This window comes from Schistocerca nitens, chromosome 2 (genome assembly GCF_023898315.1).
Source record: "Schistocerca nitens isolate TAMUIC-IGC-003100 chromosome 2, iqSchNite1.1, whole genome shotgun sequence".
NCBI classification, from domain to species: domain Eukaryota; kingdom Metazoa; phylum Arthropoda; class Insecta; order Orthoptera; family Acrididae; genus Schistocerca; species Schistocerca nitens.
Genome location: NC_064615.1, coordinates 935,384,857 through 935,456,945, shown reverse-complemented (window position 1 = coordinate 935,456,945; position 72,089 = coordinate 935,384,857).

Below are 72,089 nucleotides of genomic sequence, written 5' to 3'. Positions count from 1 at the left end.
CGACGATGTTGGAAACATCTATCGAAAGATCAAGTTTTTTTATTCAAAATGACGTGGCTTGTAAACTGAGAAGATTTTGTTTTAATTTTTGTAATGCGAACGTTGTCCGACATGGGTAATTTAAAAATGAAATGAGCTAGCGTACATTGCTTACTTTCGCTTCCATTATGTTATATCGGATCATATTTTGTAGTAACTCAACAAACCAATGTTTTGCAGATCCAAAGGCAAGTAACACAATTTATTTGCGGCGCTGATTCGAGAATGTCTTACGTAAGTCCAGTTAAAGAACTGGGTATACTAACTACTGGCTTATAGCATATTTATTGCCCATTTATTGTAAGTAACACATCCCTCCTCGAAATAAAGCACTCAGTTCACAGAAACAATTCTAGGAATAAAAATATTATCCCTGTTTTGTTAAATAATGAGTGGTCGCTATAACTGTATGTCACTCCATTTTTAATTTAAAAAAGTCATACAGCTATTGTGCCAAATAACGATTTTTCAGAGCTATTGTAATGCCGTAACCACACTCAAGTCGAAGTCCGAAAGCAGGGTCGCCAATTAAATACAATACTTATCCCCGAGAGCACCTTTATTACAAACACTAACAAACAGCCATAACGGAACCGAAGTCCTGGACAGAGTGTGCAGCTGTTTATACATGCATAGTATATCCCAGAATATTGGTATTTGCACAAACTGTTCAAGAATATACTAACATTACAAACGTAAGACATTTCAAGAACCGTTCAGAAATGATAAATATGAAATAAGAAATAACTGCAGACAATTGTGTCTGAAGTGGCAGACTGCAACACGCCAGCCAGCGACGCTAACCATTATGCCACACTGAATGTACCACAACTCACGGAAATTTTTAGAAGCTGCAAATCGCCACCACCTTAAAATAATCTTTGTTAAGATTTAAAGTCACTGACTCAGGAAGACAATTTCTGTAACTTCCAAGCAGCCATAAAATGTTTACTTACCAACAAAGTTTAAGAGGAGCCCAATGTATTTATTTGTGGCCAACTCCTCCACTCCATAAATCAGTTTCTTAGGAGGATTAATAAATTTATGTACAGGGTGTCCAAAAGGTCGAATTGGCTCTAAGCACTATGGGACTTAACATCTGAGGTCATCAGTCCCCTAGAACTTAGAACTACTTAAAGCTAACTAACCTAAGGACATCACACACATCCATGCCCGAGGCAGGATTCGAACCTATGTACAGGGTGCAACAGGACAAGTGCAAGTACTTTTATTGGTGACTTTGGGTGGTGTACTGAACAACACTGCATCAGTATTTACTTCATTTGTTGACTAATAATTATAGCTATTACAAGTCATATGTTTTTAGGTTGGTTAATACCTCCAAGTATGTGTGGCAAGAATAAGCCATTACTTCTTATTTTCCCCAGGGCAGCACGTCAGCCGTTTAAGTATGGACACATGGGCGCAAACCTGACAGACACACTCCACTTAGCAGTGCAGTTACGATCATGCAGAAAACATCAGGTCCTAAAGTTTGTGGTGTTTGTGGAAAGCCTCTTTGACGCAGTGAAAAAGCAACCACAACATTGATGTATGTACAGATTAAGGTACCACATATCAAAATATCGGCACTTATACCCGCTACACCCCATATTATAAACTGTGACACATAACGTGATTGCTATGTAATGCCTTACTTTGGCGCATCTTGAAGGTATTAATGCCATCTGTGCAAGTAACCTCTGTAAACTATTGTCATTGTGTAGATGTTTCTCTACATATGCACTTTGGCATATATACAGCTAAACGTTTATGGTAACAAATTTTTTGAGACTCTCGTTCCCACTTATTGACGTACTGCGTGTTGACTTAAGTCTCAGCATCTTCAGTTGACGTTTATTCGATGATTTATCTGTTTCAAACTCCTCTGTCAGCTTTGATAATGCTGCCACTCGTGGTAGCGAAACGTCAAAAAATCATTAACCCTAGAACACTGAAGGCGGGTGTGGGGTGGAATGTTAGGTTGTTACTAAACCATCAAAACTTTGCTACTCCACGTTGTAGTCAAATGAAGTCATATCTTATAGTTTATTACAGTTACAAGGTCTCCAATAGTACGTCACATACAAAATAAGTACAAAATATCCTGTTTTACAACTTGTACCGACAGTACAGCTTCAGGCAGTGTTGGCTTCGGTCACACAGCTTGAGGCTGTTGCCAATGGGCATCACTGTGGGGGTCCGGATGGGGCGATTGTCGGGGACGGCCAGCTCGTCCCACGCATCCCCCGATCGGACTACAACTGTGGCTGCCCGGGGTACTGCCCACATTGAGGCTGATCCCTCACCTGTGGTAGAGTGGGAGGTCGTCTCGAGGTGTGGCAGGGGGCGAAAGACATTCCGGAGGGCTGAAAGGAAGGCCTCTCCAGTTTGTCTGACGAACCGGTTTCAAGCTCTGTCTCAGGCTGATACTGATCTTCGGCCGGACATGGCTGCTTGTCCTGTTCCAGAGGTTGCCCCTCAGTCTGCAAGATCCAGGCGGTCGCAGAGGGTGGGCTTACTGGTAGTTGGGAGCTCCACCGCCAGGCGCGTAATGGAGCCTCTTAGGGATATGGCAGCAAGAGAGGGGAAGAAAACCAATGTGCACTCCGTGTGCATACCGGGGGGAGTCATTCCAGATGTAGTGCACCCATCTGCAGGTGTTCGCTCATGTCGGCACCAATGATGTGTGTCGCTATGGATCGGAGGAAATCCTCTCTGGCTTCCGGCGGCTATCTGATTTGGTGAGGACTGCCAATCTCGCTAGCGGGATGAAAGCAGAGCCCACCATCTGCAGCATCGTCGACAGGACTGACTGCGGACCTTTGGTACAGAGCCGAGTGGAGGGTCTGAATCAGAGGCTGAGACGGTTCTGCGACCGTGTGGGGTGAAGATTCCTCGACTTGCGCCATAGGGTGGTGGGGTTTCGGGTTCCGCTGGATAGGTCAGGAGTCCACTACACGCAGCAAGCGGCTACACGGGTAGCAGGGGTTGTGTGGCGTGAACTGGGCGGTTTTTTAGGTTAGATGGCCTCAGGCAAGTACAGAAAGGGCAGCAGCCTCAAAGGGTGCGGGGAAAAGTCAGGACATGCGAGGACCAAGCAACAATCGGTATTGTAATTGTAAACTGTCGAAGCTGCATTGGTAAAGTACCGGAACTTCAAGCGCTGATAGAAAGCACCGAAGCTGAAATCGTTATAGATACAGAAAGCTGGCTGAAGCCAGACGAAAATTTTTGTTCCGACACTGACAATGTTGAGTGTTTATGGAAAAAGTTCAAGGCAATCGTAAAATGCGTTTTAGACAGGTACGTACCGAGTAAAACTGTGAGGGACGGGAAAAACCCACCGTGGTTCAACAACAAAGTTAGGAAACTACTGCGAAAGCAAAGAGAGCTTCACTTCAAGTGTAAACGCAGCCAAAACCTCTCAGACAAACAGAAGCTAAACGACGTCAAAGTTAGCGTAAGGAGGGCTATGCATGAAGCGTTCAGTGAATTCGAAAGTAAAATTCTATTTACCGACTTGACAGAAAATCCTAGGTCTTACGTTAAATCAGTAAGTGGCTCGAAACAGCATATCCAGACACTGCGGGATGATGATATCATTGAAACAGAGGATGACCCGCGTAAAGCTGAAATACTAAACACCTTTTTCCAAAGCTGTTTCACAGAGGAAGACCGCACTGCAGTTTCTTCTCTAAATCCTCGCACAAACGAAAAAATTGCTGACATCGAAATAAGTGTCCAAGGAATAGAAAAGCAACTGGAATCACTCAACAGAGGAAAGTCCACTGGACCTGGCGGGATACCAATTCGATGCTACACAGAGCATGCGAAAGAACTTGCCCCCCTTCTAACAGCCGTGTACCGCAAGTCTCTAGAGGAACGGAAGGTTCCAAATGATTGGAAAAGAGCACATGTAGTCCCAGTCTTCAAGAAGGGTCGTCGAGCAGATGCGCAAAACTATAGACCTATATCTCTGACGTCGATCTGTTGTAGAATTTTAGAACATGGTTTTTGCTCGCGTATCGTGTCGTTTTTAGAAACACAGAATCTACTCTGTAGGAATCAACATGGATTCCGGAAACAGCGATCGTGTGAGACCCAACTCGCTTTATTTGTTCATGAGACCCAGAAAATATTAGATACAGGCTCCCAGGTAGATGCTATTTTCCTTGACTTCCGGAAGGCGTTCGATACAGTTCCGCACTGTCGCCTGATAAACAAAGTAAGAGCCTACGGAATATCAGACCAGTTGTGTGGCTGGATTGAAGAGTTTTTAGCAAACAGAACACAGCATGTCGTTATCAATGGAGAGACGTCTACAGACGTTAAAGTAACCTCTGGCGTGCCACAGGGAAGTGTTATGGGACCATTGCTTTTCACAATATATATAAATGACCTAGTAGATAGTGTCGGGAGTTCCATGCAGCTTTCCGCGGATGATGCTGTAGTATACAGAGAAGTTGCAGCATTAGAAAATTGTAGCGAAATGCAGGAAGATCTGCAGCGGATAGGCACTTGGTGCAGGGAGTGGCAACTGACCCTTAACATAGACAAATGTAATGTATTACGAATACATAGAAAGAAGGATCCTTTATTGTATGATTATATGATAGCGGAACAAACACTGGTAGCAGTTACTTCTGTAAAATATCTGGGAGTATGCGTGCGGAACGATTTGAAGTGGAATGATCATATAAAATTAATTGTTGGTAAGGCGGGTACCAGGTTGAGATTCATTGGGAGAGTCCTTAGAAAATGTAGTCCATTAACAAAGGAGGTGGCTTACAAAACACTCGTTCGACCTATACTTGAGTATTGCTCATCAGTGTGGGATCCGTACCAGATCGGGTTGACGGAGGAGAGAGAGAAGATCCAAAGAAGAGCGGCGCGTTTCGTCACAGGGTTATTTAGTAACCGTGATAGTGTTACGGAGATGTTTAGCAAACTCAAGTGTCAGACTCTGCAAGAGAGGCGCTCTGCATCGCGGTGTAGCTTGCTCGCCAGGTTTCGAGAGGGTGCGTTTCTGGATGAGGTATCGAATATATTACTTCCCCCTACTTATAACTCCCGAGGAGATCACGAATGTAAAATTAGAGAGATTCGAGCGCGCACGGAGGCTTTCAGACAGTCGTTCTTCCCGCGAACCATACGCGACTGGAACAGAAAAGGGAGGTAATGACAGTGGCACGTAAAGTGCCCTCCGCCACACGCCGTTGGGTGGCTTGCGGAGTATAAATGTAGATGTAGATGTATCAGATTGGTGGGAATCCCGAATTGATACCAACTGCAAACGTAAATTTTACGAGTGTTTAGTAATCTAGAGTTAAGAAAACGTCAATGATTCCGAGATAAAAAATAAAGAGCTTGTGGCAAGCTTTTTAAACAATGTGTAAATGGAAAAATGTATAAACTGAGTTTTTCCACATTTCTGAAGACCATTTCACATAGGACATGCGGAACGAAAATTAGTCCAAGGTGGGCCAAAATTCACAAATGTGTTCTAAGTGTGAATAACTTATTTTTTAATTATCATTAGTTTTCACTCATATTTCATCACACTAAAAAATGCATCACCTGGGCAATCTCACGTCTTTCCTATGTCAGAATCTGAAACAAAAGAAAGGAGAAAAGAATAGACAAAAAATTTATGCACAAGCCCTTCGTGACTTTTGACCCACCCTGTATATCAGTTCTTTTGGAAGCACGTATTACATATTCTTTCTCTGACATGTTTCACATTCTCGAGTAAGTCCTCACTCACGGGTGAGCGAACAGTGCATCTAATCTTATCCATGTGCACGTGAATCTTCACACTTTAACTGTTTAACGTGTTTCTGAGAGGTAAATGGGAATTCAGTGCGGCATTCGCGTAAATGATGGTGGGAAAACACCTAAACTCGGCTCCAAGGTACGGACGATGTAGTGGACGGAGAAACGCTTTCCCAGCATTCTAGTTTGACCTACTGCCCTATCACATAACTAGGCGCATTATGCGTTAGGTAATACAGTAGTAACAAGACCACGCCTTATGAACACGTTGATAACTGACTACGTCCTCACAGCTAGTTGACCTGTACATCACGTCACGTTGTAATCAACTGAGCGTGTAGGAGGTGTCATTGCTTGTCGTAATGCCCATAGTTGATTTACATTCCTAATACCTCTCGATATAAAGACTACGACACATTACTAATCACAAAAAGATGATGACCTACAAGACAATAATAGGCCTTACGACATCGTAAAATATTACAAAGCTATTATTTTGTATTAAGTAGGCTTGTATTTATGTTTATGCACGATATTATTCAGTTCCTTGCCCTTGTTGACAAGGAAACCGACCTGCCACGTGGACGTGGGCATCTGCTACCCATAACACTGAACACTGGCTTCCACTTGTTCTGGTCTACTAACTATCGTAACAGAAACTTACCACCAGTCACAAACAATCTTCGGTGTAGTTTCCACGGACTTTGCTCTGTGACTCATCAATTAGAAAGGCAAACGAAGATTAGTGTTCAATGACCTGTCAGTATTAACTTAATTCGGTACAAGGCACTAAATCATCTGACAAAAGTGTCTGAGACCTGTCCACCGCCGACGTTCATAAAAGCGTCACAAATTTTTCTGAAGCAGTTCTGTTTCAAAGAAGTTTGTTTGCGTGGCCATCATCAGCAGCAAGCACAGAAATATTCCTTTTGTAAATAAAAATCTGCTTTTTCTTGCTGCAACGTATTTTATTAGTTCCAAACGCGTTTCACCTTTTACTTTAAGGCATCTGGAATAGCTATTCGAGTTTTGGGTGGCATCTGCGTTTCCTCTCATCTGGTCACAAGCTGGAGGTCGCACTATAATGAAACGTAAGTACATTTTCATGTTACGAACTGTTTGATTAAAATCACAGTTCTTCGGTAAAATATCTACAGCTAGCGACAGAAGACTAATAGGGTTCCACAAAAATTAGCACAAGGAACATGAAAATTGGGGAGAAAAAGTTCGTAACATGAAAATGTGCTTATGTTTCATAAGCGAAGCTATAGTGCTCGACTAACGATTCCATTGAACATGCCTTCAAGTAAAAGGCGATACGCGTCTGGCAGAAATAAAATACATTGTAGCAAGAAAAAGGTGGTTTTTATTTACAAAAAGAATAGTTCTCTTTATTTTTGTGAACAACAGAAATACTAATCTGGATCTGAAGATGACGATGTTGGAGTACATTCGTTCATCAGACGACGCCTTAGCTGCTGAGCATCGCCTTGTGGGACGAAATCATCATCTGTTTCACTGACATACGAATGTTCACAGCCATCAAGAATGTTATCTCTAGAGGCCGTGCAGTTACAGATGCAGGGGAGAAAGACATGGATGTCTGCAGGATACCAACCCACACACTGTCACTGCTTCTCCCGAAAATCGTCCTCTGACGTGTGATAATAATCGTCCGGGAAGTGAAAAGTCCTCCAGTGTCCAACAGTCAAAAGTACATTAACTATCCAAGGAGAACTACAAACGTTCTCCTCTGAGGCAAATTATGACCGATTTACACATAACTTGTCTCCTAGTATACGTAACACGTTCACGAAGAGTACTGCGCAATATCATATACTGGTGAGTGAAGTAGTTCCAGTTCATAGTTGGGATCGTGTCGCTCCACTATTAGTGTAACAACACCCACGCTATACTATTGTACATATAATAATTTTTTCTTCTGATTATCGATAAATTAATGTAAGCGATGTTCTGATGTCATGTCTTTTTTCTTTTCATGTCATTATGTTAAAGAAACTGCAAACCATTTTCGATATGAATATTAATGTTTATATCAAATTGCAAGCTACATTATAACTAAATTGAAATGTAAGAAATGTTGAAACTGTTGTAAGATGTTAAAGTTGTACTTGTGCGCCTGGTCCATACGTAGGCAATGTATTAGGATATGTGGAATGGAAAACCTTTGGTGAATACCCTGTCTGTAGGGGAGCGGTAAAAGGTGGATGGTAGGCGAGCGCGGGAAAATGCACACAGGCGCGGCACGGCATAACGGGCTCAGCAGTAGTAGTCGGAGTTGGGCATCGGTCTGAGTAACAAGTTCTGGATCGAGGAGGCTCTCCTGGAAGGCGTAGTTTCATTGAGCCTCGGACGTGCCGTTTCCGACGACTATACAGCATGGCAATATTCCATAGGCACTAAATGGAAAAATATTGCGACGCTATGAAGAAGTAAAGTGCCGCGCCGCCCGCCTACCGCCGCATCGATACGAACAGGTTGAAACTTTTAGTACTGTATTCGTGTGGACCAGTGTTACTTTTGTTTCTGACTGTTCAATAACAACTTAACTTTTACCAGAACTGTCCTATCATTTAATTATCCTCATCACTAACCTAGACAGGGTCCTTTCCACATGTTGTGCCATTCGAGTGTCCCGAAATGAAGATTTAAGGTTTATGTTAATAATAATTACCTGCAGACCTATCTATGTTAGAATGATGTTTAAAGAACTTTGTTGTTAATGAGTATATAGGTAATTAATATAGGTCTGACAAAGTTGAAAGATAATTTTGAAATTGGTTTAGTAATGAAGCTTAATTAATTTGAGACAAAAATAATGGTAGTTAAATGAGCAGGAAATAAGCTAAAAAGAGAAATAACTCATATCTTGGAAATCTTGAGTGCTTAACGATTTCGATAATCAAAAATTTCAGTACAGTGATCATAACAGTTTCAGGGTCCCCCCCCCCCCTTTTCTATTCATTTAAATTCTGAAGTGTACTGAACTGATTTGACCACCAAAGTTAAAGTCAATATAAAACCAAAATTTATTAGTGTTTTACCTTTTTCAAAATTGACGTTGTATGTTTGTTTCGAAAGTGCTATTTCTAGGGTAACCTATGCCCGATTTTAATCAGATCAATAGACAGTACGAAGTTTGTAGTAAACATTATAGTGTATTGTTGTGTATTTATGGCTTGTTAATATTAATACAGAAAGGGAAATTATTAGTTCAGTAGATTTTCTGGTTATAAAATTTACCATATTATGCAGTGTCATTACGTGTTGTTTTGTATGAACGTACATCAACTTGTACTGGGAAGAAAGTTAATGCCTAAGTAGGCTGGCGACCGTATTATTAACAATTTGGTAGCATCTGCTGTGTTGTTTCTTGTCCGTCCTAACGTGTAGTTGCACTTCAGACTTGCTTGACGTATCAATGTTGTTACTGAGTGGGTGAAAGTCTGATTTTGCCTCCATTCAGGTACACGCGGTCAACATATATACCAAAATCCTTTCTTATAAGGTGAAGCTCGTCAACTTACCATAGTACAGGCTTTAATAAGTATCGTACGCAGTACCGTAGTGTTACATTAGTGTTGGTGCACCACTGCAGATAGCGGTCATTAGCGCAGATCATAAACATAGGCTGTGTCAGCGTTATGAAGGATGGCTAACTGTGGTTAGGAACCGTTACTGCCGTTACGAACAACAGAACGACTTTTAACAACATGTTAAGTCTCAGTCTGAGTACGTCCTCTCTCTAACACTCTAATGGCCTCTCACCGCAGTTCGCATGGTAAACGTAAAGAGTTGAGTATTTCAGTTTTCTTCTGTTGCTGTCACACTACTCACTGGCTTCCTTGTCTCAACGGTTCAGTATAGTTCGTGTCGTACTGACAAGGAACCCCTTGAGTGCGAGCTCGCAAGTTCAGTCATTAGTAAGGCTCATTTGAAAGTGTTGTGTTAACAATTACGTCAGTAAACATTAGCTGCTAATAAATCACCAAGTGCACTAGGAGGGCGATAGAAAAGGATTGTCGGGATGTGCAGCGAGTAACCTTCTGTGAGATGTATACATTACACTTTACGAAATGGACATCGACATTCAAGAACTGTTCAGAACAAACCATTAACTTGCACCATGAACACCGAACGACAGATGGGGTGCCACAATCACAGTAGTCACAAAGATTCGTACCATCAACATCGAAGGCGAACTCCTTGGGAGCCACGAACCGTGCAGGACATTAATCTAGGTATCCTTTCTTAAAGAATCATACTGGTGTAACGGAGTGATGAGAACAGATGGAATGTGACGGCATTCTACTAAATGCGAAACAATGTGCTGTGGAGCTTGTCGTGAAACTCGCTATCCTTTAAGGCGTAGTGCGACGATATGTTTTACAGGCACGGGCAAAACAATCATTCAGATGCCGTATTTGTCCAGTGGTACCATGAGGTATGAACTGTAATGTCACACACTTTTCAGGAGGGATAGTTTGCTCTAAAGGAGTAAGATTTTTATACGCTGACAAGGAATCAAGCAAAATCAAGTTATTTTGACCAGTTATTGGCCAAAAGCAGTGATCGTACCATAGCTGTAGGTCTCTTACACCCATTTTCCCACACTTGCTTGCTGTGACGTAAATATTCCCTACTGCCTTTGCAAGATCACGTACACGAGAAAGAATCTTAGGGGGGCAGAGCAACTCCAACTTCTTGCAGAACAATAAATAACTTTCCAGTCAATTTATCATTCAGATTAACAGTCGGCGTAATTGTACGCGAATGCGTTAAGGCTTTCATGATCGTTGATCCTGATAAAACTCTGTTGGTACCTCTAATTTACAGGATTTCTTTTGTATGCGTTTCCTCCTCACATCCCGATTGGTCCGAGTTGAAAATAAATGCTTTACTGAACGATGGAATAAGTCTGTTTATATCATCTACAATTTTTCTGGCTGATTCCGCAGTTTCATGTGCATCGTCAAGTTGGCGTTTTGTTCAAAATTTCGTTATCTTACGTCTTCCAATTCCATAGCACTGAAGTTATGCAACCATCCAATACATCGATTGAAATTATTGTAATCTGTGTCGCTTGCAGTCCGATGTGCACAACCTAGTAGGTGACTATCACGCAAATACTGTTTGTATCGAGCATCCTTTAAACGCGCGAACACCAGTTTCTGTAGCAAGTTTAGTTTTTCTTATGCACTACACGGTCGTATTGCTACGGAATTATTCGAAATCTGTTCTCAATTGCTTTTTTACTGTGCTGTAGATGATTTTCCACGTACGCAGTTATTTTTAGTACCCGCTCCTTGGACAACGATTGTACTTTACTACGTTTCACTGGACAGGATTTGTGACTCACTGTCTGACAAGGATGATGAACTACATGGCTTGACACCGTTTCGATATCGCTTTCACTTGTGTGACGTCCCCTCTCCCCTTTCGTTGTCGCTGTTGACGTTGAGCCGCTACTGCCACAGCTCGCTCGGTGGAATGGAGACGCGACGCGCAGTGATGGTTGTCCCCGTCGGATAACGTGGAACAGCACCCGAAAATCTTTAAAGAAAATTGTTCCTCGCGTAATGTATGGAAGTCCGTTTGCGAGTCCGCACAGTCTTCTCAGCGATGCCAACTGCTGATTTTAATTGTCTGTTATGGTTTTATGATAATTTGCTGTGCCCGGTTAGTTAGTTATTGCAGTATTGACTGAATCATTCATCACCGGCGTCGTTTCACACCACTGAAGCGAGGAACAATTCATTTGCGATTCAGTATCAGTAGTAGTTGTTACGTTGCTAGGCAGAATTGTTCACTACGGCACGACCCAAATCCAGAAATAATCTATAATGCTATCTCGCTTTCGTGCGTCGTAATATTTCGGTAAAACACTCCTTTCAATGCTGAATGTTCGTGAAGTCACACTTTCAATTAAAATGTTCACAGTTAAATTCGATCATCAACTATCACAGAGTTCAATTAATAATGGAGCCAACACGTGAGATTTCCATTACTGACGAACAATTTTTGCTGTTCCTTTTTAGCAGTTAGTTTATAATCGTCACACCACACGCACACCGATGGATCAGATCAATTACAATACTTTTCAGTTCGGTGATCGTGACAATTACGACAACTTTTACAATCTGCGTATTTGTATTAGCTTCGTGTGGTCGTATTAATGTTTCCTACTCAAGACTAATCAGGTATTGCAGTCTTCGATACTATGTCCATTCTTCGTTGTATCTGTTAACTTTGATGAAGGTTGAGTCCAACAAATATATCTCCAATAATTAAAGTTGATTAACTCGTCGTACACTATCAGAATATCACTTCAGTTCAAGTTCTCAAGTCAGAATAACTGAGAATAAAGTCCGTGCATCTCTATCACGAAATAGTATTTTTTTGAATAGAAACAATCTCGTAGCGTTCCGTTTGTAATACTATAACAAACGGTGCTCTCTCACGACTTTATAGCAAGCAAGCTAGCAGGCGACTAACGTTTCCATGATCGAGCATTGTAGACGTATTGAATTTCCTTTTCGCCGCGTTTACAACTCTCTTTCACAATAAATGTTATCTTTGACCGACATATTACTTTGGACTTAACTTTCGTCGTACTGATTTGCAGTTATTACTGAGATGTTTGATAGCCAATTAAAATTAACCATTCTTTCTGTCTACCTTTATATCATGGCATACTCAGTAATTATTGAAATTGATGTTCATCAAAACTTTAAGGTGTTATATTATTGTCAAAGTTGTCGTACCTGTCACGATAACACTGTTCCCTACTTTAAATTATCATAACATTCTTATTTGGGTTTTCGGGTTTCTTGGGGTGTTACACGTGTTAAGCACGTATTGTCATCACTGTACACCACAAATTCAACTGACTTATCTTGCAGAAACGCTAATATTTCATCGTCCGCTTCTTTCTCACTCTGCAATATTCCTTGAGTTATTTTCTGAAGAAATGTCAACTTAGGCAACTGTAATTGCACATATAATGCAATGTTGGCTTTGATTATTGTTTCTATTGCTCTGCTTTCTAACAACACCACTAACACTTTAGCTCTGTTGTGAGCTACTCATCGACTACGCAGTTCAAATACGCTCTGTAGCCTCATGCTGTGCTCAGCGCTGGACACATGCAGTTCCGCCCCTGTTGCCATTAGCAGCCAATACTGTGGTTTCTTGGCAGACAACATTTGGGGATTGGGATGAGGTAAACATCATTGGCCTTTTGGGACCTCGTGCTCGAGGGGTTCTTTGTGAAAGAGAAAATTGACGGTTGCATCGCTGGTTTACACTTAGAAGTTAGTTTGTTAATGTTACATACATCATTTAGACGTTTTCCATCTAAATGGCGTGGAAAGAGACAGGTAGGAAGTCATGTATACAGTCATGCTCTGCTTGTATAGAGGGTAATTTTGCTTAATGGGAACAAACTGCAGCAATCGATTCCTGAGAGGATAAGGAGCAAAAATGTCATACGGTCATAAAGTCGGAAAATAAATTCCAAGAAAGATCATCTACTTGAAGGAGGTGGTGGTCTCTGACAATATAGGTTTCAATGACCGAAAGCATACATAAGATCACTCCAGGCAAGCGGGAATATTCTGACTGTACTGGTGTTCCAGCTCCCCTCTCAAGAGGGCAAAGAGCTGGAGCACCATAGTGTAGATTCGACCTCTCTTAGCACACATCTTCCAGCAGGGGAGGCAGGATCACTCGCAGGAAGTGTGTGAGACGTTGTGGAAAGATTGTGGTTCCCGAGGTGGTCGTCAGTTATCTTAGCCCACACATTCAGGCTCAACCGGTGCTGACAGTTCGCTGCCATCATACCATATGGATTCTCCGTAGCCCACAGACGGGTGTTGTGAATTTTGACGCTACAGTCCCTCGCAAAGGTAGCCTCATCTATGTATAGGATGGATGTCAGAAGTCCCTACACTATAGTGACCTGTAAGACGAACCAGCGACAAAATAGTCGACGTAAAGGCAAGTCTGTAGGTAGTAAGGCTTGCACACATTGTAAGTCGTATGGATAGGAGCGGCTGTGAAGAATGTTCTACTCGGTCGTCTGGCTTTCTCCATTCTCGTAGACCACAACCTGGCGTTGGTACCGGAGACACTTTTAAATATCTTTTGTCTCCACATTCAAGTCGGTGTACCTCAATTGGAACGCATTTCGGGTCATATCTTCACATGGCCTTTTTTGTTCCTTGTCCTCCCAGGGGTGCTTTCCTGGAGTTTCTCGACAGTTAGAAAAATCAACCTGTCTGTTGGTGCACTGTTATTTACAGAATTGTCAGTTGTACAGTCGCTTAAATTTAACTACGTGAACGTTCAAGGGGCGTTCAATGAGTAATACAACACATCCTTTTTTATAGACCAGTTTCGACTGAAAAACTGCAGAATTTGTTGTGGGGCATATTCTCCCTTTTGTAAGAAAATGAAACGCCTACAGCCGTCCTTATGATTTTATTTATTTTGTAGCTACCAGTTTCGGTGCTTTGACGTGCCATCTTCCAACGGTAGTTGATGCGGCGGGGGTTGACACGATCCCTGTATATTCAATTACAGTGAATAATTCAGTGGTTCTGCGACAATAGACTTCCCATGTATTTTGGCAAAACACACTTATCGCATCAGTGGCCAACATAACTGGTTACGCAGACTATCTGTAAAGTATGGTGTCAGCACTCCAGCCATTCGCCATGGTTGAAGTAAGGACACCAAAGTTTACAGATAGTCTGCCTAATCAGTAATATTGGCCACTGATGCGGTATATATAGGGATCGTGTCAACCCCTTCAGCATCAACTACGGCCTGAATATGGCGCATTGAAGCGCCGAAACCGGTAGCTACAAAATAAATAAAATCATAAGGACGGCTGTAGGCTTTGTTAGAATACTAAACGGCCTTGGTCCCCAAGATCTCCAGTCAAAAGTATGAACATACAGATACTATTTTTCTTAACACCTGTAGTTTCATGAAGTACCGAAAAGTAGCGGCACTTTACCTAGCCTTCAAAATGGCGATTGTAACGGAAATGCGTTCCAAGCAGAACTGTCAATGATTTCTTTTTGCGGAAATTCGGAGCATTGCAGATATTCATAGGTGCTTGCGGTACATCTACGGAGACCTGGCAGTGAACAAAAGCAGAATGAGCCGTTGGACGAGGCTTTTGTCATCTCCCGCGTGACGGCCGTCCGCACACAGCTGTGAGTCTGCAGTGTTGAAACGTACGGACCGTCTCATTCGAGATGTTAGACGGACCACAAACAAACACCTCGCTGCTCAACTGAACGTCTCTGTTGGTAGCGCTGACACACTCGTCCAGAGTTGGGGTTCTCAAAGGTGTTTGTCCGCTGGATTCCTCGCCAACTAACAGAAGACTATAAAGATTAACGTAGGACTATCTGAGAGAAATTGCTGGCGCGTTACGAGGCTGTGCTTGACATTTATTTGTCGAACTTCGTTTCAGGCAGTGAAACATGGGATCATCACTTCGAACAGAAAACAAGTCGGCAATCCATGGAGTGGTGCCACACCACCTTCTGGAGAAAAAGTTCAAAGGGCCACCTTCAGCTGGTAACGTAATAGGGGCGGTCTTCTGGGTCTCTGAAAAGGTTATTCTGTTTGATGTGCTCTCTCATGGTGTAACGAACAACTCGGAAGTGTATCGTGCTACCCCCCAAGAAAGCCCACCCGGTTAGCCGTGCGTTCTAACGCACTGCTTTCCGGGCGGGAAGGCATGCGGGTCCCCTGCACGAATCCGCCCGGCGGATTAGTATCGAGGTCCGGTGTGCCGGCCAGTCTGTGGATGGTTTTTAAGGCGGTTTTCCATCTACCTCGGCGCATACGGGCTGGTTCCCCTTATTCCACCTCAGTTACACTATGTCAGCAATTACTGCGCAAGCACTTTCTCCACGTATGCGCACATTATAATTACTCCACCACGCAAACATTGGGATTACACTCGTCTGATGTGAGACGTTCCCGGGGGTGTCCACTGGGGGCCGAACCGAAGAATAACCCTGGTTTCAGTAGGGAGCGGTGGTGGGGTGGGTGGACTGCTGTAGCCTGTTGTTGGGTTGCGTACGACTGAGAGCTACGGCGTGGATGAAGCCCCTCTGGCGTTTCTAGGTACCCAGTACCATACAATACAATACAATACCCTCAAGAAAATGAAGAAACGACTTCAGCGTTTTGGTCGCCACAAAAATCCAAACTAATCAAACTAATTCTCCTCCTCCATGACAATTCAAGGCCTCACACAAGTCTGTGCATGCGAGAGGAGCTCAAAAAATTCCATTGAACTGTTCTTCCCCATCCACTCTACAGTCCGGATCTAGCACCTTCCAACTTCCATCTGTTTGGCCCAATGAAGGATGCAAGTCTAGGGGCAGTAGTATGTGTATGACGTGACGAGGGGGGGGGGGGGGTGGGGGGTGGGGGGGGGGGTGGTATGGTTATTGCTGCAGCAAAACGCTGGTTCCGACGCCGAGCAGTAGAGACACCATGCGGGTATACGCGCAATCTCAGTAAGGTGGCATAAGACCGTTGCATTGAACGGAGATTATGTTGGAAAATAAGATTTTGTAGCGAAAAAACAAAAAAAGTGGCGAAAACTACGGCATGATGGAAAAACCAACTTGCTTTCAGAAAACAAGCGAGTTGCAATTCTTATTAACCGCCTATCGTATTTTTTCAGTGCTACTATGATAGCAACAGACTCAACTTTCTTGTCTGTTACTCTATGTTTCACCGAGGTATTACTTTTTTCGTAACTTTATGAAACTTATGGAGTCTTGTATACTTGAAATGTAGGCGGTAGTTCTTTTGGTTCTCTCAAACCTGTTCGCAGGCAAGTGTATCAGTGGCGCGGTATTTCGACACTATAGACGTGACGATTCCGCCTTGCGATTTCGTCAACTATTGTGCCAGCGTGTGACGCCTGCTTGACTGTATTTCTAGAAAAACTGAAAAAGAAAATACCCCACCACTCGCCAGAAAATATGATTTCGAAGCCATTTAGGATTCATAGATGTCCATATAAAGAAACTGTGCGCGGTTGTATAATTTCGAAACACGAGTCGGGAAGAACGCGGGTAGCGAAATTGCTGACTACGATAGCTTGCCGGAGTTTCCAAGTTCGCCGGGAATGTTCTGAGGTATGGAGAACGCCGAGTTGTTTTCAGCTACGAATTTACGTCTTAGGAAACACGTCAAAATGCAAGTCATCACGAAAAATAATCAACTCAGAATTCACGCATTATATACCGTATATTCCTTCAGATATGCGCTTGTGAATCTAGCCTCAAAATAAATTGACGTTATGGAGCGAACGGCGGTCCCGCTAAGGTGGTGATCGCTGCCTTTTTAGGCAACTGAACGAATGGGCGACGCAAAGAATGGGCGACGCAAAGAAAGAGAGGTACGTTGGAATGAAACCCCACAGGTGGCACCAAGCAACACGAATAATATGTGAGAACAGCGGAAAGACAAAAATCATTGACACAGAATGAATCTTCATGCATCACCACGCTACGGAATGTGTGCTGTTTCTAAACTTACCACGCAGGTTAAAACTATGATCGGACCAAAACTCAAACCTCGATTGTTTTCGCGGTATTTTCCCCACGAAAGGAAAGTTTCTTGTCTCAAATTCTGGTTCAGCTAATTGTCGTAACCTGTTAGACGGTTTTATAGCAGTTGCACAGTATCATTGTAGTATAGCAGATTAGGGAACACCTTTAAATTCACCATTATTCAGTTAGATCTCTAACGCTCCTCGAAGAGAAGGACGTCTCTCGCTATTTTGCAAATTCAGGTCGTGCGTTGAGAGTGGAGACTCTTCCTTCGCGTTTCGTCGACTGTAAGTCCTCCACGGAATGAAAACGCCTTGGAGAAGAAAGTAGCTTGTATAAGAAACAAGTGACTATCGACTGTACAGCCGTACTACCGACAGTCAGCAGTAAGATATCTGCATACATATTAGTTTTTCTTCAGAAGGAAGATGCAGGTATGAACGGTAAACATTTGTTCTGGCGTGTGATACAACACATTGGCATGAAGTATATCTGTACCGTATTTTGCCTTATTCACTCTTATCACTATCACTACTGGTATTCAATTCCTCACTCCCTCTCCCATCATTTTCTTCATTCTCTTCCCACAGTACTTCATCCTCTCTGACACCCAGCACATTCCGTATGCAGCATTTCTGGAATACCTTGGTGACGTTCTCTGATTATATGGAGGACGAGGAAGCAAGAATCCATTCTCACAGAAGATTGACTGATGGCTTCTTAATCTCAACAGAAGGTGTGTGGGCATGGTCTTCTCCAAGGATAAAATCTGAATACATTTTTTGGAGGCTGTCCTTGACCGGTTTATGGACATATCTGGCACCTGTAGTTTCTAAGTCATTCCTCCGGGTATTACGACAAGGCCTCTTTTGAGCAGCAAGTTTATGTTTAACTTCAGCAGTTAAATTTCCCTCAAAAGCCTCCAAAACTAGCATGGCTCTCTTAGCAGGCAGTGCCCCAGGTCTGTGATTCCAAACAGCACACGACCAGACAACCATCAGTTCTTTTCTTGCAAGCGAAACACTGAGTCCTTACGAAAGTTATTTTTGGGCATAGTGTTCCTGATAAAGGAGTAACGTATCCTCGTCGGCTGTAACAGCCATCACGAAAGTTATTCTTTTTCCCATTCCCCATTCCTCTTAAGGAGATACTTTTTGCCCCTTTCTCGCGTACTGTCGTATTGCCCATCACGTCAAAATATACTGGTATTTTGTCGGCATTCCCAGTATCATGAAAACGTTATGACACTTTCGCAACTAGATCACGTGTTGCTGGAAGGTAGGCAGTTTCTCCCAGATTTCTGCTGACATTCTCTGCGTTAGTGTACTACATTGTCGGAGAGCAACGCCGTTTATTCGCATAAACCGACGACACTAACTCGTACGGGATTCTCCTTGTGGCACGTTTGAGACCCTTGCGATTTCCGCCGGCCGCGGTGGTCTCGCGGTTCTAGGCGCGCAGTCCGGAACCGTACGACTGCTACGGTCGCAGGTTCGAATCCTGCCTCGGGCATGGATGTATGTGATGTTCTTAGGTTAGTTAGGTTTAAGTAGTTCTAAGTTCTAGGGGACTGATGACCACAGCAGTTGAGTCCCATAGTGCTCAGAGCCATTTGAACCATTTTTGCGATTTCCAGGGCCTTTAGTTGTAATATTACTTGTGAGACCAGCATTCTATCTTTCCTCTTGTCTTTCACACAGGAAAGAAACTTAACTTTGAAGTTCCGAGTACTTGCCACGTTTCGGTCGCCTTAATGATTTTTGGCTGAAATTGTGTTCTTCCACTATTATTCTGATGCAACCCAACGTTGCACGCTAGATTCGTCTTGTCCATACTTTTTTCCGGCCTCTCAGTTCGTTATGATTCTGGCATAACTCACAACTGTAAGTTTGAAGCTTCCCTCGTAACTGCGCCGAACTTCTTGGTTTGATGATGCTTTCGCTCGGAATGGTCGTTAATATCGGCACAAATCAGGCTTTCTAAATATTATGCAAATGAAACTGAATTGTAAGTAACGAAACAACTTTATTAGAACTACACAATGTTAACGTCAATAAAATACCGGTAAAAGTTTGCCATGTTACGTCATAAAAGGCCTTGCCGCGAGTTTCGATTACAGACGCTAGTTGTACTGTATCAAATGCTTAAAAAAATAAAAAAAAATAAAGAAGCAGCAAGGGTATGTAAAAAGGAGATGAGAATATTAGTGTTTAACGTCCCGTCGACAACGAGGTCATTAGAGACACAAGCTCGGATTAGGAGAGGATGGTGGAAGTAAATGGGCCGTGGCCTTTCAAAAGAACCTTCCCGGCATTTTGCTGAAGCGATTTAGGAAAATCACAGAAAACCTAAGTCAGGATAGCCGGATGCGGGTTTGAACCGTCGTCCTCCAGAATGCGAGTCCAGTGCTCTAACCATTGCGCCACCTCGCTCGGTTATGTAAAATGAAAAACAAGGTGCCGGAATATAAGCAGCACCTAGTTTTTCGAGGGTGAAATCTGGATAAAAATTGCGGCTTATTTTCGGGTCAATGCGGTAATTTTTTGCAATGAATTTATAGTTTTCTAAGTGAGGCTGTGAAGCAAAACAACGCAACATTTCACTGCGAAACACCGAACTCACAAAGCATGTATCTTCATGAGCAATAAGGTAAGCAGAATTCACAAAGAATCACAGAAATATAACAACAAACGCAGTAAGTGGATAAAACTAGATATTCTTTTAACTCTGACTACAACAGCTTACTGAAAGCGCAAGCAGCGAGACATCGAGGACGATGATTTTCGTGTTTAGGAAGAATTGTGACAAGCACTGGCGTATTCGGGGATGCACAGGCCGGTGTGAGAATTCCGCTGGCGTGTGAGTTACGCGTCACGGGCCGACAGGACGGACGTCCTCCGGAAGCCACAGACCGGTCGCCACGCGTCGAAAGGCGATCTGTTTGTCTTGGGGTCGCCGGCATCCGCGTTCTTTGTCCACTGGCTGACGATGCTCCCGCTACAACTGGAACAAAATGAGTCATACGAAAGTCCACGTAGTTACCCTCACAACTTACAAGGGAACTACCCCAGTTCGATCTGCTAAAGTCTAACAAAAAAGTTCAAAATTCTTAGATGTGTCTTTCCTAGCACCCGTGAAGATTATTTATCTGTAAAACTGTGCACTTGTATACAACAGATATCTGAAGATTAATGAATGTAAAGATAACAAGCACAGCCTGGCAAATAAACACTACATGTTCAGCAAGTTCTCCAGTCAAGTCAGGTATTATTTTTCAGCAAGTAAATCATTTGTTTGAAACAATGTATAGTTATGTTACTCCCAGTACTTGGAGTCATATTTCACAAAATAGGAGTTGCCTGTTTTGTTGTTCTTTAAATCTGAATTTTTCATGAAGTGTTTAAAGCACAATAAAATGGAACAGCATACACACTTAAGAAGGGCAACATTTGGAGAAGATACATCACATCTACATCTGTACTCTGCACACCACCGTGAGGTGCATGGCAGAGGGTACGCCTCATTGTACCAGTTACTAGTGTTACTTCCTGTTCAATTTCACGTATGGGGCGCAGCAAGAATGATTCTTTGATGCCTCCGTGCGTGCAGTAATTATTCTAATGTTATCCTCACAGTCGCTATGTGAGCGATACGTAGGGGGCTGTTGTATATTCCCAGAGTCATCATTTAAAGCCTTTTCTTGAAATTTTGTTAATAGACTTTCTCAGGACAGTTTACGTCCATCTTCAAGAGTCTTCCATTTCAGTTCTCTCAGCATCTCTATGACACACTCCCACAGATTAAACAGAACCTGTGACAATTCGTGCTGCCTTTCTCTACGTACTTCCAGTGTCCACTTTTAGTCCTATCTGGTACGGGTCCCACACACTTTAGCAATATTCTTGAACTGGTCGAACGAGTGATTTTTAAGCAACCTCCTTTGTAAAATGTTTGTACTTCCCCAGTATTATACCAATAAACCGAAGTGTACAACCCGCTTTACCCACGACTGAACCTATGTGATCATTCGATTTCATATCCCTTCAAAGTGTTACAATCAGGTATTAATAGGAGTGGCCCATTCGAATAGGACCAATTGATATTTTAGTTTTGTGAAGGGCAAAATTATACATTTCTGAAAATTTAGAACAAGTTACGAACATCTGCGCCACTTTGAAATCTTATGAAGATCTGAGTGAATATTTGTGCAATTTTTTTCAGATAGTACTTCATTACAAATGACTACATCTGCAAAACTCCGATCTTATTATTAATGTTGTCTGGAAGGTCATTCATATGCAACATGAACAGAAAGGGCCTCAACATACTTCTCTGGTGCACATCTGAAGTTACTTCTACATCTTACGATGACTCTCCATACAAGATAACATGCTGCGCCCTCCCTACCAAAAAGTCCTCAATACAGTCATAAATTTCACTTGATACCCCATATGATCATACCTTTGACAATAAGCCTAGTTGTGAAGCTGAATCAAATGCTTTTCGGAAATCAAGACATACTGCATCTAGCCGGCCGCTGGTGGCCGAGCGGTTCAAGGCGCTTCAGTCTGGAACCGCGCGAACGCTACGGTCGCAGGTTCGAATCCTGCCTCGGGCATGGATGTGTGTGATATCCTTAGGTTGGTTAGGTTTAAGTAGTTCTTAGGGGACTGATGACCTGAGACGTTAAGTCCCATAGTCCTCAGAGCCATTTGAACCATTTAGTGCATCTACCTCATTGTCTTGATCCAAAGCTTGCAAAATGTCATGTGAGAAAAGTGTGAGTTGGGTTTCACATGATCGATGTTTTCGAAATCCATGCTGGTTGTCATTGAGGTGGTCATTCATTTCAACGTTGATTGTTTTTAAGTTCAGAGTATGTTCTAAGATTCTACAACAAACCTACTCTACTGGCCATTAAAATTGCTACACCACGAAGATGACGTGCTACAGACGCGAAATTTAACCTACAGGAAGAAGATGCTGTGATATGCAAATGATTAGCTTTTCAGAGCATTCACACAAGGTTGGTGCCGGTGGCGACACCTACAACGTGCTGACATGAGGAAAGTTTCCAACCGATTTCTCATACACAAACAGCACTTGACCGGCGTTGCGTGGTGAAACGTTGTTGTGATGCCTCGTGTAAGGAGGAGAAATGCGTACCATCACGTTTCCGACTTTGATAAAGGTCTGACTGTAGTCTATCGCGATTGCGGTTTATCGTATCGCGACATTGCTGCTGGCATTGGTCGAGATCCAATGACTGTTAGCAGAATATGGAATCGGTGGCTTCAGGAGGGTAATACGGAACGCCGTGCTGGATCCCAACGGCCTCGTATCACTAGCAGTCGAGATGACAGGCATCTTATCCGCATGACTGTAACGGATCGTGCAGCCACGTCTCGATCCCTGAGTCAACATATGGGGACGTTTCCAAGACAACAACCATCTGCACGAACAGTTCGACGACGTTTGCAGCAGCAAAGACCATGGCTGCGGTTACCCTTGACGCTGCATCACAGACAGGAGCGCCTGCGATGGTGTACTCAATGACGAACCTGGGTGCACGAATGGCAAAACGTCATTTTTTCGGATGAATCCAGGTTCTGTTTACAGCATCATGATGGTCGCATCCGTGTTTGGCGACATCGCGGTGAACGCACATGGGAAGCGTGTATTCGTCGTCGCCATATTGGCGTATCACATGGCGTGATGGTATGGGGTGCCATTGGTTACACGTCTCCGTCACCTCTTGTTCGCATTGACGGCACATTGAACAGTGGACGTTACATTTCAGAAGTGTTCCGACCCGTGGCTCTACCCTTCATTCGATTCCTGCGAAACCCTACATTTCAGCAGGATAACGCACGACCGCATGTTGCAGATCCTGTACGGGCCTTTCTGGATATAGAAAATGTTCAGCGGCTGCCCTGGCCAGCACATTCTCCAGATCTCTCACCAATTGAAAACGTCTGGTCAATGTTGGCCGAGCAACTGGCTCGTCACAATAAGCCATTAACTACTCTTGATGAACTGTGGTATCGTGTTGAAGCTGCATGGGCATCTGTACCAGTACACGCCATCCAAGCTCTGTTTGACTCAATCCCCAGGCGTATCAAGGCCGTTATTACGGCCAGAGGTGGTTGTTCTGGGTACTGATTTGTCAGGATCTATGCACCCAAATTGCGTGAAAATATGATCACATGCCAGTTCTAGTATAATGTATTTTCCCAATAAATACCCATTTATCATCTGCATTTCTTCTTGATGTAGCAATTTTAATGGCCAGTAGTGTATTTCAAGGATATTGGACGGTAGTTCTCTGGATACCTTCTAGTACCCTTCTTGTAGACAGGTGTGACGTGTGCCTTTTTCCAAGAACTCGGCACGGTTCATTGTTCGAGGTGTCTACGATAGATTATAGTTGAAAGAGGGGCTAACTCAGCCGCAAATTCAGTATCGAATCTGACAGGGATTCCAACGGAGCCAGGAGCTTTGTTTAATTTTAACGCTTTCACCTGTTTCTCAACACCACTGACACAAATACTTACACCGTTCATTTTTTTCAGTGGTACTAGGATTAAATTGGGGCAGTTCTCTTGGGTTTTCCTTCGTAAAGGAACATTTGAAAACGGAGTTAAGCATTTTAGCTTTTGCTTTGCTAGCTTCAGTTTCATTTCCTGTTTCATTCTCTAGGGACTGGACACTAACTTTGGTCCCACAAACAGCCTTTACATATGACCAGAAATTCTTTGGGCACTGTTGAAAGATCACCTGACAAGATTCTGTTACGGTAACCATTAAAGGCATCAGGTATCGCTCTGTTGACATCCAAACCCGTGTCATTCAGCATCTCTCTATCTATAGCCCTATGCTTCTTTTCACACCATTATGCAATGATCTCTGTTTCTTTAGAAGTTTCTTTACACTCACTGTGAGCCATGGAGGTTCCCTCTCATTATGAACTATTCTACCGGGTAGATACCTATCCAATGCGGAGTTCCTCTACGTGCTGCTGCCCTGTGTTAGTAGTTGCAAGTTACTCGTTGAGATATGACACTAATGAATTTTTATCTAGTTTACTGAGCATACATATCTCTCTGCTTGTTTTAGCTGTCCTTTGTACTTTGGTAAACGGTCTTGACAACTACGTCATGGTGACTGATATCAGTTTCGATGTGGACATCCTCAAAGGGGTCGGGTCTGTTTGTTGCCATTAGATCCAACAGGTTTGGGTCATGAGCGGGGCTCCTATCTGTCCTAGCTAGTTTTCGGAGAAGGCATTTAGTAAAGTTTCACTGGATGTCTTATCACGCCCGCCACTAACAAAACTAATTTTTCCAATTAATTGCTGGATGATTAAAGTCCCCACTGATGATGACAGTACGACTGGGGAACTTACGTACAAATGAACACAGGTTTTCTCTAAATTTTTCGGTTACATGAGGAGATGAGTCTGGTGGACGAAAAAATGGTTGAAATGGCTCTAAGCACTATGGGACTTAACATCTGAGGTCATCAGTCCCTTAGAACTTAAACCTTATAAACTTAAACCAAAGAAAATAAACCTAACTAACCTAAGGACATCACACACATTCATGCCCGAGGCAGGATTCGAACCTGCGACCGTAGCAGCAGCGCGGTTCCTAACTGAGGCGCCTAGAACCGCTCGGCCACAACGGCCGTTTCTGGTGGGCGATACAAGGATCCAATTATCGTTTCATGCCCACCCCTGATACTGTGTATTCCAAACGGCATCATGATCCACTGCAAGTACTATAACAGTTGGGCGAGAGGTGAGAAAACTTAGATTTCATGGTCGAGCGGCTGCTCATAAGCCACACATCACGCCGGTAAATGCCATCGACGCTTCGCTTGGGGTAAGAAGCGTAAACATTGCACGATTGAAAAAACTTTATGTGGAGTGCCGAATCATGGTACACAATGTGGCGATCCGATGGCAGGGTGTGGGTATGGTGAACGCCCGGTGAACGTCATCTACCAGCGTGTGTAGTGCGAACAGTAAAATTCGGAGGCGGTGGTGTTATGGTATGGTTGCGATTTTCATGGAGTAGGCCTGCACCCCTTGTTGTTTTGAATGGTTCTGTCACAGTACAGGCATACATTTAAGTTTAAGCACGTTCTTGCTTTTCACTGCTGAAGAGAAATTTGGGGATGGCGATTGCATATTTCAATACGATCGAGCTGTTCATAATGCAAGGTCTATGGCGGAGTGGTTACATGACAATAACATCCCTGTAATGGACTAGCCTGCACAGAGTCCTGACCTGACTCCTATAGAACACCTTTGGGATGTTTTGGGACGCCAACTTCGTGCCAGAGCTCACCGACCGACATCGATACCTCTGCTCAGTGTAGCACTCCGTGAAGACTGTGCTGCTATTCCCCAAGAAACCTTCCAGCACCTGATTGAACGTATGCCTGCGAGAGTGAAAGCTGTCATCAAGGCTAAGGGTGGGCCAACACCATATGAAATTCCAGCATTACTGATGGAGGGCGCCACGAACTTTTAAGTCATTTTCAGCCAGGTGTCCGGATACTTTTGATCACATAGTGGAGTTGCACGGATCACCTTAGTCCAGTGCGCTCCCTAACACAAACTTCAATTCACATCTTCAGTTTCCACCATTATGGTAAATAAAGATGAGGCCCAAATGTCGCGAGGAAAATTTAAGTATATCAGAGCACATTTCTGTTGCCGAGGAACTGAACAGTTGGCAGGTCGTTCCAACAATTGCCTACAGAGGCTTGGTAACCATGCTGAAAATAGTGTCATGCTTATGTCACTTTAAAATGTAGTGCAGCAGTCAACAGAAGTTACTTGGCCTGCCATAGTAATGATTAACATTCATTTTAAAGTGCCCTCACCAGATATTGGCAGAGTGCACCAACCGCAGGCAAAAATCAAGGTAACGAATGTCCCGTGATCACAGTTAATAATAAACCACGTTTAAAATGTCTCCGTGGTGCACTAACGTTAATCGCCGGTCAGGAAACCGTCAGCCAACCGCGCATTTGACTGCGGTTAACTGCGACTACTGCAATGGAAGGCACTCTAGAGATGCAAAGATGTTAACAGAGATACAAATTTTCACAGGACGCCTATATAAATAAGTTTTCTAGACAGTCGCTGATAAGCGACGTTATCGTCACATGCTCTCACTTTCGTCAACAAGCAGAGTACCTCGCTACTAATCCGTTCATTTATGTTTGGCATAATGGAAAACAAAAGAACAACATCTTTTTTTCGAAGTATGACATGGGTATGCTTCTCGAATTGGTCGGTGCGAATGCGTCGATCCTTGAAAATATTTAACTGACGGATGCAGTATAAAAGAATAAATGTGCAGTGTCTCGTTTCGGCCATTATTTTTCCGTTCAGCTCGAACACCTGCGTCATTTAAATAAGAATATCATCAAATATATACTAACACATGTACTTATAATTTTAATGAAAAATGCACGTCTTCTTATTTCAACTATATACTGCAAACAAATACCCAATATTCATTGCAAACAAAAATTCTTAATTACAGATATTCTATAAACGGTTGTTAATCAAGATTCTGTAGTTTAAGAATCTATTAATTAAATTAGTTCCTATATTTTCGTATTTCACGCTTCGATTTTGTCGAAAAATTTGAGAGTTGCAGCAAAGTGCTTTGGGAGCTATATTTTAGTTTGGTACTTCACGTTCCATAAAAATAAAAAATTACAAAAATCCTGTTGTGTGGGTCTCTTGTTAGAGACAAAGAAGCAATGTGGCCATATTTCGAGGCACAATTCAGTTCTACTCCTGGGAGGTTTGATTCATAAATTAATAAATTTTCCGCCCGCATCTCGTGGTCGTGCGGTAGCGTTCTCGCTTCCCACGCCCGCGTTCGATTCCCGGCGGGGTCAGGGATTTTCTCTGCCTCGTGATGGCTGGATGTTGTGTGCTGTCCTTAGATTAGTTAGGTTTAAGTAGTTCTAAGTTCTAGGGGACTGATGACCATAGATGTTAAGTCCCATAGTGCTCAGAGCCAGCCAATAAATTTTCTGGGTTCATATAACACATAGGGTACAGTATGCAATGTTTTGAGGTTGTCTCAGTACCACGGAACTCACCGCCATCTTAATACCATAGGCTTACAATACCCTGGTCATCTCGAGGACACCGGGGTGAGCCACGGTAAAATTCAAACGCGGTCAATGCCCAGTAACTTTGATCGAGTTCGGTGTACCAGAATTTTGCGTTGGACAGGGTATAATGCTGACTTCACCGCGGTTTACTTTTAATCGTTGTTGGTGCAAATCCGTCGTCTGTAAACACTGCACGTCTTCACATAAATGATATTGTTTCAATCAGTGTTTAGCCTTTTGTCAAACAGTACCTCTCTTACGACCCTCACGAATGTGATCACTGTGACCGACTGTTACACGATAGTACTTCTTCAGCGACTCGTGATTGTCTAGTCTTTAGATTAGTTAGCCATCAAACACGGATTGTACACAAATATAGAGTTTTGCAGATAAATGACGTTGTCAGAACAGACGTACCGTCGTATTTTAAAATTATTTCTATTCAGTTTTAGCTGTTCATGCTAGCATACAATCGCTGTAAATTTCACTGCATTTTCAGAATTAAGTGAAAGAAGTCATCCAGCAAATACTACTGTTGTAAACAAAGGATTTACAGGTCAGATGAAGTGAATAATACTCGCTCGTTATCCTCAACTGTGGCACACCGATAAAGATATTAATAATAGTCTTAGAAACGTTTCTCTGACGATTATTGTTTCCAAGTCAATAGTTGTTCAACTTGTTAGGACTGCCGGCTATGGTGCAAATTTATTTTTATCAAGGCAGCTCTGCGAGTAGTCAGACTGATCCCTAATTAAAAGCTGCCTGACCAGAGACAAGCGACGCCATTTTATATTAAGGAATTTCAGTAAAAACTCCAAACAATTTAATATGTGTAATATACGACATCTTCGTATAAAGGTCATGATTCTAAAACATATTTTCACGAAACACGAGACTGGTCTGTCAAGTGGTGGTCAGAATAAAAGAAATAGGCAATGAAAAGCAAAGAATATGGGGCTCCTAAAGACCCTGGCATCTTGACACTTTGCAAACAAGCAGCGGCATTAAATGAGAGAAGTAGCACGTGACCCTATGCCTGGGTGATTACTTGATGTAGTGACGACTGGCGGTTGCTCGATGAAGTGGCTGTAGGCTTCATTGCAGTAAGCGCCGCGCCGATTGGTGACTCAACAGTTTTGGAGCGTGTTGCATATCTTTAATAGGTGCATGGCTTTTGATTGAGTCTCTGCTACCATAATAGCCACAAGATGGCGTCAGGCAAAGCGGCTTTCGGCTGATACTTCGCGAAACCAAGTTGCAAGCACTCTATTAAAAAATTATTTATAGATGAGAGTGGGGCACAGTGGTCAACAGCTTAAATATGTAGGCAAAGAAGAAGAAAGCAAGTTTTTTCTTCAACTGCTGGACTCTGCTGAAAAGTACTCGCTAAAATGTCCACATGTAAGTTATCCTTCCGCCAAAAATGAAGGAAGTTTTGTTTATGGACAGGATGCTGCAGCGGTCGTCACCCATCTTAATTAGAGCAGTTGACTAATATGAACTACTACCAGAAGAAAATTCGATATCTACATAGTACTGTACCTAGGGATCGAAACGGTTGTGGTGTTCGCTGTCTCATTAGGTGGAAATATTCATTTATTCACCCATAAAATTGAAGAGCTAAGAAATAATTAACAGCCGGCCGAAGTGGCCGTGCGGTTAAAGGCGCTGCAGTCTGGAACCGCAAGACCGCTACGGTCGCAGGTTCGAATCCTGCCTCGGGCATGGATGTTTGTGATGTCCTTAGGTTAGTTAGGTTTAACTAGTTCTAAGTTCTAGGGGACTAATGACCTCAGCAGTTGAGTCCCATAGTGCTCAGAGCCATTTGAACCATTTGAAATAATTAACACTGAAAAATATAAATCATTTTACTACTACAAATTCTTCAGTAAGGCTACATTACACGTAGATGGCCAACACTGTGCAGAAAATTACTGCTTTCGGTTCGACCCATAACGATCTATTGTGCGAATTTGGTTTTATCTTATCCTAACGTTTTGCTATAGTGGGCTAAGCTTTTTATTTCGTATCTTGCTTCTTGTTTCTACGTTTCTTTCTTCTTCCACTAACTTCCTTCATAATTTCTTTTGTATATCACAGTTATTATTTACCCTTGAATTTTCACTTGTGTTGCACCTTCCAGTGCCAGTTTGAGTAACTGAGAATGCCATAACGAAGTTGTCACTGCTCCTTTTCGTATTCCTTAGGCATCTCTCCGCACTCATTCTCTGCAATACCCAATAATTTGACACAGTCTTTTCCTTTAATGTCCTTCTATAGAGCCACGTCTCATTTTCTGATTTTTTCACAGTCTTGGTTTAGGTCAATACAATGTTGTGCTGTAGATGCACGTAATCAATAATATAGTCTTAGATCCTAATTCGCTATTTCATACCAGTAGTGAATTGAAAACGTTTTCTTCGTATACATCGATCCATTATTAGAATTACACCAAACATACTTTCCTTTCAGGTGAATAATTTATTGCGATGTTCAAATTACACTGTGATCGATTTTAGAATAATTTGACTCCACTTTCAGTCACCTATAAAGTATCACAAAAGATAATTTAAAGACAGGCAATCGTACGTTTATAGTATTTGGACATTTAGAGGAATCTTTTGTTAATGCCGGTCAGAATCCAGTCTTTAACATTCCAAAAGAAAACGGGGAGTCACAAACTATCTACAACTTGCAGAGAAACCATACAGCAGTTATAAGAGCGTAAGTGCATGAAAGGGAAGCAGTAATTGGAAAGCGACTGAGACAGGGACGTAGCCTACTGTCTATGTGTTTCAGTCTGTGCATGGAGCAGTGAAGGAAACTAAGGAGAAATTACGAAAGAGAATTAAAGTTCAGGGATTAGAAATAAAAACTTGAGATTTTCCGATGACAGAGCAGTTCTGTGACAGATGATAAAGGGCTTACAAGAGCAGTTGAACCGAATGGACTGTGTCTTAAAAAGAGGTTATTTAACTACAGTAAAGAAAGGCTAACGGAAAGTAGTCGAACTGAATCAGGTGATGCTCATAGAATTAGATTAAGAAATGAGACATTAAAAATAGTCGATGGGTTTTGCTATTGGGCCAGAAAAATAACTGACGATGACAGACGAAGAGTGGAAATAAAATGCAGACCGGTAGCAGCAAAAAAAAGCATTTCCGAAAAATATAAATTTGCTAACATCGAACTAAGTTTTAGTGTTAGGAAGCCTTTCTTGAGTATAATTGTTTGCAGTTTACACAAGAAGAGAATAGAAACCTTTGAAATGCTGCAGAAGAATGTCGAATATTAGACGAGTAGATCTTATAAGTATTGAGGATTTGAATTAACTCGTTCTGGGTTTTTGGTTGCGTCGTTATGAGACATTAAAACAATTAAAATGCGGAAGCAACTCCCTCTGAAGGGGACCGCTAGATAATCGGTCGAAACGACTGCCTTTTAGTTGTTTTAGTGTTTCATAATGACGCGGCCTAGTAGCTAAAATGAAAGGGCAAGGAAAGGAGAATTTGTAGAACCCTGGCAGTAATAGACACATTCCGGAGTTTCTCAAGGCACCCAGTATTTATTACTCTGGGAGAGGCGATAGTAAGATAAAAAGAAGATAGAAATATGTATCATTGGTTACTGGAATAGTGACTTTCCAAGGTCTCGATAAGCATGTTGAGACTTCAGACTTGTCGTAGAAAGCAGTCATATTTAGCGGATCAGACACTTCACGTCTATGCTTCCGCTACCTGCACCACTGTGTGTGGGACACCTACTGAAAACAGTATATTTGTCGGATTCTACTGCTTAACCGAAGGGTTAGGCGTTTCCCTTACATGGTGTCATATTATATGAGTGAAACACAAAAATTTCAGTCCTGCGCTGGTTCAGTTTCAACACTGTTGCCTATTTTTTCTTCTAAATATAACGTATTATTCACAGAAAAAAATGAATTTCTCAGGTATGCAGATAAATAATATTTGAGAATTCCCCATGGTAGCTGTCTTAGCACATACACTTACCGCATTAAAAATGTAAAAAATAAAGATTTGTGCATTTCTATGTAATGAAGGGAAATATATATACAGGGTGAGTCACTGTTGCCACCTATTCTAGGTGGGAATGTGCTTCCACAAGTGCCGATGCTTTAAGGAGTATCACTCAGTCGATGATAAGAAGATTGCAGCATTGCATTGATACCAATGGTCCTCACTTTGAACACCTTCTGTAAATAGACGTTTATGCCACATTTGTAATCTTTGGTGGCCTTCAACGACCTCACTGCTACATATCATTGGATTCGTTTCGATAGCCGCTATCGGAAAATAAGTACCAAACTGTAGCATCCCATTCGAAAAAATAAAGTTGACCTTCATATCTCTGAAGCGACCCCATTTAGTAGCAAAAAACCGACGTCATATTATGGCCCCCGTGGTCCCATGCAACTTTTGTCCCACAAACTTTTCAGCCCCTACCATACTTTCGGAGTTATTCTTGGTGGCAATAGTTAGTGACTCATCTTATGTATTCTTTATTACGGTCAAAAATGTGTAATGTAAAGAGAAAATTTTTCAGTGAAAGCTCACAATCTATACTACGTAGACAGTAATTCCTGGATGTAGTATTTGGAGTAATTTTCTTTCTCGACTATCTCTGATTGAAACCACACAGAAGATGATAAGATGAATACTAAAACTGCATAGAACAAATATTTGCTGCAAATTAGTTTGACGTCTTCGGAGTCACTTAATGCAATCTAAACACATAACGGAGAAGTTGTAATCCCTGAACGACTTTTCTCTGTGGAAGTGATTGCTGCTGAAGACATTTTAAAGAACAGGAAAAGCACTAAGAGGTAGAGTAAAATTTCGAGATGTTTTTGGTGTGATACTATCAAGGAGTAACACACTTGCAGCTGAAATTTACTACTGGCTTCACCTCTTCTACTGACAACCAAATTGTGGGAATCACCGTATATAAATAAATAGTATAGAGTAAGGATGTTTCGTTATACCCACTAGAAACAACAGTTACTACTATTAGTATAGAGTAAGGATGAGTTTTTATCCCCAGTGCAAACAAGAGATACAACGATTGTTTGTAACAGTAAATCGGTAGAACGTCGGTTCTGGTGCTTAAAAACAACAAACTGAGGTCTGTTTAATGCCTGTCCAAATTAAAAATTTGAGACGCTGCGTGGACACATTTTTATAGTTGAGCTTTGGACGTAAGCAACAGCAGTTGTAGTGACGACCGAGAGACGCAGCAGCACCCACGCAGCTTTCACCCGTTAACGCCCGCGCAGGCAATTTCTTGGCTGCGTTTCGCGGAACAGCTGGTGGTGACGCACGAGCACGGCGAGACAGCTAGCGACCTCAGCAGGCGCCACTGGCTGCAGTCACCACGGCCCTCAGCATCCCAGCGGCTCCCAGTCAGCTCAAAGTGCTCCCTTCTTTATGGAAATCCTTATATTGCAACTATACTCACAGCCCCTAGCGAGTTTTAGATGGGAATTCAATAAGTGAAACAACATTTTTTTCTGGATGCCGGTTCGTTTTATTCAGAATTCCAATAAACCAAATTGTTCCCCACTCTTCGTACAGTGCCTTAAGCTGTCGGCACACGGACTGTGCTGTCGAGCGTTAACGTTGAGCGTGCCAAGTTGAACGTGCTGCTGAACGCTCAGGAACGATGCGACTCGTGCATACGGTACGTGGACCCCAACGTGGTATGTGCGATCGTAACGCACTCCAGCGGCAGTTGAGGGATGTTTCTAGTTTGTAAATCACACAGTTTACACAACGGGTGCGCATAAAATTCCCACGTTAGCTCTATTAAAACGCACATCTTCTCCATCGTCCACGAAAAGGAAAGTACCATGTCCAATCAATAAGGACACAGGTTTATTAAAGTTCCATTACAAACAGTGCGTTACAAATTTGGAATACTTCTGCGCATAAGATAAACATTATTTCATCATTCCCACATTTTAGTAAGGCCCCAAGGTCAGTCTTACTTGATCACTGTTCGTACCCAGTAGCTGAATCTTTGAAACATGTCAATAACGAAGCGTAAAAGAAAAAGGAGCAAAATATATTTATACAAGTAGCGCAAACTGTCCTGTAGATTACGCCAATCGAACAAAGTTACCCCTCAAAAAAGGTGAATTTATATGTACATAATATCAAATATTATAGTATATACTTATATCAAACTAATAATAAAGTATAAGAACCTAATAAAAACGCCAATGTTAGGAAAAAAATAGGAGTGTCAAAACTCGAATCACCGCCCCACTAAACAACTCTATACAGAACAGTGACGCTATTTATTACGCTAAACCAATATCACGCATTTTTATTATAATCATATTATATTACCGTTTGCTGAAAACCTTAATCGTAGATATGTTACTAATTGAAATTTAATTATAACAAATTTTACCAAGAACAATGAGTTTTGGGTGGATCTTCAGTGTGTCGCTGCCTTCAAATAGCCTACTCTCATAATACGGAAGTTACAATAATTCTTTTGCCACGAATATGATGTTTGTCATTATTTTATTGGAACGAATCACACAGTTAACAACCGGTTTTCCAGTGATTCTCAATTTGCTGGTGCTCAGAAACGGCATGTACACGTAGAGGCTTGAAATGAATGCCAATATGGTGCCTCACAACTCTGTACTGAAGGGAAACGGCGTGCTTGTGACGTAGGTGGCGTTCTGCCATCTCATTGGTCAACGCTCAGACGCACGCTCAGAATATCTGACATGCCAGATATTGCTCTGCACGTTCGGAAAGACTTCCGAGCGTGCTATTCCACGCTATGACGTCAGAAACTCGGCACGCTCAACGCACAACGTTCTGATGCGCGCACCGTGTGCCGACGGCTTTACGCCACCTTACTTGGAGGGTCTGTGTGTCAGCATGGTACCATTCTACTGTTCGACGTAGGAACCAACGTCTTGCTGCATCAGTAACCTTCCCATCTACGTACTGCTTCTCCGCGCACAGCATCCTTCATTGGGCCGCACAGATGAAAGTCGGAAGGTGCGAGATCCGGACTGTAAGGTGGATGAGGAAGTACAGTACGGTGAAGTTTATTGAGCTCCTCTCGGGTGTGCAGACTCGCGCGAAGCCTTGCTTTGTCAGAGACAAGGAAAAGTTCGTCTACATTTTTGTGGCGACGTTCCAACATTGCAGGAGTCACACCTGTGTGCGACAGGCGCTCGGGAGATTGGACAGGTTTGCGCGACCTTGTTGCGGTAACAGACGGCTCGCCCAACGACTCACCGTGCTCTTATTTACCGCCATGTCTCCGCACACATTTCTGCAAGCACCTACGAATATCTGCGACGCTCTGGTTACCCACCATAAGAAACTCAATGACGGCTCTCTGCTTGGAACCCATCTCCGTTACAGACGCCATTTAGAAGGTTACGTATTGTGCAGCCACCTATCGGAACTTCATGAGACTATAGGAGATGATGCGGCAATATTCCACGATGACCCACAGCAAATTACGCATTTTTTTTAAATTGCCTGAGAAAAAAATTTGTTTCATTGCTTACTGCATCCCCTCTTGTATATACCCGGCTGTAACAGCTTTCGATACTATGGCAGTCTTCGGATCATTCCTTGCAACATCTAAACCACATCTCTTGAAGGTATCCACAAACACTGCATCTGCTAGTCATTGATACGTGAACACGACCAGCTGCAGGCTATAGTCACTTAGCCACTACCAGCAACTACAGAAGTTTAAAAACACCTTTGCAAGACGTCTGTAAGAGAGATTACCGAAAGTCAAACAATAAGCATATCTGAAGAGTAACATGCTGTAGAAACTGGCTAAACCATAATCCACTGTGACTAGAGTAAATGTACTATACACTCAGGTGATAAAACTCACAGACAGTCATATGCACGTATACACATTGTATTGTATTGTATGTTAACCGGGGACCTAGAAACGACAGAGATACTCCGTCCCCGCCGCAGCCGCAGTGGTCCACAACCCCACGACGACTACCGCAACCCACTTCACCCCTCCGCCGCCCCACACCGAACCCAGGCTTATTGTGCGGTTCGGCCCCCGGTGGATCCCCCAGGGAACGTCTCACACCAGACGAGTGTATCCCCTATGTTTGCGTGGTAGAGTAATGGTGGTGTACGCGTACGTGGAGAACTTGTTTGCGCAGCAATCGCTTACTTGAGGTGGATTAAGGGGAACCAGCCTGCATTCGCCTAGGGAGATGGAAAACCACCTAAAAACCATCCACAGACTGGCTGGTTCACCGGACCTCGACACTAATCCGCCAGGCGGATTCGTGCCGGGGACCAGGCGCTCCTTCCCGCCTGGAAAGCCGTGCGTTAGACCGCACGGCCAACTGGGCGGGCACGTAGACAGATGGTGGTAGTGTCGGGTACACGAAGTATAAAACAGCTATGCACCGACAGAGCTATCACTTTTACACAGGTGATTCATGTAAAACGGCTACCTGCATGATTATGCTCGCACGATAGGAATCAATCGACTCTGAACGCGTCAAATAACTGCAATGTGGGACGCAAAATGAACGCATATATTAGGACAGCACGGTGGAATTTAGCGTTGATGGGCTATGGCAGCAAACGACAGACGCGAGTGCCTTTGATACTAGCACGTCAGTGCCCGTAACGTCTCTCCTGAGCTAGTGACCATATCGGTTGGACCTTAGACGACTGGACAAGCGTGGTCTCGTCAGATGAGTCCCGATTTCTGGTAAGAACTGATGGTAGGGTTCGAGTATGGGGTAGACCCCATGAAGCCATGGACTAAAGTCGTCAACAAGGCCCTGTGCAAGTTGATGGTGGCTTCATAATGGTGAGGGTCTGTTTACATGGAATTGACTGGGTCATCTGCTCCAACTGAGCCGATCATTGACTGGAAATTGTTTTGTTCGGTTTCTTGCAGACCATTTACAATCATTCTTGAACTTCAAGATCCCGAACAAGGATGGAATGTTTATGTATGACAAAGCCCCATGTCACTAGGCCACATTTCTTCCAGAGTGGGTTGAAGAACACTCTGGACCATTCGTGCTAGTGATTTGGCCATCCGTCGAACATTTATTGGATGTAGCCGAGAGGTCAGTTTGTGCACTAAATCCTCTATCGGCAACACCTTCGCAATTACGGACGGCTATATACGAAGCATGGCTCAATACTTCTGCAGGGGACTTCCAACGACTTGTTGAGTACATTCCACGTTGAGCTGCTGCACTACGCTGGGAAAAAAAGAGGGCCGACACGGCATTAGGAGGTATTCCGTGACTTTTGCCACCTCATTGTACAATAACTGTCAAGAGCTCAAATGGAAATTTAGATGGTAGCGTGGACTTCTTTCAAAGTTTTACATCTGTTTCCTAATATAGAACAAAATTTTTATGCTGCTTGGTTTACAAAAGATTTTATATTTGCGTCCTAAAATTTTACAAAGTTGGTGATTACATAGTTTTACACTCATAATATGCTCTATACATTCTACCTTGACATATTACAGGACAGAAGTTTGGTTTTCTTTTACAATCCATACTAATCAATGAACTGAAAAAAATCATGGCCGATGCATTTGTTTACTCCGGCTGTTGATTTGATGTGCCACAGAACGTGACGTGTGTACAGATGTGTCACACTTCTGGAGTTACTTCAAAGATACTTCTGCATATTGAAGATAATTTCATACAGTTAGGCATTTAATAATTTAGGTTTGAAAGATGCTGGTAATGTCCAATGGAGAATTTTCTGTCTATTTTCCTATCGTTTGAAATTATAAGACCTGTCTGAAATTTTGAAGGTACATTTCAGTAAGCTTGGTCGGAAACATAATTGATCTGCAATGCTTCAACGACATCGTGTAATTTACGCATACTTATTTAATTGGTTCTCATTGCGAGAGTGTATACCTCGACGTACGGTATCGAATCTGTATCCTATTAATCCATCCTAGTAGAGCGCTGCATTTCGTGACGTGTCATACCAATGGGGGTCATTCGATGTTTTTTGATATATATAGATTTCCTTTTGTTTCACGTTTCATGTGTTGATGCCTTTTGCACCATGTGTTCTGAGCACTAATGGTGGATGTGCCGTCGAGGCATAGTTACATTCTGGAAATAATCAATTACTTTTTTGCACAAACTGTATCAGTTCAATTTCCTTGCCATCATTTTCCTATTCAGTCCAATTTACACACAGGTGGACTCTGCAGTTATCAAAATACCACCGGGTGCGCTATTTTGTCATCAGCAAATGTATTTTCTAAGATAATTTTATGAATAATCTCAGATGTTGCACCAATAACGGTGAACAATGCACACCGTCCTTCTATGCATGGTTTTAAGGCCAGAAGGTAAGCGACGGAGTTTGACGGAGCTGAAAGAGTCGCAATTCTTCATACTATCACGTGTGACTCTTTTGCTTCACGCCAAGTAGGTGCAGTAACAGTGGGTACATCATGCCTGTTATACACAGCGCTGCTATATGCACCGTTGTTTTCATGTAAACAGAGGTGTTTACTATGAGCAACCAAGTTCACGCCAGTCAATTAGCTATTTGTCTCGCCCGTTATAATACGTCGCGTAAAGTAAGTCTCTCCTGTTCTACGTAATATTCTCTAAATATTGTAGATAGATCGAGTTACTTCCTAAATTCACGCGTCTTAGCTTCGTATATGAAAAGGCATTTCAAATCGTGACATATCGGACTGCCGGCCGTTGTGGCCGAGTGGTTCTAGGCGCTTTAGTCTGGAACCGCGCGACCGCTACGGTCGCAGGTTCGAATCCTGCCTCGGGCATGGATGTGTGTGATGTCCTTAGGTTAGTTAGGTTTAAGTAGTTCTAAGTTTTTGAGGACTGATGACCTCAGATGTTAAGTGCCATAGTGCTCAGAGCCATTTTGAACATATCGGACTTACTTTTGTAGGTTTTCCGATTTCAGAACTAGACAAAATTCTGACACCTTGATCTTTCCGATGAGTGAGAAGTGATTTTTCTCGGTGGTGTAGCCCTTGTGGCTTTACCACTGTCTCGCCCTGCATGGATGAAGTACGTGCGCTATGTTCAACGCATACTTCAGTAAAGTTTGTCAAACTGCACTTAGGAAAAGCAAGTACCTCGCACGCCGAATTGTTCTTATCCAGTGCAGTTCCTTAGAAATCGCAGCGTGGGAATGGCTCTACGACTCTGAGTATGTGTCGCATTAGTACCAGCAATCATTCAGTCTGTATCAAATTTGTATCCATTCAGTCAACTCTTTTTAATGTAATCCTTTACGTTAAATTCATTGAGAGGCCTTATCTCTGACTGCCTAACATATAAATTGTGGTAGTATTATGTGAACAAGACTACTGAAATCACTTAATCTGGATGTCAGTAATTTCCACATGTTGTTGTTGTTGTTGTTGTGGTCTTCAGTCCTGAGACTAGTTTGATGCAGCTCTCCATGCTACTCTATCCTGTGCAAGCTTCTTCATATCCCAGTACCTACTGCAGCCTACATCCTTCTGAATCTGCTTAGTGTATTCATCTCTTGGTCTCCCTCTATAATTTTTACCCTCCACGCTACCCTAAAATACTAAATTGGTGATCAAAATGGTTCAAATGGCTCTGAGCACTATGGGACTCAACTGCTGAGGTCATTAGTCCCCTAGAACTTAGAACTAGTTAAACCTAACTAACCTAAGGACATCACAAACATCCATGCCCGAGGCAGGATTCGTACCTGCGACCGTAGCGGTCTCGCGGTTCCAGACTGCAGCGCCTTTAACCGCACGGCCACTTCGGCCGGCAAAAAAATTGGTGATCCCTCGATGTCTCAGAACATGTCCTACCAACCGATCCCTTCTTCTAGTCAAGTTGTGCCACAAACACCTCTTCTCCCCAATTCTATTCAATTCCTCCTCATTAGTTATGTAATCTACCCATCTGATCTTCAGCATTCTTCTGTAGCACCACATTTCGAAAGCTTCTACTCTCTTCTTGTCTAAACTATTTATCGTCCACATTTCACTCCCATACATGGCTACACTCCATACAAATACTTTCAGAAACGACTTCCTGACGCCGGCCGCGGTGGTCTCGCGGTTCTAGGCACGCAGTCCGGAACCGTGCGACTGCTACGGTCGCAGGTTCGAATCCTGCCTCGGGCATGGATGTGTGTGATGTCCTTAGGTTAGTTAGGTTTAAGTAGTTCTAAGTTCTAGGGGACTAATGACCACAGCAGTTGAGTCCCATAGTGCTCAGAGCCATTTGAACCATTTTTTTGACTTCCTGACATTTAAATCTATACCCGATGTTAACAAATTCTTCTTTTTCAGAAACGCTTTCCTTGCCATTGCAAGTCTACATTTTATATCCTCTCTACTTCGACCATCATCAGTTAATTTGCTCCCTAAATAGCAAAACTCCTTTGCTACTTTAAGTGTCTCATTTCCTAATCTAATTCCCGCAGCATCACCCGAGTTAATTCGACTACATTCCATTATCCTCGTTTTGCTTTTGTTGATGTTCATCTTATACCCTGCTTTCAAGACACTGTCCATTCCGTTCAGCTGCTCTTCCAAGTCCTTTGCTGTCTCTGACAGAATTACAATGTCATCGGCGAACCTCAAAGATTTATTTCTTCTCCATGGATTTTAATACCTACTCCGAATTTTTCTTTTGTTTCCTTTATTGCCTGCTCAATATACAGCTTGAATAACATCGGGGATAGGCTACAACCCTGTCTCACTCCCTTCCCATCCACTGCTTCCCTTTCATGGCCCTCGACTCTTATAACTGCCATCTGGTTTCTGTACAAATGGTAAATAGCCTTCCGCTCCCTGTATTTTACCCCTGCCACCTTTAGAATTTGAAAGAGAGTATTCCAGTTAACATTGTCAAAAACTTTCTCTAAGTCTACAAATGCTAGAAACGTAATCTTTCTTCTAAGATAAGTCGTAGGGTCAGTATTGCCTCACGTGTTCCAACATTTCTACGGAATCCAAACGGCTTCTACCAGTTTTTCCATTCGTCTGTAAAGAATTCGCTTTAGTATTTTGCAAATGTGACTTATTAAATTTCCACATAATGCAACTAAACCCTTTCACTATCACATTTTTTTGGAGTGAAGAGATTGTTGTACGGTTATTTTAATTATTTCCAGCCGTTTCGTGTTCCAACATGGGGAGGAGAGGGGATATGTACCATCCCCCGGGATGGTACATATCTGTCTAGCAGGTACTATGTCCCAGTGGTAATGAAATGAATGACCACTCAGTATTTTCACTTATGATATATACACAGCCGGACATACAGTTAGTACACCTGGGAACACGACCTCGATTTTGATCCGGTGACATGCTACCTGGCGGACAGTAGACGTACTGATAATGGTTTCAACGTCGTCCACCAATAGACAGAGTAGTGGTATAGTTACCAGAACGCCATATGCGTCTACCCTTTAACAGGGAATGCTCACAGCCAGAAGGCTCATTGTGGTGCAAACGTATGAAGCAAGCAGGCAACCATGTCACGTGGACGCATTCGTGCTTCCTACAGCCAGCTAGTTTGAAAGGGTTCAAATTGTAGCCTCCCCAGTGGGGGGGATGGTCCTTATGTAAAATTGCCTCAGAAGTTGGACGTGTTGCGCCAGTTGTGCAACGATGCTAACATTCTCACACCCGTACACGAGGTTCTGCACGTCCATATAGCACAGAGGCCCGCCACGATCGTCGTATTGTAAGGGCGGCAGTGGCAGATCGTACAGTAACCACAGCACAGGTAACAGAGCTTGTGAGCCCAGACGCTTGAACACGAGCTATTTCAAATCGGTTATTAGCAGTGGGACTACAGGCAGGCAAACCTCTAACCCGTCTCCCACTCAACCCACAGCATCGACGTACACAGCTCCACTGGTTACGTCAGATCATCACTTAAAGAGGGAATGGCGCCCCATGATCTTCAGCGATGAAAGCAGTTTCCGCCTGCACGAAAGTGATGATCGTTTGCGTTTATCACGCAGACCTGGTGAGCGCTGTCTTGAGTACTTTCGTCCAAGACACACTGCTACCACACCGGACCTTACTGTGTGGGGCGTGATAAGCTAGAATTGGTGTTTCTGAAGAGGGCGCTAACCAGCGCTCGGTACGTGCAGAACGTTGTTAGATCCGTTCATTTGCCGTTCTTGAAACAGGAGGGAGATATTTTATTTCTACATGATAATGCTCGCCCACACACTGACCCTGAATCTGAACGTGCCATGCTAGACGTGCATCAATTTCCCTGGCCAGCACGATCTCCAGACTGTTCTCCCACGGGTGGAATTTCATGGGACGAGAAGTGACTCAAGCGACTCCTCAACCAACAACTCTTGCAGAACTACGCGAACACGTCTAGCAGGCGAGGCATAATGTATCCCAGGACAGTTTCGCCATCTATACCTCCGACTGGATGCCATAGTCAGCGCCTGCATTGACGCCTGTGGAGGCTACATCACGTACGAATTTGGATGTTTCAGCGTGGGTTGATACCTGACACCACGAAGAATTGTGCAACTGATCTGTAAATGTAATCATTTCTTGCACTCCATATGCGCTGTTGCAGCAACAAATATTGAGTGAATTGGAAACCTTTAAAAGTGTATTAATTTTTTTTCCAGCAGTGTATTTTCAGAATAGCAATTTGATCGTATTTATGACTACAGACGTTTGGCATTTCGGTAGAATATTCCAAATGACAAGCTCTTTATCATTACATGCAAATTCGAGTATGTCATATGACAGCCATGTCGATCCTCCTACTTGTGATATGGTGTGAAAAAGTTCTTGCACAGAGTAATGACACATGGTACATATCACTAACATGCAGCAAATTCACGCTGGTTCTCTTATAACGTCGTGAAACGCATACGTCCCAAGCGTAGTGAATGGGTTAGCAAAATGAAACACTCAAGATTCATGTTTCGACATTCTTATGGAGAGTACTGTTAACAGATATGACCAGGAATAAAAATTTACTGAGACTGGAGTAAAGAACAAAATAAAATCGACGTCTTTGTCAGCTGCATAACTGAACGTACATATCAAATATTTTGATCTGGCCGAAAGAGATGGCGTCGAGGTAAGGAAGGCACAGGAACCTCATTATGGATGCCGGCAGTTTAAAACCCCGTCCGGCCATCTGGACCGGTTTTCCGTGGGTTCCTAAAACAGACGAAAGGAAAATAACACGGCTGATTAATTTCCCATTTATTCTTAAATTCGAACCCCAGTTAGACATTGTCGTCGACAGAACAGTAGACCCTAATCTTTCTTCCTTCTGTGCATCCGATGAGATGAATGTGATGGCAGAATATATCACATTGACAAATAAAATAAAGTTCTGGTTAATTATTGGAGTCTAAGTGATAGATGACATCTAAAGCGTCAAAAAAAATTACAACGCGGTTGTATTCAGGAATGGAGCAATGGTCAGGGAAGAGAAAGTGCGAGTTTTGTTTCGTGCAACTTATAATCAGCTCATACGTTGCCGATCCTTCGGCGACCGCAGACTGACGTCATGGAAAGCTGATGTAGGTCACTGCTTTCGACGACTGGTTACTCAAGGCACTTAATGCCGACACTGCTTAGCACATCATCTTACTTATGCAGAGAGTAGTCCTGCATCGGAATAAAGATTCATAGAGCCTTTACGAGTTCTGCGATTTCACGAGTATCTGGTAGTGAATGCTACGAGGCACGAAAAACAGAAGTATAACAGCTTGTCCCACATTCACCACTACACATCGTTTGCTAGCTCTCTTCGCATGGTCCTGGCAGTAGTGATCGACTTTCCCCGACGTTACTACAGTCTCCATTTTTGTGCAGGGAACTTATGACTGGGGCATGGTCCAGTGACGAGTAGATCTTTATTTCAAAGCAGTTAAAATTGCTTTACCTTGTTTGTAATTTGAATACGTCTTGTCCTTTTGTAGTCGCAGGTGTGAAATGCTTCGTGAAGGTAGCCTCCTACTGAAGCCTAACAGTACACGCTAAGAAAAATCTTATGATTTGTGGCCCAAGCATTTCGGGAACAAATTGCTCGGTAAGTTTCTGCAATATCGTAAGGAGCACTGACAAAATTATGCTGTTTGGACTGTGGACTTTAAGCGAATTACCTAGTGTCCCAGTTAAATCAGAAAGCGAGAATAACAACCGATCATGTAAGAATTTTCTTATCAGCCTTGTAGGCATTCGCTTGATTCCGACAATGAAGCATGGCCCAGACCCTAAATCTGTTTAGCCTACATTTGAAAAGTTTTTCGAATAGAAAAGACACACGAAATCTTAGCTGAAACTGACAATATCTTATTGGTGAATCCGAGGAAGGCATGCGACGTGAGTCACTTTGCGCTCGGCATGCAGTTTCAAGTGATAGTCAACGCCAACATCGTCAGCGTCTACCTTTCGCATTCTGTTCACACACTAACCGGTCAGGAAACGAGCCCACATCTCCGTCAAAACCAGCTGTCTCTGGAGTGTAAGTTATCTCACGCCTGAGAGGTGGTGCTCGTTTTGCAAGTACCGATTCGAATTCTGTTGGTGGAAGAAATTTTCAGTGACCGTACTTGGCCGGCTAGAGGATAGGTGTTGGCACAGCATCATGTCCCTGGTCACCCGACTCTCCGCCAATGTTCTGGGTTAAATGCCAAACCTGCCTGCAATGTCCCATGCGTAGAAGGAATGTAATACTGTTGATGATAATCCGTCCTTCTAGGTGCCTGACTTGCTACTATTCGAGAGACGTAGCATACTTGCCGGCACAAGATTTCACCCCCTCCTTTCTCTCATCACCACACAACATTGAAACGACACCATACAGAATGCACATCCATCAGAGTCACCTTCAGCTCAAAAGATCTATTTAAGACGCATCTCTTGCACACTGCGAGAAAAGGGACCACTGTGTGTGTCTGGGAAGAAAACCCTTTTCGTTAGGCTATTGAACATGCGCCTTGTCTCCCAGCCAACGATACCACATTCTTTGCCGGCAAAACCATAATCGCATAAATACAGGGTCATTCAGCTGCTCACACCGATTCATTTCATGCAACCCGCACTACTACACCTGCATCAGGAACGGTATCCAGACGGGCAACAGCTAAGCAATCGAGACGAGTTCCCTCTCAGAGCTTTGGGCGATTGTTGTTAAATGGAATCAAATGGTTCAAATGGCTCTGAGCACTATGGGACTTAACATCTGAGATCTTCAGTCCCCTAGAACTTAGAACTACTTAAACCTAACCAACCTAAGGACATCACACACATCCGTGCCCGAGGCAGGATTCGAACCTGTGACCGTAGCAGTCGCGCGGTTCCGGACTGAAGCACCTAGAACCGCTCGTCCACCGCGGCCGGCCAAATGGAATCATACTGAAAAATATACAAGTGCGGATTGGCCACGAGTTACACGGTATTTTTGGACCAAGATATATCTTATGTCTATCACAATTACCCAAGAATCTTCAATCTTTTTTAGATTAATTAGCTGTGAAATTATACAGTCTTTGGCTGTCTCTGTAATTTTATCCCTTTTATAGTGCTTAATTTTTCGTAAATGGTTCAGAGGTTACATTCTGGAAACTTTTTATTTCCACGCTTCCCATTTCGACACCTGTTAATTTACTCCCGATGTTGAAACACCCTATAATAGAATTTTCTGAGCCATTTACGAAAGATTAAGTACCATAAACTGCATAAAGTTACAGAGACATCGAAGACCAGTATGACTGCACCGCTAATTACACAAAAAAGGCTTTGAGGCACTTTGATAATTAAAATTTTCCAGCATTACCTTCAGCTTCTCAAGCACAGTTTATCAGTTTCAATGTCGACAGCTTTATCCAAGCATACAGCTATTGCTCTCATAGAAACGCGCTGTGTTACTGCTGCAGTAAGCGCTGCCTCCTGGTTTTTGTTTGTGAGAGTCTACTACAGGGCATTCGAGTAGCTCCAACGCATGAAATACACTACTGGCCACTAAAATTGCTACACCAAGAAGAAATGCAGATAAATGGGTGGTATTCATTGGACAAATATATTATACTGGAAGTGAAATGTGATTACATTTTCACGGAATTTGGGTGCATAGTTCCTGAGAAATCAGCACCCAGAACAACCACCTCTGGCTGTAATAACGGCCTTAATACGCCGGGGCATTGATGGCGTGTACAGGTACAGCTGCCTATGCAGCTTCAACACGATACCACAGTTCATCAAGAGTAGTGACTGCCGTATTGTGACGAGCCAGTTGCTCGGCCACCATTGACCAGACGTTTTCAATTGGTGAGAGATCTGGAGAATGTGCTGGCCAGGTCAGTAGTCTAACATTTTCTGTATCCAGAAACGGCCGTACAGGTTCTGCAACATACGGTCGTGCATTAACCTGCTGAAATGTAGGGTTTCGCAGGGATCGAATGAGGGGTAGAGCCACGAGTCGTAACACATCTGAAATGTAACGTCCACTGTTCAAAGTGACGTCAATGCGAACAAGAGGTGACGGAGACGTGTAACCAATGGCGCCCCATACCATCACGCCGGGTGATATGCCAGTATGGCGATGACGAGTACAGGCTTCCAATGTGCGTTCACCGCGATGTCGCCAAACACGGATGCGACCATCACGATGCTGTAAACAGAACCTGGATTCATCCGAAGAAATGACGTTTTGCCATTCGTGCACCCAGGTTCGTCGTAGCGTAAAACATCGTAGGCGCACCTGTCTGTGATGCAGCGTCAAGGGTAACTGCATCCATGGTCTCCGAGCAGATAGTCCATCCTGCTGCAAACGTCGTCGAACTGTTCGTGCAGTTGGTTGCTGTGTTGCAAACGTCCCCATCTGTTGACTCAGGGATCGAGACGTGGCTGCACGATCCGTTACAGCCAAGCGGATAAGATGCCTGTCATCTCGACTGCTAGTGATACGAGGCCGTTGGGATCCAGTACGGCGTTCCGTATTACCCTCCTGAACCCACCGATTCCATATTCTGCTAACAGTCATTGGATCTCTACCAACGCGAGCAGCAATGTCGCGATACGATAAACCGCAATCGCGATAGGCTACAATCCGACCTCTATCAAAGTCGGAAACGTGATGGTACGCATTTCTCCTCCTTACACGAGGCATCACAACAATGTTTCACCAGGCAACGCCTGTCAACTGCTGTTTGTGTATGATAAATCGGTTGGAAACGGTCAGCACGCTGTAGGTGTCGCCATCGGTGCCAACCTTGCGTTAATGCTGTGGAAAGCTAATCATTTACAAATTACAGCATCTTCTTCCTGTCGGTTAAATTTCACGTCTGTAGCACGTCATCTTCGTGGTGTAGCAATTTTAATGTCCAGTAGTGTATTTCATAAAACGTCAACTGTCTGATCTAATATGAAATTAGTAAAATCAAATATCAAACTGCTAAAATAGCACTAGTAGAAACTACTGCAGGGATTTTGATACGGTTACACGAGGAAGATGTGTGTATAGAGGTCCAACACTAATAAAACCGATGAACCGCAGGGACGGATTCCAACTGGATATGGAGGAAAAAAGGTGCTACGAACTCGTGTGCGGTACACGCATCGTTGCAACGGTAGATGGCGCTGACGAATGAAAGTCCCTCTGATCACTCGCCGTGTGCTCCCTGTGTGTTGCAGGCCGTGCGATTGACGCAGCGTTCTGTAATCACCAGAATGGTCCGGTATTCATGTCGGTAACAAGCCGAGATGGTGTTTGTGTGTGGCCAGGCAAATGGAAACGGTCCAGAGACAACACGGCTGTACTAAAACAAGTACCCTCACAGGCACCAACCACATCACAGAACTTTTCAAGCCCTTTTTGAGGGTTTGTGTGGTCACGGGTCCTTTCAGACAGACGAACGTGCAGGGAGGCAGCGGACTGTATGTAGACGTGATCTTGAGAATCGCGCTTCCTGTGCATCGTTTCTATCTGCTTGACCGCACACAAAACGACATCTCTGCTTGTTCCCGACAAGAAAATCGGACCGTTCTGCTGCTTACAGTACTCCGCGTCAATCACACATCCTGCTACACACGAGGAACACACAGCACGTGGTCAGAGGAACTTTCATTCGTCGGCGTTAGCTACCGTGGCAAACATGTATCCCGGACACATATTGGTTCAAATGGTTCAAATGGCTCTGAGCACTATGGGGCTTAACTAATGTGGCCATCAGTCCCCTAGAACTTAGAACTACTTAAACCTAACTAACCTAAGGACATCACACACATCCATGGCCGAGACAGGATTCGAACCTGCGACCGTAGCAGTCGCGCGGTCCCGGACTGCGCGCCTAGAACCGCTAGACCACCGCGGCCCGGACACATATTCCTAGGACACTTTTCCTTTATTTCCAATGAGGAATCCATCCCTGCCGTTTGTCGGCTTTATTAACATTCACACTGTATAATTTATTACTGCTGCTACAAACAAGTAGTCTGACACTTTTCTTAATGCAGCCCATGGGAATCTGGGCAGGTCGATATTCTGGTACGGAAAAGGACACTGTTGTGAATAAGTATCAATGATGGTTAAACAATCTCTACAATTAGGTACCTAAGACGCTCAACGAGTAATGGAGAGATAATAGTCGAGATTCGCGAGCAGAGATAAATCAATAAATGGTTCAGGAAATAGAGCCCACTGAAAGATTTAATTATCATTGTAATTTATGGGTAGTAAGTGACCAACAAAGTTTGTTACAAAAGATGAGAGAAGACTAAGAGAACGACCTAATGGATACGCGCGGGATTAGCCGAGCGGTTAAAGGCGCTGCAGTCATGGACTGTGCAGCTGGTTCCGGAGGAGGTTCGAATCCTCCCTCTAGCACGCGCGCGCGTGTGTGTGTGTGTGTGTGTGTGTGTGTGTGTGTGTGTCCTTAGGATAATTTAGGACAAGTAGTGTGTAAGCTGAGGTACTGATGACCTTAGCAGTTAACTCCCATAAGATTTCACACACATTGGAACATTTTTTTTTTTTCGAGCTAATGGAAGGCAGCCAGGTGGCTTTATAAAATGTGGAAGAGCAAGTCGGATTCATATAAATATAGACCGTTAATCCATGTAAAAGTCCAGACGTGGCCTTTATTAAAGAGTGTGTCATATGGCAGATGTCGTTGGAGGTAATGTTTTAAATCATTGATTTTTAACGTTATTTCAGCGTAATTCTCCGTGTTCAGTGAATTTTTAAAAGAGTTATTGCACTGTACATTATAAATTGTGTGTCCTTTGGAAGTCAGATCTGGAAGCTGGAGAGATCTGGAGAGACTGAATAAGAGCCTCTAACCACTGTTTCCCCCAACCTGTCGTCTTCTAAAGCTGTGTCCCCAGTGCAGAAGACAGCTCGTCGGTCGTGGGATTTTCTTCGGGGGAGGCTGCTATGCTGTCGTCTCTAACCTGTGATTGTGCTTTTTATGGGATGCCACTTGCCCACGTTAGTCTGCACCTAAAGAGGACAAGATCTGTAGTATTGACAATGGTGGTACGCGACACTTCTCATTAATGTACGCCGTTTGATTATTTAAATTTTCATACATTTTACACTGCCTTTTACAACACTCGACATAGCTTTCTTAATTGTACAGGAACTTTTCTATCCAAATTCCGATATAGACTACGACACGTCCGGCTCTGAAGAACGCCCAAAACAGAATAACGTGTCCGTCCCTCCAAAACGCCCGAAACAGAGTGACTAGCGCAGCCGAAGTACTTCGTCTCCCAGGCGCGCCAACGCGACCGGAAGGTGTCAATATCGTTAGTCTTATGTTTCTCAAAACTAGTGAAATTTAGTAAACAAAAACGATGGACTCGTAGGGTAACGATGAGAGACTGTCATATTGAAAACTGGTTTAAATACGAGGGTCAATCCAAAAGAAATGCACACTTTTTTTAAAATCCATCTTTTATTCTACATGTTTGAAAGTTTTACAGTGTGTAGATACATCCTTTAGGAACAATATTTTCATTTCTCCACATAATTTTCATCCTTCTCAACTGCCTTACGCCATCTTGGAACCAAAGCCTGTATACCCGCACGGTAAAATTCTGGACCAACCTGTTGGAGCCACTGTTTGGAAGCGTGCACAAGGGAGTAATCTTCAAACCTTGTTCCATGAAGAGACTCTTTCAGTTTCCCGAACAGATGATAGTCACATGGAGCCAGGTCAGGACTGTAAGGCGGGTGTTTCAGTGTTGTTCATCCGAGTTCTTGTTTCTTTGTGAGTCACCGTCGACATCCTGGGAACCCACCTGGCACAAACCTGTTTTAACCCCAATACTTTCAGTACTCTGCAAACACTTCCTTCCCCTATCCCAACGTAGCGTGACAATTCGTTCACCGTGATGCGTCTGTCAACAGGCACCAATTCGTTAACTCTTTGCACACTGTCTGGAGCGTGTGCAGTACGAGGCCTGCCGCTGCGAGGACAATCCTCAATATTGCCGAGCCCGCTTTCATCACGTAACCTGCTTGCCCACCGACTAACTGTACTACGATCGACAGCAGCATCTCCATACACCTTTCTCAACCTCTTGTGGATGTTTCCCACTGTCTCGTTTACACAGCACAGGAATTCTATGACAGCACGTTGCTTCTGACGAACGTCAAGTGTAGCAGCCATCTTGAAGACATGTTGTGACGGCACCACTCACGAGAACAGGTTGAACTAAGGTTGAAAACAAGCGGGAAGGATGTATCTACACACTGTAAAACTTTCACACATGCAGAATGAAAACTATTTTTACAAATTACTATTTGGAGTGACCCTTGTACAATGAAAAGGATATAAATAATTTAGAGAATTTAGGCGTTTTGGCGCCTAGCACCCGAATTGCCGTCCTATCAGAAGCAAGTTCAGTACAATTGGCGGACTCTCCCATGGGGCTGGTATGTACTGTACCATCTGTCGCTTGTACGTCATCCCACTTTTGTACCGTATGCTACTTCGCGTGTATCAAGCTGCATCAAGGCGAGCTTCTAGCAAAACCAAATACTGGCGACCACAACCAGGAATATCACAACATCACTAGGAGAATTAATGTCTGAAGTACAGGTGTTGGACAAAAATATGGAAACATTGGGAGAAATGCATTGAAAGGATCCTGTAGCGACCTTTCATTTGTCTGGTAGCCCATTTTCACTAGCATTTATCTTTCTTTTCCTTGTATCTCTTTCCTCATAACTCAGTGGTGTGACTGAATGAATGTGGTTGTGTGTCACGTTGCTAGACGGTGGCGTCGTCTGCTGCAGAAAGTCTGCGATAGTCACACAGATTCAGCAGCAGTTGTACAGGATAGCCAACTCTCGTAGTGGTCAAGTAGGCAAAGAGGTTTGCGCTACTTGTGGGAAACCCACCTGCGTTAGCTTGATGGCGGAAATTCCATCTTTGGGTTTTCCGGACCACGCGGAGCGTGGAAGAGGCTGGAGATGAAAAAGGGAGGCAGTCTGCCGCCGGTACAGGAAGCGTCCACAGCTGTGCTCCAGTCGAAAACAAGGGTGAGATAGACTGACCGCGTGGCGCGTTGCTACTTGGCGAGAGGAGAGCTGTTAGCTTTTGTCTCGCTTTTCAGCTCTGAAAGATTACTTTGCCTTGTCGCGGCAAGGAATGCAAAACTTTGGCAGATTTTTCTTTTAGAAAATTTCTACAGCAGACTTGGATCCGCCGGAATAGCGTCACACAAAGGTGTCGATAAGAAGTGCGCACTCGCTCCTGTATGAATGTCTGTCTGCCTTCAGCTGTGCCTGTATAAGCTTTTATTTTCCTAAATATCAATAACTTTGCCTTCTCGTAAATTTTCCTTGCTTTATGTATCTTTCGTCTGTGGGGAGCCAACCATGTGGTTGAACATTAGAGTGTTGGGCTACCGTCATTACTAACTGACCGATCTCATGTTTGTTTTAAAGAGTGTTAACTGTTCATGATTGTGTGATGTGATATTGTTGCAACTTGGCCACGATACCTAGAAATTGCGTCTCCACAAACGACGTGGTCACGCTGGTGTACTGCGAGACGAGTACCGTTTCACGAGTTATTGCGATCAGTTACCAGGCAACAGCAGCTGTATGAATGATTCACACCAATGATTTTAGGTGTAGATTATAACGGTGAATGTATCGATGCTTTTCTTTAATGTTTTAGGAATTAATGTTATCAGGAATTGTGTACATGTCACTTCCATGTCTTAGGAATAAATGATTTTATCTATAATTTTCTCTTGTGTTCCGAGGTTACGTTTTTGCACCTAAGCCACTCACCTCATAGCTTTCCCGTTAGCACATCTAACGCGTTTCCTTCCGCACAGGTTCAGTGATTATTTTCCCCTTTTATTTTAAAACAAATGTTTTAGATTAAGTCGTATTTTCAGGTGTGTTACTGGGAGCTGATCTTATGCACAGTGTTGATGCATTTTCCATTTTATTTTGAATGTTTGATTCTCGTCATCAGTGCATGGGCAATACTATTAATTATATCGCATCCCCCATGAGCGATATCACGACGTATACATTTTTATGAGTTTTTTGACTGATCAAATTAATTTATTTTCCGACTCGGCCAAACCTTTGATTAGTTGTATGGTTAGAGTCGGTGGCGACCCTAATGTTAATGTAATAACCCGTAGAAACAGGTTAGTTACAGCATGCTTGAACGTGAATGCAGAGGCTAGCCAAGCCTGCAGGATGCGGTGTTGTGATTGACCACAAGTAGCACTTGTGCAGTGTCCCGAGTAAGTTGCAAGTGTCAGTCGTGGTCGGAATAGTGTTCTGTGTAGTTGTGAGCGCATTATGTCGGAGCTCAGTGCATTCGAATGTAGGCAGATTGTTGCTCGTATGCTGGATGCTTTAGTGACCAAGGCAGCTGGTGTTTGGAGTCTCAAGAGGCACCGTATCGAAAATTTATACCACATACAGGGAAAGTAGAATAACGTCAGCCATTAAGTAACAAGGTCTTTCAGGCGAATTGTGACGATAAATAAGAGGACGACAACTGCAAAAGTCACTGCAGGACTGGACGTCGCACTCTCGAATGCTGCCAGACCAAAGCAACACGAAGGGAGTTCCGTAAGCAGGGACATGCAGGGCAAGCTGGAATTCCAAAACCACTCATCAGCGATGAAAATGCCCGTAACAAAAACATTGTGCCCAAGCCATAGAACCTGGACTATGGAGCAATGGAAGAGAGCCATTTGGTCGGATGAGTTGTAACCTCCAAATACACATATATAAGTGTAGCCTCCCAACAGAAATTCCGTAACCTACCAATAATACAATGTGATTAACCTCCTACTAAAAAATGTGATTCATATGTAACCTTTCAATAATTAACTGACTGAATCTAAGCTGGTAAATTTGAACGTCAGCAGTGCTGCGTCATGGCCCTGAAAGATCATTTTGAATAAATTGAAAATTCTTACCTCAATAAGATCGCCGGGTAACGCATATATATCTGCTCCTATAAGAAATTTTTCTGGCACAGCCCAGTGCAATGCTGGCCGATAGATTTGTCATGTATAAAAGGAAACAACTGATTTTTCTTTACAATAATCGGGATGACCATGGATTGGAGAAATTAGTAAGTTCTTTAAATTGAGATGAATGATAGACAAAAAGTTAATTTTTATAAGAAAGATTATTATTAAGAGATTTTTTAAAAACATTTACATGGGACTTTATATAACAATAGTACATATGCGCGAGGCTGCCTTTACCTTATACTACATCGCTCAGGCACCGCCATCGCTCCCCACGACCGACCCAGCGAACTCCATACACCAGACTGCTAGCTAGTACTTACTCCTACTGCTACACAGTTCCTACTGCATACAACACTCCTATCTGGTCTGAGATTCTCTTATAGCTTACATATCGCAGGCAGCACGTGAGCAATCTATCAAAATTACATCTGCTCGAGTGCGCTAGCAATAAATTCCTTAATCATGGACCTCTTACAGAGTGTTTTCACGATGTTTCAAATTTCTGGCCTTGTTTACGTCCCAGGAGTGAAACACGATTTAGGCAGTCATATCGTGGTATTCCATAGGGCCCACGAATACTCTGCTATGTTGCGCTACTGTCAGTGATTATGTGACAATTTTAGCTTATCAGATGAATCCCATGTTACAGCTTTTGTTCCCGAATGGTGACGCTGTGTCCCAGGACGGGAGGACCCTTGTTCACAAAGCTCGCATCGTCCAGGACTGCCTTTGTGAACGTGAGGATGAATCGTTCCATTTCTTCTGTCCACCACAGTCACCAGAGCTCATTGTTATTAAGCCTTTGTGGTTTACTTAGGAGAGAAGAGTGCGTGATCGCTTATCACCTCCAACATCGTTACACTACACGCCACCATTTTGCTGGAAGAATGATACAAGATTCCTTTGATAACCATACAGAAGCTGTACCGAGCAGATCTGCAATCTTAAAACCATTCTCCAACTAAAACAAAGAAGGAGTACGAAAATCACAGTGGTTTTTGTCAACTTTACGAATTCTTATGAATCCATCGACCGCCAAACACTCTTCTTAGTACTCCAAGAAAGAAGCGTGGATTACAACACACACACACCCTCATCAAACAGTCTCTCGCGGATATAACCTCTAAGGTGAAGTGCAGAGGAGTGTTTCAGCATCAGAACGGGAGTACGACAGGGTGGTGGCCATCACCCATTATGTTTAACCTGGTGTTTGATGAAGTCATCAAAACCTGGGAATATACAGTGAGGAATCTAGGAATCAAACCAATTACCATTGGAGTCGGGACCTGAAGAATCGAGATAAGGTGCCTTGCTTTCGCAGATGACATTGCAATCTTAACTAACAACTCTAAGGATGCTGTCAGTGCTGTCCAAGCCCTGCATGACATAGCGGTGAAGTCAGGGTTACAAATATCGTATGACAAGACCAAATACTTTGAGAACCGGTACTCCAGTAACACCCCATTGACGACTATACATGGAGCGATTGGGAGGGTCAGTCGCTTTCGTTACCTTGGTGAATGGGTCCACCCCAATGGTAGAGACGGTACCTCCACCTTAGAAAGGCGTAACAAACTCAACGCAGTATACCGTCTGTCCCAAAACCTGTACAAGAACTTTATTTCGAAGAATGCTAAGGTCTGTAATTACAGAACTGCTGTATGCCGCAGAGAAGCTCTTGGTGAGCAGGAAAGGCACGATGAATGACCTGGAGAATGCCGAAAGACTAATTCTCATAACAATTCAGGGCCCGAGAGTGCTCCCTGATGGAACCTACCGATTTAAGTCTAATTCTTAACTGTATCACAGTTAGAATCAGTCAACACCAGTATGCGACGTAGGGGGGCTCAAGTTCTATGGTCATCTACAACGAATGAACAATAGGCTTACCAAGAAGATCTTCTCATTGGTTAAAAGCTACAAGACTGGAAGCCTGTGGCTTAATGAAGTACTAAATGACGGATTCGGCTGGGATCTCTGATCTTGCGGTAGAAGATCGTTCCAAATTTTGTGCTATGGCAGAGTCTTTGATCCCATCACCTAGAGTCCCTAAACGTCGGAAGCCACTTCCACGGGAGAGGAAGGAGAAATTACAAGCAGAACTTAAGTGATATTGGGAACGGAAGAGAGCATCGAAGAACTAAGCGCTTCTTAGTCGGTTTAAGTCAATAATAATAATAAATTTATCCGTTCCGAGTCGACGGGTAGCTGTTTCGAATGCTAACGGTTTTCCTACGCCGAATTAGGCGAAGTAATATGTTATTTTATTCGTGTTTCTATATTTTTCTCCGCTCCCTGTATAACTAATGTTAGGAGTGGGTTTTCTTCCTAAAGTTCATTGAAGGGGAACGAGTCACGTTATCACTTTGATTTTTGTACTCTGGTTGCGTCGCTGTGTGTACTGTAGTGGAAGTGAGAGGACGTCCTTGACTGAATGCGAGGTGCAAGATGAGATGCTCGCGGATCATAAAAAAGGCAATTCGAGGTCGTCGCGAACCTAACGATTTCGCTGCATGCCACATTGCTAGTGTAGCATCACCCCCCTCCTGCCATTTTTTCTCTTTTAGCGCACATGTTTATGTGTATTTGCGCAAGTAGTCGATATGGATCAAAGACTCCTTACGATTACCAGGGATAGTAAGAAATAAGGTTGGTCAGTAAGCGCTCTGCTCTGGCATTGGCTGACGTGACTTCATCGTGGAAGCAGGCGCTCACAAGCAGATGCACGGCATGCTCCGTTACATCAAAGTTTTGCGAAAGATTTTGTTATACGAGAATTTAGATGTCTGAACTGCTCTGCTTCTGATAAAATGTTATAGTAGAAACTGATGAGTTATATTCTATAGCAGCTTATGCCTTAAGCGTTGATTAAATATCAGATCACAACCACACTGATTCACACTTGAAATGCGGAACGTTGGCTCAAATGAGAAACCATTAATTTAATTTTCAATGAAATAAATTTACATATGAACATAATTGCTGTAAATTACGATTATATAAATAAAAACAAGTTTACTTTCCAGGTCTCCTCGCAGTGAAGATGCCAAACAGTGTTATAAATATGCAAAAACATTCGTAACATCAGTCTTGCAGCGCCTTGAAAAAATTCTGGAGATGTTTACAAACACAATATCACAATCAACTACAGTCTATAAACAATGGTTCTGTCACAAATTTACGTACCTACATACGTCACATTTACTAAACAGTTAGACTACGTACTGAACTGATTGTGATGAACATGCCATCTCTCCCTTTTCTTCCCATGAGCTGTCTCAAAAGTTCTTACTCAGTCTTTTAATGAAAGCCAGCGCAAACGAATAAATGTGTGAGAATTTTAATTACCTCTTTGTGTATATTAGGGAACCGCTCACCAAGTGTTGCACGTAACTTACGAATGATGTTCCTTGCTCTAGACAAATTGTCACTGCCATAAAGCTGAGCAGTAGTCAGCTCGAACTGGCGTATTGTCTCAAGCCATGTTTCTGAAGGCACAAGTAAACTTCCCCTAGAAATCATGCACAACCAGCTGACAGGTTTCTCCCCTGGGGTAGACATTAGCTCTTCAGTAGGTGTGGCTAATGTTCTGTCGTACTGCCTGCACCGATGAGCTATACATCCGACAACGTACCGAAATCCCTCCACGCTGCAGGCCGAATCCACGGATACTGAGGAAAACTCAATTTTCTGCAGCCTGTTGTACTCCCTCAATTTTTTTTTTCTGGCTTTCGATCACTGACAGTTCTTCACACACATTTGAAGAATGCTGTTTAACACTGCTGCAGTCGCAGATGTTCCTTATTCATAAGATTCAACAAAAGAAGCGTTAGATAGAGGAATATCCAAAGCATTTGAACCTAACAAAAATAGCTTTATTGTATTTTTTACATCTACTCGCCTGGTCATAATTTCCCAGGCCCCTTACAAGAAAGTAATTTTCCAGACAGTCCTGATTCAGCCCGGCAGTAAATACATATTTGACGTCGTATTCTCGTATGTCACCGAATAGACCTACAAGTGACCGAATACATTTCATGAATCCTTTCTCAAAAGGTAAAATGATCCAACGCGCATGCTGTCGCAGCATTTGTCGTACTTACGCAGACATTGGTCTTGTGCTTCGAAATTAATTCCGAATCCACATGCCAGAGGTTTCTTATTTTCGAAGGCCCTTGAATTGAAGACATCTGAAGTATCATCGACCAGCTGTATGAAGTCATTAGTGTGTCCTCCTGCTGGTTTTAAATACCCGCGGTATGAGAAGTTGTGAGAGACAGCAATTCGGCAGCTAAATGCTCACTCAGTCGGTCTCTGCTGTTGAGTTCACTTTGGGGACATTTTCATTGCGCCAATTCCTAAAGACGACAGTCTCTCGAACACGGATTTCGTCACTATCTTTTCTACAATAATGCCTTCATCCAGCAAATGATTGCGTAACAGCTTCAGCAAATGTGTGACATCATCGAACAATCACACGCGTTTCCGTGTGTCGCCAGGATGAGGGAAACGACTGTTTATGTGCGTCACGCCAATCTCGTTCCAAATGGAAATGTTTTTGTTCCCATGTCTGTTACACCAGCTGCAACCTTGTAAGAACTACTGGCTAAGGCGACAGTAACTTCATTGAAGAGGACAGCTGTCATGTGAATATGAAAATCAAAATAAACAGGTTGTTTCGAACTTGCAAGCACCCCACGCACGATAACTAAAACATTTCTGTACGTTCCTAACACACTGTCCTTTTGTTAATCATAGAATATCTTGCTGCCAATATTCATTTCGTCAAAAGACAGAACGCAAACGCATTCTCTTACGGTGAATGTTTTAGCCTGTATTTTCATCATAACTAAGCCGGTATAGCATTAATCAGAATAACTTGATCTATGCCAGAAAGAATATCATCCTTAAATGTGCCCTCATTAAGATGTTTCTTATTTGGTGATAGCTTTTCCTGAGTCTCGAGAAATCTTTTATGTAGTTCTCATTTCTTGTAAAATGGTTCAAATGGCTCTGAGCACTATGGGACTTAACATCTGAGGTCATTAGTCCCCTAGAACTTAGAACTAGTGAAACCTAACTAACCTAGGGACATCACACACATCCATGCCCCAGGCAGGATTCGAACCTGCGACCGTAGCAGTCGCGCGGTTCTGGACTGACGCGCCTAGAACCGCTTGGCCACCGCGGCCGGCCATTTCTTGTAAAGTTTGCTTCTGTTGCAGGTGACACATTGACAATCTCACTACTGCACCGTAATTGAGTGACTTAACTTAGTCTGGTTTGAGTATATTCGTGCATGCGCAACATTTACACTGTCTTTCCTACGACATCTGGACAGCCAAAGTTTGTATTGTTTCGTTACGCGAGAAACTGTGATACATTATGTCAGATTCCTTTTTGTTTTCCGGTTGTAGGAAAAATAACCCTCAACTGCACAGTGTTGTAAAAACTTTCATACTCACTAGTACATTCTGCACCGAGTATTTCGTAGGGCAAACCAAAACCCATAAAGCTGGCGAACGCAGTGTTGATCCCGCCGTCCACAGTTCGCTAACTATTAAAGTTACGAATCAAATTTCTATGCAAAAAACCTAACACTACTGAATTCGTTTAAGTTTCCGCTGTTGACTGTGTACTTCCGAGGGAAGAGCTCAAAGCCGGCCGCGGTGGTCTAGCGGTTCTGGCGCTGCAGTCCGGAACCGCGGGACTGCTACGGTCGCAGGTTCGAATCCTGCCTCGGGCATGGGTGTGTGTGATGTCCTTAGGTTGGTTAGGTTTAAGTAGTTCTAAGTTCTAGGGGACTTATGACCTAAGATGTTGAGTCCCATAGTGCTCAGAGCCATTTTTGGAAGAGCTCAAAGTACTCCACCAAATACAACAAAAACTGACACGCAACGCGAACAAGTGTACTGTTTGGAGCGGCTGCTTCCACTCTGACGTCATGGACACAATTAGAAAAACTCGTTACTTTCAGCGCGTTGCTTACTGCGCCCCTCTGACGACCGAGAGGGAGAGAGAGAGAGAGAGAGAGAGAGCGAGAGAGAGAGAGAGAGAGATTATCTCTGACTCTTGATATAAGAACTCTGTGGATATAATGTGGAACATTAAGCGTACTATGAACTTATTCTGGTTTATGAATTGCAGAGAGGAATCGGATGGTATGATCGTAGCTGAACTGTAATTAGCGGCATTGTTGGAAGCAGCCAATTTGAATAAGGAACGTAATTTGAATAATTATGGTAACATTTCATCTCATACAAGAGGATGATGTATCCTGAAATGTTGCTGTGAAGATCACTTATGGAAAAATATAATTTCGTGAATGGAAAAGGTATGTTTCATTCGTTGTTTATTTTAATTTCGCCCTCGTCTGTGACTCTTAACTCGTAGGGAACGTTGTATCCTGGGAAATCTGTAAATCCTGCAACTTCGTCGTTTAGATCTATTTTGAGAGATTAATTTCTGGACTTTTATGGAAATTGATACACAAGTTGGACACTGATCACTATAGTGCACAGGGAGTACGTCATAGCGCCCAAGACGGCTCCCTCACGGCGTACGACTGTCCCTATTTAAAAAATTTTTGAATCTTCAATCGCCGGAATTATTCAGGGCCACAGAAATTTTATTCCAGGTGCTGACTTCGACATCGAGAGGCAAACAGAGCATGATTACGAACTGTAACTGCACTTTACATACCATTCATCATTTTGCTTGATAGACTTGAGGAGTCAAACAGGATTTAAATTAACACATGGGATTATGGGATATTTTTTTTAATATTGGGAAAGCGACTTCTCTCGCCCAAAATCTACCATTCAAGTAACCAGATATTATTCAGTCATAATAATTTAACTTCAGTTTAATGGGGAGAGAAGTTAAACTAGGGTCCTGCGCAACTATTGTCACCACGAACCGCCGACATCAGCGGAAAACCATCGTCGTCAACACACGGATCAACTATGCGTGCGAGACCACGATTAGCTAGGTAGAAGAACGTACAAGACGGACAGAGCGATAATTTTGCATCGGTTAATGATTGATTATACTTGAATACTACCATTACTTGTTCATTATGTAAACAAAATGATCCAGTTTCCCCTTCCAAACGGAAGTTCCTAGTATTGTTAATCATGACATATTGAGAAACTTGCTTAACGTACGAACGAAGCCTGTACTAAACTTTTTTAAACTTTTGTTCAAAAATATTTTGCATTAACACACAATTTGTCTCAAGATGACTACAGAAGAGACAGTATTCACTGATTTGGAAACATAGATTTTCCTATGTTTGTGGCTTTTACAGCATTTTTCGATTGTTGATTTGGCGTATAGTATTCCAGCGTTCTTCCGTCATGTTACGCGAGAAAATCGAGTGAGATGGCGCAGTAGTTAGGTGAATGAACTCGTATTCCAGAGTACAGTAGTTCATATTTCCTCCCGGCCATCCACATTGAGGCTTTCTGTGGCTACCCTAAACTGCTTAAGGCAAATGCCTCTAAAAACGATACGACCCATTTCCTTTCCCGTACTTAGCCAATACAGTTTTGTGACCATTCTCTAGAGCCTTCGATGTCGACGGGCCGTTAAACCGTTATCTTCTTATTCTTGTAAGTGAGAAAATATTTTCCTGTTGATCTTAACAGTGCTTTTAATGAATATGATTGAATTTAGGCAGTGCATATTTGTTATTACTCATGGCAGTAAAGCTGTTGTATTGCTGCCTACAAGAGTAGTTCATGTTTCAAAAATTACGCTGTATAAGACTGCCTTCAACAAATCACGACCCATAATTTTTTTCTTAGAACATTTATACTCTAAATTAGAATTGTGACAATATCAGTTAACATTTCATTTAAATGTACTATTTTTCTATGTAGTATCCATGACGTTCTATAGCCGTATGTCATTTCTCGTGATATTTGTTTTCTTCGATTGCTAATCTCAAAATGACTGGCGAATGCCCAGTCGAAGTATCTGTGGTTAATGAGGACCGATAGTAAATCCAAAACTTCATTGAACATGTATTCCCTATCGGTAAAAGCTCTGTCCTGTGCTCGTAGACATGTTTTCACTGCATAAATTACAAACTCATCTTCACAGTCAGTCTTACGTAGAGCATCGTTGAAATTAATCCTCGTTGTGGTGTTAACGTCAGCGTCCCAATAAGACATTACGTCGAAATCATGTTGGGTCTCTGCAGTTGTGGGTGCTATCTGCCTACCACACTACTTCAGCATCGAAATGCTACACGAGTTAGTGCAATTCAGATTACAAATTGATTTAATCAAATTAGCAGTAATCTCCAAATCGTGGCAACCTGTATTGCAGCAGAAACACCGTCACACTGAGACAAATCACGGGACTGCTACGGTCGCGGGTTCAATCCCGCCTCGGGCATGGGTGTGTGTGATGTCCTTAGGTTAGTTAGGTTCTAAGTTCTAGGGGACTTATGACCTAAGATGTTGAGTCCCATAGTGCTCAGAGCCATTTGAACCATTTGAGACAAATCAGATATGCAAATAGCTAACTATGTATAATATTTGGAAAGTTGCCTAGTTAGGATTAGTTTTAGGACAATCGGTTTCATAATTGCAAAGCAACGTGCATTGAACAATACCGATTCATAATGAAGTTCTACATGAACCAAAGAAAATTACCATTAAGTAGTTACTATGTGATCATTAACGTCAGTGACTCACTAAAAGCTTAATTACATCTTAATGTACCGCTAAAACAATGGAGCATACTTAAAATGTAACTAAGACTGCTTGGGAAGCACTACAAGCTTTCCTAATCTGCACAGTTTGCAGATGCAAAGTAACGGAGTGCAAGACTCATAAATAAGGCAATCAAGCAACCCAAGTTGCGCTGCAAATCCTAAAATTGTGAACAGCTCAGATAACGGACAGCGCTAATTACAAAATGCGAAACTTACAAGAACTCAGAAAACGCGCACCACAATGCACAAGTCAGCACCGGATGCAAAACGATAAAGATGGCGGCGGAGAAAAACTGCCACCGAAGTCAGGAGAGGTCCAGACGTTTTCCCCACGGCGAGCCCCGAAGCAGAATCCTACCTCAACCTAATTCTCTACTTCTTGAAAAATTCAGCCTGGAAGACGGGACCTCCAGCCATTCCCACAGTCACTAGCGAAATTTCGCTCTCTTTTCCAAAATACAGGGAAACCCTGCACAAATTTCCCATTCTTGGCTCACTGTACGATTTTAGTATGCAGTTTGTTGGTATTGACTTAGGTTCCACTCATTGCTCGAGTTCTTCGCGCCAAAGCAGGGTGTCGGACGAGATTCATACTACTCGATAATAAGATTTTGGAGGGATGCTTTGTGTGTCGGCACAGCATGGAATTCAACTTTTACACAACGACACAAGCTCAGCACAATAGGCTGTGGGGTGTAGGACTGGACCAAGTTACACATCAGGCAATCACCATCGACAGTAGCACTGAACATTTATTTGGCACATTTAAAAAAGACAAAACCATCAACACATTTTTAAAATTAGCATATAGGTGACAGCAAGTTACTTCAAAATTTAAACATTCATAAACCAAGGCACTTAGGCCTATTACACATTTAGTGAAATGTATTAATTATTTACTCAAAAACTATGATCAACCTGAAGAACAATTTACTAAAATTTAACGAGAAAATGTAGTCTTTCGTTACTGCAGTGATTGTTATTTCCAAAGTAATTCAGAGTACAGGCAACAACAAATCAGATACCATGGCACACATCCAATTTGCTTAAATGGCAGGCACCCTACAATGTAGGATATGAAATACAAAATTTCATGTGACTAAGCAACCTTGTAGGATTCAACAAACTACGCCCAGAAGTGGACGCCCGCCCACTCAGCTGTTGCCAATACAGGCTCGGCATGGACCCCCAAACAGTAGCAGCAACGGTCACCAACAGGCACGAAAACTCCCAGAACTAGTGGCTATTCACAACAGACTGACATCTGCCTTAAGTAACTAGAAACAACAAATCATTACAGTAGTCATCTGTAGAATTAATCAACCTATTAATGAACATCAGCTAAGCAGTACAAATCTATTATGTGCGTAAGGCAAATTCTACATTAAGCCACGAGTGAACTAGATACACAGCCAGTCGGCACGCGCGGGCAAAGGGGGAGGAAAATACATAACACAAGCAGGACGCAACCCAGGAACCCACACCCGCTACCAAGAGAAACAGCAGATGTCCCGATAAAAAGAAATCAAATGCAAGTAACTGGCGTGCAGGCTAACGGTAAATCGAGACCGCTCCCCCCCCCCCCTCCTCCCGACGCAAAACACAAAGCGACTTACAGCCAATATCCACACTTAAATTTGTGATTGAATCAGTATTAATTACCATAACATACTGTCATTAAAGGAATTCTTGTACTTTCATTAACAGAATCAGTTTCAAACTATTTGAACACACAATAACAACTGGCCTCTGAGTAACTTTTAAGAATTTATGAAACCACTCGTTTACAATCAGACACTATCACTTCAGATAGAAACGTAATAGTAATGTTATCGCAATTCACAGCAAAATATATCCAGGGAAAATTTTATCCACATATATCTATAGCAGTTGGCCAGCTCAGCTCCGTCGTGTGATATAAATACAATAACCAGGCGGCACTTGGACAAAGACCAGACAAACTGTTTCCAATGGTGGTTAAACACTAACAGTAGCAATCTACAAACAGAATGTATCAGCACTCCAGGCCCTAGTAAATGTTAATCATCACATCACATACAGCTCTCACTAGAACCTTGTGTACTAAGCAGGTTGTAATTAACACATTCGAGGACAGACTCAGTATGAGTAGCAACGGCCGGCCAAGAAAATTAAGTCAATAGCACAAAACTCAGTAGTTAATTCTGGCCACAATTTACAGCACAAGCAAGGCCTCAGCCTGTTGCTTGTTCGACGAAGCCATCCGCCGCAGATCCCGGTGCCAGGAGACGTGGAGCAAGCGGAAGACACCAACGGCTTCCCAGTAACGTGACTGCTTCCACGCCGGCGATATTCGCTACGGCATCGCCACCCGGGTAAACAGCCCCTTTTAGATGTTCTCTTCCTGCTACCTCGAACGGCGCCTGTACTGTCCGCCATACTTCCCAAACGACACTACTGCTAGGCATCCCAAAGCAAAATCCTCCCTGCTTCCTGGAGCTTACCCCCCTCTCCCCGATCGGCCCGGTAGGTGGCGCCACCGCGCGCTCTGAGCACACCACCGGAAAGATGACCCATACCGGCCCCGAGAGTATCGCTGATCGAGCCACACAGCTCAAGGCTATGAGCGCCTAATCATTCCGTTCTGCGATCTGTGCATAGGAATGTGAATTCGTCACACATAGTAATCCTCTGGGGGCTAGACGGCAACGCCCATCGAAGGAAAAAACTGCTTTCGCAGCCGAAATAGGCAGCCAGAGCTTACAACAACAGACGCTTCTGTGAAAAGCAGTGTCTGCGAGGCCCACCTCATTCCACCAGAGCCTTTGTGAAAAAATTCCTGCGGTCAAACTAGAACCGCTACACGGCCACTCAGTCCTCTCGCTATCCTCCAAGGCAAACTGAGACTTTTCTCTAGAGCTACTCAACCTTGCACTTTCCTCAAACACAGCCAAAAATGGGCAAATAAAAAAAATTAAGTATCGCGTAGCGACCTGTGACATTAATGTAACATTCTTAAGTGTCACAAACAGTTGGGAATCCGACTGTCCAGGTCTGCGCTCTGGGTTGGATGTGGCAACGATGTCTAATCCAATATGGCGATGTTGCCTTATCGGTAAAAGACACAAAACCCCTTTGGCTTCACCTCTCTCATTTATTTTCTTTAATTGCCCTCTCGGGCAATTATGGATGTGATGGGGCATCAAGGGCTTTAATTACTCTTTGCTCGGATTAAATCAGATAATGGGTCTCAGTCCATTTGCCATATTTTCCAAGATCTTTTCTTGGATATTCTGTGTGGGAGAGGCACCCGGGACAGGGGAGTCGTGTGCGGCCGTGTCCACTGTGTTCCAAGAATGTCGGTCCCAGGTGACAATAGTGGCAGTCTGGGGTGCTCTCTTTGAAAGGCGTCCTCGTATTGCTCTCGGCCGGAGGGAAGGCGACTAGTATTGCACCGGAACCTGTCAGTGTGACGCTGTTGCACCCATGCCAGGTTGGCCGGGCCTTGTATCGTTGCGTCTTAAGAATAGCGGCTCGGTGACAGCAGGATATCCGTCAAGCCTTTGCCTCACATATGCGTAGAATTTTGCTACGTTGATTACTCTTCCCACGCCGCTGTCTTGCTGTGTGTGCTTTAAAACAGCAAGCTCATTGGCGGACAGTTGGTGAAGCTTGCTGACATACACTGAAGCGCTGAGGAAACTGGTATAGTCATGTGTATTCAAATACAGAGATATATAAACTGGCAGAATATGACGCTGCGGTCTGCAACGCCTATATAAGACAACAAGTGTCTGGCGCATTAGTTAGATCGATTACTGCTACTGCAATGGCAGATTATCGAGATTTCAGTGAGCCTGAACGTGGTGTTATGGCTAGAAGTCCCAATCACTGCACGCGCACTTCTAACGCCCGCCGATAGCTGTAGAGCCAAATTTGGAGTTGTGATGCGCCAGTCTGCACGAACAGTGGCATCCGCACGATTAAATCAAAAGGTAGAAATGGCTGTGACAGGATGTCCCGAACGTACTCAGTTATGGAGCTCAGATTCTGCACTTCCCGATGCTTAAATTCTTTTTTTCCCATCGCCCAACAGCACTCCTATCAACTGCCTGATTGTCATACACTGCATACCAACGTTTACAGATTTTCCCCCGTTTCTTTTACCGCAACCAAGAATTCAATTACAGCACTTTCACTACAGCTCTGTCATGTTGAGGGACGTCCGTTTATTTGAGTAGATATTTCATTACAATCTAGCCTCTCAACTAGATACGCTATTTTATCATTTTCAGGTGCCATCTTTATGATTTTCTACTCGGATCCATGCCTATAGGAAGTGATCTGTTGGTATGTGTTCTAATTAATCCTGATTTCCCCTTTATGATCGGCAGCATCAGTTTCACTCCCTGTCTTGCATGAAATCCGTTCTCTTAGTCTGGCTCTGGGCTAAGGCGAATTTCCTGCTCCCTCCAACGGAGGGCTGAACCGTTGGAATTCACAGATTTATAGCGGGGAGAGGAATCGAAGAACAAGGAGAGATGATGAAGAGGATGATGTTTGCTTTGTGGGGCGCTCAACTGCGCGGTTATCAGCGCCCGTACAAATTCCCAACCTTTGCTCAGTCCACTTTCGTGAATGATGATGAAATGATGAAGATAACACAAACACCCAGTCATCTCGAGGCAGGTGAAACTCTCTGACCCAGCCGGGAATCGAACAAGGAGACAGATGGTGACAGAGGACATTACTGCCTTCCGTCTGGGCATACGTGTCTTGGGGTACGTAGGTGGAACGATCTTTCCCGCCGAATTCGTGGACGTGTGCTTCCATTGGCTGCTGGAACTACGCGGTAGAAGTTTCAAGACCTTTACAGAGAGTCCGTCTGTTAACACGGGCGGACAAGGAATCCGTAGAGCGCACTTTGGACGGGAGTTGATTAAGCCGCCATATTGTGCCTGGAATGTGATTAGTCGGGAGGTGCACCAAACAGTGAATCATCTCATGGGTGTGGTGGACTGAACGGGCACTTGAAAACTGGACGTGCTACAGGCTGGAAACGTAATGGATGCTGTTGGCCGATCGGGACACGCTGTTCAGCTGTACATGGGCCAATATTGATGAAATTCAATGCAACTGCTTGTTCGTGTACAGTTACTTATGCCGCGATCAGAGCTTGTTAGTAGTTACAGTTCTTTATATCAAATTCTTTCCAGATTTCTGAAGTCTTTTCCATGTGTATCGTAAGATAAATTCTTTACACTGCTCTCTTTTAGGCTGAGCGATGTGCTCGCTCTCTTGTCTCAATGACCATAATAAGCATAATTTTTTTTTCTCGGCCTGCTCTTGCCCCGTGTAAAACGGTTAAAGAAGTTTTAAGTTTATCAGCATCGCGAATTTCTGTGAATGAGTATTAATAACGTTCCGTCTTGTCCTTTCCCTTTAGCAGTGCTTATCTCTGTTGCAGGATGTTGGATCACAGACAAGCTTAAAAAATCCTTTTCCTTGTTCCGATAGAGGCACCCCCCACCCCTCCGCACTCCCCCCCCCTTACCTCTCTCCCATCCATGAACATTGCCTGTTACGAAATTAAACTCCATTCATGTACAAGTAACTGCAATAAATCCCAAGGTTCAAATTAAATCTTCTACTTTAAGCCTCTCAGCTCGTTTTCAGGTGCATCAGACAATAGATTAAAAATTATATGAGGTACTGTTCAACTTGGTTTCGACACCATAAGACCATACTGTGCTGCTTGATTCGTAAAGAAACTGTTTTTACATGCTTTCTGGGAAGAAATTCCTCGTACTTTAATCAACCACAGTGTGACAATTGCACTTATGGAGTACGCCACCAGTATCAGTGAATGTTATAAAAAAAACAAGAAAGGTTAGTACTTGATGTACTCAAGTTCCAATTTTGCCTATTCGTAACTAGAATCACAGATTGAGATCACTAGTTTACCATCAGATCACTCAATACCACGACGCATAAAACATAGCCTGCAGTTCATAATCTGTCGGTACTGTTCGAAACTTGGCACACTGGCAGAAGAAACAATAAATGTGAATCGCCTAAAAGGACGTTTTCCTATGTGTATTAACGGCTGCAAAAATTTTGGGGTCATATTTTCTGAATTTCAGTAGGAATACCTTAGAACACTTTTCAGACTTTTGCCTCTAGCAGCCCTGGTAAAAGAAGTTTAATGCATTTTCTTATTGCATTGTGGAATGATGGCATTCACTTTATGTCTGCTTCAGTCTTTTCCTGAATATACTCGAAAAAAGTAAAGTTTTTCCAAATGTGAAAGACTGTTCCAAGGAACAGCGTGGTCATGTACTTAGGAATAAGCATTATATTCAAATTTAAAAGTGTTGCATCGATAAAATCTTGTTAATACCGTATTTAATAGCCTGTGTGTTATATTGTTACTGTACTACACATCAGTAATCAGTAAGTGAAATCAAATTAAGAAGAAGTATTATCAAAAACCAGTTACAAGATAAGAACATCTTGAAACAGAAGCTATTGGTAACTAACGCATATGTCTGTTTTAGTATGGCAGCGAAACTTGGTAGATGTACAAATGCGTTAATGCGAAACCGATTTACGCTGGAAAAAATTAGTTCCAATTTTGGCCGCCAGGTGCATATCTGGCGCTGTACAGCATCTCGTCGAAGTCTTTGGTGCTCATATTGGACAAATAGCATAAGCAGTGGTTAATAATGAAATCAACATTATGACTTTCTCGTTTCTTTCACTTTTTCTGGCCAAGTGCTGTTCCTAGGCCATTACATATTGAATCATTTCCATACGTCCTTCTTGCATTCACAGCGCCAGATTTGCACCTGGTGGCCAACACGGGAATTAAAGTTTTCCACCCTATATCGATTCCTCTTTAATCCATTAGAATACCTACCGAGTTTCTCTGTTGTACGATAATTGCAGTCCGCACTGGCCCTCTGTGGGTAACTGCACTTTAATTATAATCACCTGATACCACATGTCCAATGGTAGAAAACCTTCTTCCGTTTCGAGACACAAGATGGCACACGACCGACGAGGTACGATTTAATTGCCCATGTCCTATGTAATCATTTTTAAAAATATGGATTCTTTTATTCGTCATAAAGCTCTCTGACTGTGGTTAACAATATCCTCCCAGTAGCTTTAATATGTCACAGAACACGTAAATATGCAACTCTCTTAATATTTAAAAACGCTGCACAAAACACAACCTCATATCTCATAAAACAACAGCAGAAAATGCCAGAAACTGCTTTTGGAAGTTTCTGGTGCACATTGCTTCATGTGATTCTAAAAACAGTCACTAGATTGAAACATTCACCAGGAAACATCCCTAGATACCCTAACCTCCATGTACAACATTCTCCCATACATACGATCATTTTTTCAAAATTGTTATGTTTTATTTGTTCTGAATTTATCATTGATTTGAAAACGAGCAGATAAATTTTTGGTACGTTCTACACGGTAGGCCCGCACATGTACTTGCCGACTGCATTCGCCATTGCTGGCAACCAATTAGTTGAACAGAAAGGTTGTCCATTTTTAGCTAGTGACGGTATTATTAATTTCTCTTCAATTTAACTGTAATTGTGAGCACTTATAACCGGTCAGTTATCATTTGATTTGTTCTGTAAATCAAAATAAATTAATACAATAATCAGTTCTTTAAGCTGTCAGTTTGATTCTAAGTTGTACACATTCTTGCTGCAGCCCCATGTATTTCGAACCCAAGGGTTTTTTTTTCCAAGTAGTTACGCGCTCTATCAGACATTCATAAAGTGGCTGAGGCGAGCGGAGAGAGGTATGGTGTGTTTTATTAATTGCAGTTTAGTGTCGACATACACTCGAACTGTGGTGAAATAAATCTCTGGCTACTAAAAACTCTGTCTTAGTTTACTACTTTTATAACTGTTCAACGTATCTTAAATTATATACTATCTTTGCATTATGTACTGCAAACTTGGATTGAGCAAGTAACAGCTCTGCCAGAGCCCTAAATATTCCAAGTATCTACGACCAATTGCGAGACTGAATTCCTAAGCGCACGTTTTTCCCGCCAGCTAATGAGAACACGGCCGCTGATGCTGGCCTTCATCGACTCATATGTGGTACCGTTCTTGCATTATAAATGTCCTCAGTCCACGTTTTGCACCTCTTGCCTTAAAGGCAGTTGCGGGTCACGGCCATGAAACGTTCTCCATTCACATATTGTCACAAGCAGCATCTTATTTGTGGCCATTTCCTCTTGTTCTGTGCAAAACATGTGCCACTGCGTGTAATGGAAGCTGAAAGCTAAGTATCTGTGCCTCCTGTATATATCAGCTGTACAATCTGACACTATGAAGCTGATCATGCAACGAAGGTTTTCACGACCGGATGTTCTAGTTACTGGTGAACCTTCCGGATTGTGTAGCTCGTGTTCATTAAACTTTTTCGTTCCTCACGTTTCGTATAGAGCTGCGTTGGACATCTCCACAGCTGCGAAACTCGCCGCAACCAGTAGAAGCTCTGATTATGTCCAGAACAGCTCTACACGAAACGCGAGGGACGAGAAAGTTTCATGGATCACGACCATGCAACCCGGAAGATTCAGTAGCACTGAAAGCTTGATTGTTACAGCCTAAGTCTGGACCATTTCTCGCCAAAGAAGATTGATTTTTTTTATGTAACGTCTTGAAGGTGTGTTTGACGCAGCAAGCACGTCGATTTCGTTGGAAAGTGAATGATTTTCAGGAGACAACCCTTTAAACTCTGCCAGCAATCAAATATTACATTGGAATCTTCCATTTTCGGCTTCATTAATTTGTCGAGCGGCTTGACGCAGTCTTCATTGTTTTTTATCCCGTCGCAATCACGGAGTACCTAAATACACCCTACATCCTTAAATATGCAGTGCTTCTTAATAATTGTGATATAATTTTGGTGGTGTTGGTGAAGGACAAATGTATAAATGTGAAGAGAGGAACACTGGTCTGGAAAGGATAGAGCGGGAACTTATGAAGCCAAACGCATTCCAGCATAACTCTTCCGCTGGAAACAATTGTTTGCATGGAGTTGTTGACAACATTGTAGGATAGGCAAACCCAACCAAACTGTAGGCGTTGATGATGAGGAGGGGGAACAAGAAACGAAGATAACACACTACTTGACAACTGCTAATGAGCAAGTGACAGTTGCTAAGGGACAAATGCCAGTTGCTACGAAACAACTGACTATTGCTATGGATCGCCCTACCAATGATAGTAAAAGGAAATGTAGAGGGCAGGTCGCGTTAACTGCAGCGAAACCTGTGCACAAACGCTCTGTATGCATTCGACATTTCATGCTGAATGGTGTTTGACGAAGGTTGTTGTGTAACCGATTAGTGTGACATTCTGTATGTTACGACAACACGTCTGAAAGATATCATTTCATGGCTTACGATAATGGACGGGAAGTTTTGTCATCACGTGATTAAAAAAGGCCGCTGAAGGAAATGCTGTGCGAAAGCATGCCAATTATCGCAGTCGAGCCAGCACACCGCAAGAGGATAGATTCGTAGCCCTAGTGGCGAACAGGAACAGACATCTCACTCCTAGGCAGATCGCTGCAGACCTTGCAGCCTCTACCGGTACATGTGTTTCTTCTAGAAGCATCACGCGGTGATTAAATTAGGCTGGTCTGTACGCTCGGAAGCCTGTATATTCCAATCCAACCACGCCATCGTCGAGAAAAAGTCTGTTGGTGTAAAGAGCATGTTAGTTAAGGTCAACACGTCTAGAGTGATGTTCTCCGGCGAATTCCGCTTCACTGTGGCGAACTAATCTTCCCACCAGTAACTGTGGAGAGAGAGGGGAATACATTACATACCACAGAATGTTCATGAGCGTCATCGGTATAGCGTAGGCGTTATGGCGTGGGCAGGCTTTATCCACAATGCCCGAACAACGCTGCATGTCCGCTACCGTTACAGCACAGTGGTATTGCAAGTAGATTATTCTGTATCATGTTCGTTTGTTTAGGGGTACATCCCGACTTTCTGTTTATGGACGACAGTGACCACCACACAGGACTGCTGAGGTCTCAGACAAACTGGAAGGTGAAGGTATTGAACGTATGGAATGACCTGCGTACTCCCCGGACCTAAACCTTGGCTGACGTCAGCAAAAGTGGGCCAGAGTGGTGTTCTCCGACGAATACTGCTTCACTGTGGCAAGCGACTCTGAAATCCCTCCCCGAACCGTGAAGGAACTGAAAACCGCCTTGAC